This window comes from Berghia stephanieae, chromosome 1 (assembly GCF_034508935.2).
Source record: "Berghia stephanieae isolate SIO BIC M18660-M18661 chromosome 1, UCSD_Bste_1.3, whole genome shotgun sequence".
Classification (NCBI taxonomy): Eukaryota; Metazoa; Mollusca; class Gastropoda; order Nudibranchia; family Aeolidiidae; genus Berghia; species Berghia stephanieae.
Window position 1 is genome coordinate 113,064,355 of NC_088360.1, and position 72,089 is coordinate 113,136,443.

At 35.7% G+C, this 72,089-nt stretch overlaps 4 protein-coding genes across 6 annotated transcripts in view; 2 read left to right on the forward strand and 2 right to left on the reverse strand.

Moving 5' to 3' along the window:
- The window catches only part of LOC144962763 (uncharacterized), a 5,460-nt gene extending 5,151 nt beyond the window's left edge, over positions 1–309 (forward strand). The window contains exon 2 of the mRNA XM_078896000.1: positions 1–309. This exon is cut by the window's left edge and continues 2,006 nt beyond it. The gene's annotated coding sequence lies outside the window, so the exon portion shown is untranslated.
- Positions 310–4,214: 3,905 nt separating this feature from the next.
- LOC144962761 (prolyl 4-hydroxylase subunit alpha-3-like) lies at positions 4,215–27,628 on the forward strand. 3 transcript variants are annotated; one of them, XM_078895996.1, is made up of 16 exons: positions 4,430–4,770; positions 5,787–5,926; positions 7,242–7,333; positions 8,657–8,768; positions 9,608–9,723; positions 11,871–11,898; positions 13,849–13,985; positions 16,582–16,740; positions 17,189–17,253; positions 17,771–17,903; positions 20,580–20,633; positions 21,646–21,798; positions 23,003–23,071; positions 24,334–24,402; positions 25,064–25,160; positions 26,754–26,893. In XM_078895996.1, exons 1-16 carry the CDS (start codon positions 4,565–4,567, stop codon positions 26,855–26,857), a joined length of 1,734 nt encoding a protein of 577 aa, XP_078752122.1. In that variant the 5' UTR covers positions 4,430–4,564; the 3' UTR covers positions 26,858–26,893. The 3 variants fall into 3 exon arrangements, with proteins under 3 accessions (XP_078752123.1, XP_078752122.1, XP_078752124.1); XM_078895997.1 differs by lacking the exon at positions 21,646–21,798 and having other exon boundaries at positions 4,215–4,770; positions 26,754–27,628; XM_078895998.1 differs by lacking the exon at positions 4,430–4,770 and having other exon boundaries at positions 5,912–5,926; positions 8,661–8,768.
- Positions 27,629–29,133: 1,505 nt separating this feature from the next.
- On the reverse strand, positions 29,134–41,837 carry LOC144962762 (ethylmalonyl-CoA decarboxylase-like). Its single transcript, XM_078895999.1, has 5 exons — positions 41,749–41,837; positions 38,941–39,039; positions 37,169–37,354; positions 34,600–34,821; positions 29,134–30,562 (listed from the first exon to the last, which is right to left on the reverse strand). The coding sequence occupies exons 2-5, from the start codon at positions 39,002–39,004 to the stop codon at positions 30,099–30,101; spliced, it is 936 nt and encodes a 311-aa protein (XP_078752125.1). The 5' UTR covers positions 39,005–39,039; positions 41,749–41,837; the 3' UTR covers positions 29,134–30,098.
- A 25,250-nt stretch (positions 41,838–67,087) lies between these two features.
- The window catches only part of LOC144962764 (uncharacterized), an 11,111-nt gene continuing 6,109 nt past the window's right edge, over positions 67,088–72,089 (reverse strand). Inside the window, exon 2 of the mRNA XM_078896001.1 lies at positions 67,088–67,358. Within this exon, the coding sequence (XP_078752127.1) occupies positions 67,263–67,358 (96 nt within the window). The 3' untranslated portion in view covers positions 67,088–67,262. The remainder of the gene's footprint in view (positions 67,359–72,089) is intronic.

Below are 72,089 nucleotides of genomic sequence, written 5' to 3' on the forward strand. Positions count from 1 at the left end.
TGAAGTAACATTATGCCATCCGAAACGGTCCTTTATTGTCATAGATTAGATTTGCTTGGATTTTACTTTTGTTTGATTGCAGTCCTCTCTACCAAAAAATAAATAACTTGACAATAAATCAGTAACGACCATCTTTCTGTTGGGCATTGTTGGTCACAACTATCGGAACCACTTGCTTTCAAGATGAGCTGACCTGAATACATTATCTTATACACACAGGACTGCAGACGATCTTGAGTTGGGCCATTGGAGTATGTTGACAATTTATTGGCATATAACTTTAAAACTGAGAGATGGGTTTTTCCCCAATTTGAAACATCTGTTTGTTACATCTCTTAAGTCTTTGTCTTTATAATATGTACATTGGGGGGGGGGGGGGGGGATTTATGATTTTTTTGTTTTGTTTTGTTTGTTTGTTTATTAATTATTTATTTTTGTTATTATGGGTTTTTACGACGCTTGTGCACTCTTAGGTCATTTGAGCGCAAGTAATATGTATTAGAATTAGACCTTATTTTACAATTTTCCATTTCTCTGCTTATCCTTTTAATCTATTCTGTTAGTCTAAATTTTACCTGGCACTTAATTAAACAACACATTCTGAACTCTTAAAAACAAACCAAATTGATTGATTGTTTTATCCGAATAGTGCCACAATGTGTACGCTGTACTATTCAAACATAGACATTTTAATTATTACGGCACGCTTTATGCGACACACTTTCATAATATATGAATAACTTTATGCATTATTGATAGCTGTTAGGATATTCAACCCTTCTTTAGTTCAATCCACCGTTGAAGTATGATTGCCATTGGTTTGGAAAATTAATCCTCCTCTTTCAGCATTGTTTCTGCCTTTGTGTTCTAGTGATTTGACTCTCGGCTCTGTGGATGGGGCCTTTTGACCTCCCAATGTGAGTGGAGAGGTCAATATTGTTATGTCTTCTATTCCCTTCTATCTGTTTTCCTTTTCCACGTTGCTCTGGTCTTTGTTCTGGATTGACGTTGCTCATTTTTTTCCCCTGGTCCTGAGAGAGAGAGAAGGGGGGGGGGGGGGGGCAGACGAATTTATGGGGGTTTTTTGTGGTTTTTTTATTTTTTTGAGATAAATTTTTTTCGTGCTTGGATGGGACATTGATAGATTGTTTATGGAATCTTCTGTTCCCTATTTGAACGAGTCCTCTTTGTCTTACTTTTTCTTTAGCTCTTTAATTTCAGATCCAGAACTTTTCCCTCATCTTCCTTTCTACTGGCACTGAAGTGACCTAAAAGTGTCATAAGCGCTGTAAAACCACTAAAAACAAACACTCAGCTTGTGACCATTTGGTCAAAGGCCTGAGTCCCGATGTTTCATGGCAGTCCTTTGAATATGCGCTTTCCTCACATTTTCACACCATAAACCAGTGTAAAATTAGTACATGTCTGATAACATGTCGCGGTACTCCCGGATGATAAATGCTTACATATTTTCACTTAATAGACTTCTTCAATGTTTCTTTGCTTCCGGTTTTGAAATCAATTAATTATCACAACCATGTCTACGCACATATGTTTAATGATTTTAATTATATTTTTTTTTGGTTTGTTTTTTTTTTTGGTTGTATTTTTTTTTGGGGGGGGGGGGGGGGTTGGTATTTTGTTGTTGTTGTTCTTGTTTTTTCTTTCAAAATCAATTGTACAGAGAAACAATATGTTATTTGCTTTACTTGCCACTATAACTTTAGCAATTGTCCGAGATGATGATGATGACGGTGGTGGTGGTGGAGGTGGTGATAATGATAATAATTCTTATCATCATCCCTATCATCTTCATCATCATCATAATCATACACAACCTGTAACAATGTTGCTCGATGGATCAGCGGTAGTGTGTCTCGTATTGTCACAACAGTCAAGCAATGTTAAGCGTGGTCAGTTGCTGGATGGGTGGCTGATTGTGTAAAATTCGGGCCCCGTTGTTGTGTCCTTGAGTAAGGCACTTTGCACACATTACCCCACTCGACCGATGTGTTAATATGAATATCTGTCTGTTGGCAGTGACGTGTATTTTAAGAATGTTAATGTTAGTACAAAATGGACGCATAACAGGCGACTGGTACTGGTACTGTATAAAATGGAAATATGGTTCCATATGGCCTGTTGGGTAAATAAACAAAACATGTGAAGCGCATTCATCATTGTAAATCCTTGGAAAGGCTCTATATAAATGTTGATATTTATTTCATATTTTATTTTATCACCATCATCCTCGTCAGTATTATTATTATGATGATTATTATTATTGTATTATTATTATTATTATTATTATTATTATTATTATTATTATTATTATTATTATTATTATTATTATTATTATTATTATTATTATTACTATTATTATTATCACTTTTTGTTGTTGTTTTTTTTTTGTTTGTTTGTTTGTTTTTGTGTAATATTTGATATGAATTAGTGTTGATTGTTTTTGCTTGGTTGATTTTTTTTTAAACACCGCTTTATAGCTTATTAAATACATACGCTAAAATGATTTGTAAATTTTAATTTAACTTCTCTATTACTTTTTATTCGTGTCTATTTGAATATTTACGAATTAAACAAAATTAAAGAAAAGTTAACGATATAAAGGCGATTTCTGTATATATGCAATTCCTTTCTATCTTTATGCATTGGGTTTTGAGAAGAAACTACATAATTTGAAATGATTTTGTACACGATCTCCTTGTGAAATGCAATTGATCGACTTGTGCGTATGTACACCTAACATGAGTTAATCGACATGTATTACTATCCCTCTTTATTTATATATCCCGAATGTGGCCTGTTGATTGCCCCAGCCAAACTGAATTTAGACCAGGCACTGCAAGATTGCTCTCCTATAGTGGGCAGGGGGGTCACTTGCTGTTTCTTCTGTCCCCTATACAATGTTTTCCAACTTGCTTTCTGTCTTTGTCTTCGAATGAGATTACTTGGTTTTGTCCTGGCACTGACTGGGAAGGAGACAGTCAAATATATAAGGGCACTTTTGAGAATTCTTTTTTTCCCCTTCTAAATCGTCTCTCTCTCTCTCTCTCTCTCTCTCTCTCTCTCTCTCTCTCTCTCTCTCTCTCTCTCTCTCTCTCTCTTTATTTTTTAAATTTATTTATTTGTTTGTTTTTTTTTAATGTATAACGATTTATAAACATTTCAGTATATTTCCTCTAAGTCTAAGTGACATACTATGATTGTGTCTGGATGGGACTTTTAGGTGATCTCAAACTAAGTACACAGATAGTGCGCTCTTGGAATCTACATCTGTGCCCTACTTCAACAATTCCCCATCGTCTTACTCGTGTGTGTTTAATTGTAAACCTATAATTTTTCGACTATCCCGTTTTCTTACTTTTCACTGGCGCGGAAAAGACCTAAACATGTCTCAAGCGCTTTGAAAATGATAAATAGAATAAAATAAAACAACAAACAAGTCCTCTCTGGGTGGGGTCTTTTGCCTCCTACTCCCATGGTGACAGGGAGTTTACCTTAGCTGTGTCTTCTATCCTCCCCCCCCCCCTCTCTCTCTCTCTCTCTCTCTCTCTCTCTCTCTCTCTCTCACACACACACACACACACACACATACACACGCCGTTTCTCTCTCTCTCTCTCTCTCTCTCTCTCTCTCTCTCTCTCTCTCTCTCTGTGTGTGTGTGTGTGTGTGTGTGTGTGTGTATGTGCGGGTGTGTGTGTATTTGTATACGTATCTGAATGTGCAAATATGCATGTAAAGGAGTAGAATTCGTGGGAGTGTGTGTATCGGTGTGCGTATGTTAGGGTAAGGGAGGGAGTTGGGGAGGGGCAACTCGCATCAAAAAAAGTATGTGATTATTCGAGAAGGAAATTTTAAACAGCCGTGAAAAAAATGTTCAACTTTTTATTCATTTTTAAGGCACAGATTAATGTAAAGTTTTAGAGTTTTGCTTGATTTAAAGAAAATGAAAAGATTAAAAAAAAAAAAAGCAATACTACGCGATTGCCATAACTAGTTAGACTTTCATATTACTAATACATTCGTTTTCAACATGTAATGCACTAGTTTGGAATCGATATTTTATTCATTCCGTGAGTAAAAATCAAACGTGTGACCAAGATTCATTGATCTACACAGCAGCTGCTGTGAACCGCGCCATTCAGATTAAGGGGTATTTCATTTGTTTCAATTTCTGTTAGCACGAGTAGCATATGTACTTTCGTATTAATATTAAAGTAGATAGCTGGCAAGACATGGGTAAAGGGTAGCCTATTTATAAGCTAATTGAAATCCATCCAGTTTACATTTGTTTAGTCCACAACCTGTGTGTATCTTTATTACAAACTTAATATTTTCGCCTGTTCTTCCAAATCTGTTGTAAGATGAACGACGTGAATGTGAATGATTAACGCGTCATTTGAAAAGAACACGAACTTCTTCAATCGGACAAAAGTATCTTCATCAACTTGTGTTGTTTTGTTTTCTTTTCGCATTGTGTTGCATGGGCCGAGAGGATAAACATCAATTTCATGATTATGAAAATAATTTTTTTTTTTTTAAAATATGCCATCGATTATTATAAGAATAATAATTCAATGCATTTGGACAACTTGGTTAGTGCACAACAATGCTTATATGGCCCGTGCAGACATATTCACTTCTATTGAAAAAATGAAGGATATTTTCTTTCATGAGAAACAGCTATTATCAGGAATAAAAAGGGCCCTGAAGAGCGTCGACGCCACCCCTGAAATAGAGAAAATCCTAAGGTGAGAATTTCCATAAAATCATTTTGCTTGCAAAGGGCTATCCGTATTTTCCGAGGTTTTATGAGACGAAACAACAACACAATATGCTGCGCCACAGCTACGTACACGACTGTTATATCTATCTTTATACTCGAATTGTGTGATTCCCCAGATGGTATTAAATTACATGTAATATGCTTGTTGTTCTCTTTGTTTCCTTGATTTTTTGTTGTTTTTGTTTGGTTGGTTGGTTGGGGTTTTTTTTTAAATTACCGTATGGATATTACAACTCAATTTGTACTTTATGCATGGGTGTTATGTCTCGAAGTTCCGCAATCACAGCGTGTTGTTGTTAAACATTATATGAGTTTGATATTTTGTAAAGTGATATCACTTGAGCAATTTTAGTTTATCAAGAAACTCACAAGCAACTGAGGTGTTGATTAGGTCAGAAATTTGGACATTCATGGCTTTGACGAGTTTGACAAGAATGGCATCAGCTCAATGTGTTGAAAGATTCAATAAGGAAACTTTCACAAAGAAAAGGACACGAAAAACAAAAGATATAATTTCATTTAGCATAGACATAGATAGCTTAAAAAAAAAAAAACAGCATTGGCTTGTGACACCAACAAATCAATTAATTAGGCCTTGATTTGGTCGACTCTCTTGCAGAATTCCTTTATTTATAAAACTATCCTACATTAATATCAACGATTAGAATTTGGAACAGCCTGCCTGCGGATGTAGCTCTGAAAACCGTAAATAGTTTAGAGATCGAATCGATTCTATGCCACCTCAACACCAACATGCACACCAAAGTCTGGCGGTTTGCAGAGATATATCTACGCAGGAGGAGAAAGAATACATGTAAATGATAAGGCACAACAAGACGATCTCTTTTTATGATAAAGATGAAATTTGTCTTTCAATTAAATCTAGCACCTATCATTTTCAACTACATGGATCCCTTATTTCTGGTATGTTTCCCAAAGTTTTTGTTGTTTTTTCTCTCTCTCTCTCTCTTCGTTTTATAGATTTTGTAACGATCGACAAGAACAAAGGTGGAATGAGAACTTCAAAGAAAGTGTAATTAATGTCAAACATCCAAATGAAGTGTATATCATGATCAAGCATTTTGTTGAAATCTACAAAGAAGTACGCCTGTCCATTAAAAGTAAGGTGCTTTGTAAATTGGGAGCTCTGTTTTATTCGTCCCTTTGTACATAGGCGAGATGAAGTATGGTTAACACACCCTGTTTCCAGAGTGACTTTACATAGTTCGATTCCACTGTCTAAACATTTATTTTCACCACCCCTTATCTGTGTAGCCATTGTTTAATAGGAAGCTTGGTCTCATTAGATCTGGCGAAAATTCAGTCGACCAGACCTGCAGGGAATGGTCACCCTCATAGATCTTGTCCTGCTAACCACGGGTATCTTGTTTCAGACACACGCTTTAAATATTGCTGTTATACGAAAACTGGGTGTGGAATCACCAAACTAAAATGTGAAAGGTTTGAAAATCGATCAAACTGACAGAGATAAGGCTAACATTTTGACTGTTTTCTCTTTACGAACAGCTTGCAAAATGTATTACAGAAATGGCTCCGATTCCGATTCAATCGTAAATCTTGCAAATTTTTATTACATAAATTGTTGATTCTGGTACTATCGTAAATTATGTCTAAGATCTGTCATCTCTTTAAAAACAGAGAACGCTACGATACGACACTTACAAAATTATTAGTTTTATTTTAAATCGGGATCACATATTTGCAGGTTAAAAAAAAAAAAACCTACTCGAGCTTTTATGAAACGCAATAACCACTAATTGTGTTCTAAGCGCTTTACAGGGGTCCCAAACCAACATAAACACTGAACATATAAGAAATGACATGTCGCTCCAATGCTATGGAATTACTATTTTCCAATGGAGACAACAATGTTACTATACCTACCAGAGTCGGGCCTGATCACAATGTGAGTAAAGAGCCTTTCCCAAGCACTCAACTTTGCGCCGCTCACAGCGGGACCAGAACCAGGAACCTACTAATTCAAAGGCGAGTTGTCATATGATTATAAGTGCACGAAGCTGCACAATAAAAACGTTTATTTTTTGTATTTTATTTATATGACTAAAATAATAAAATAATTCGCTCCAAGCAGCTGTTGAGCACTCTATATGATTCCAGACAATTCCCCCAACCACCCACACACACACACACACACACACACACACATATAGATATATATATATATATATATATATATATATATATATATATATATATACCTGTCATAACATTTTATGAATTAGATATAAAATGATGAGAGCTAATCATCTCTCTGGTTGGCAAAGAAGGAGAGAGAGGGAGAGAAAGCAACAGAACAATACCATGCGCACGGTATTGCGACGTCAACCGTCCCGCATGCTACACGAATTCAAACGCTTGATTTGATTTTTAATTTCTATTTTTTTTCCAACACAGAGATAAGCATTCCATACTTACAATCTATGTTACAAAACATACCATCTACCAATGATTTGCATGGTGCAAAGATATCACTGCTCCGTCTTCAGGTGAGAAATAACATAATATATGTTGGTTTCACATAGGAATACCAAGAAACGGGTTTTAGTTTAAGTTTGTCTGAAATACATGGGTTGGTTGCTCCCCCCCCCCCCCCCCCCCCTCAGAGATATGTGTGTATATAGAGAGAAAAATAGATCTTACAATTTGAGTGGGGAAGGAGTGATGTTGTATTATCAGCTTGAGTGACATTTTAGAGTTTTTTACTATATGAGGGTCATCTTATCGATTGATAATTGGAGGACGGATTTTCAAACCAAAATGCTCCGTCTTCAGGTGAGAAGTAACATATATTTTGGTTTCACATACGAATATCAACAAACGGTTTTAGTTTATCTGAAATACAGGGGTTGGTTACTATTTTCCCCACAGAGATGTATAGAGAGAAAAATAAATCATACAATTTGAGTAGGGAAGGAGTGATGTTGTATGAGTAGCTTACGTGACATTCCTGGTACAAAAAGCATATTTTCTGTATGTTCTGTATAGCAAGAAAAGCACCTTTCGTGTACTTTGAAAATCGATTAAAATCATCATAACTCTAAAAACTTGGACTGCCTTGAAGACTTTGAGGTTCCAGATTTTAGAGTTTTTGACTATCTATACGAGGGTCATCTTATCGATCGGTAATTGGAAGACGGATTTTCAAGCCAATATGCTTTGTTTGTATCTTTTTTTTTTTGTTTTTTTTTTGTTTGTTTGTTTGTTTGTTTGTTTGTTTTGTTTTTCCAGAGTATGGCAGACATCTAAGGGGGCTTGAAAAATAGTAAAATAGTAAAACTGGTGTAAAGGCCGAAGATTGTTGTAGTTATCCTTTGATGTAGCTTGTGAGCTGTAATATAGTAAAGTTTCCGTTTAATATACTCTAAACGCTTTACATTGGGTTCCAAATGGAGAACGCCTTTTAGACAAAGACAACGCTGTTACTGGCCAGGTACTCGTAGTACACACGAGTGTGGCAAGACGAAGTGAGTTAAGAGCCTTATGCAAGTATTTGATTTTATAACACCTGGAGCAGGATCAAACTTCAGACCAATGATCGCAATCCGACTGTCATACCGCTAGACCAATGCGCCTGTGATGGGGAACTTGACACGTTCACTTTTATTTATCTCTTTAAGTGTCTTATGACGTTTGTGCGTGTGCGGCGCTGCACTGCGGTTGACACCAGTGTTATTCCTTTCTTCCCTTGGAATAGACCCAAAAGACAAATTTTCCATATGGTATGAATATAGGGAATGTTATTATTTTACTTTTAAAATTTTATTTGATGATTTATCTCTTTCATTTTCTATCGATGCTTGCACGCCAAGGAAGTATATAATCTTGATTCTGGGAACATGGCCGATGGCAATTATAAAGGATACCATGGACCTCCTTTGGGTACGATGGATACTTTTGATATAGGCATGACTGCCTTTGAAGGTAATGTAGCCCTGCCTTATGCTTAAACCATTGTAGAAAATTGCGATAAAAGAATATGTAACCCGAGTCAAAATACCAGGATTATAAAACTAAATGTTACCATCATCACAACGAACAATTTGGAAGATTATCGGTCAGAAAATATCTACAGTGTTCGTTGTGAATTTATAAACTCTGCATGTGATAGATATGTGTACGACGGAACACTTCTTTGTGTCATGAACGAAGGCCGGGAGCACATTTTTTCTACACATCTGCCTCCATTTTATCGTTTTCTTGTCATCTCCCTATTTTGTCAATAAGCTGTGATTCATTTATTTTTAAAATAGAAGCTGTTATTGTCGGTTTGTCGTGGGCACAACAGTATCTCATATGTATCTATAACATGCCACGGGTAATGTCAATCAAAACGTTAATTTACAGATGAAAATCTGCCCTTTTATGTCGATCAAATAGACCAGGCACAAAATATAGATATCAGTGAGTATTGTGCACCTCTCATCCAACTTAAAATTTAAAAAAAAAAAATACAATTATTTTTTTTCAATACAGAAACAAAGCCCATTGACCTTTACGACGCATTATTCTAATGTATAACCGTAACTGAGTTAGTATCAGTTGATAGTAAGTATGTTTTGATGCTATGAAATTAGTGGGGCCCATTAACCTTATATGTATTATTTTTGTCTGGTGGAGGACCAAAATAAGGCCTAAACTTAATGTGGGATCGCAACTATGACTATATGTTATATGCGCAGAATGTTCAGGGCTCAAAGAAGATTGTGGCGCACTCAATTGATGGTTCAGATTTATCCTTTACAACTGCATTACACTTTCAGAACACAAGTACGAACTGAGCAGGCAGTGGTTTGACATCACACGTGCTAAACTGATTCTAAATCAAACCAGTGATCTCTCATTGGAACGAGTTGTTTCTTTGAATCATCAAGCTCGGGTAAGCATCTGGAACTTGAAAATCATTAGAGCCTATTGCTTTTATATTTATCAGATGTTCTTTTCTTTCTTTTTTTTTTTTTTTTGTTTTTTTTTTTTTTTGTTTTTTTTTTGTTAACCCTCACTCTTTGCGACTGCCGGTAGAATATTGCCAAAGTTTTATCTATTTATTGGAGGTTCTTTTTCTGTCTTGTTTTCATATCCGCTTCTTCTACAAACCGTTGTCCCTACTCTCCTTTACCCAGCTTTGGTGGAATTCCCCTTTGGTCGAAGGAACGTTGGCGTTCTGGATCGACGGTTCAACCCGTTGACCTACATCATCGATTCCTATGTATCTCTTCATATTGGTGTTTTGGAACGAACGGTTTCGCCTGTGTCATTTGTTGAGAGAGAACTTCTCATTTCTGAATTTATTTTGTGAGAGCCGATATTTTTTTTCATTTCTAAATCACATCTCAACAGCCAGTCATTGTTTGATTATTGCATATCTTGTAATATTATATTATAAGGTATTTGATTAAATCGATCTCTTTTGATGGAGTTCCTCTGCTTATATGGAACTCCAAGGTTGTATAAGACTGTGTATACCTATTAATTTGATGATTAGACGCACGGATGGGTCGCACATGAATAAGATTTTATTTGTTGGTTGTACCAGCCCTCTAATCTTAATTTTAGTGCTTCTGATCTGAGCGCATCTAGACGTTTAACTATAATAATCTCTTGACTGTGTCCTCCATAACCTTCATGAATTTGTTGGCGTCTCAATGTTAGGCCTCTCCAGTCCTGTATCTATTTGGGGGGGGGGGGGAGGATGTTGAATTTGTCCTCTTGTTATATATTTTTTTCTTTAGTATTTTTGCGCATTTCAAGTTTCAGCTATAGATAGAATGCGCTTGGCCAAGGAGTTCACAACATTGCCATCCGGAAGTATAACGGACCAACAACCACTCTGTGTAACTGAATTTTTAGCAGGTTATACGTTAGTGAGAACAATCACAACGCGGATGCAAAACAATAACAAGCCTGAGTGACGTCATCTGCATACATCTATAACGGACCACACACAAACTCTGTGTAACATGAACTTTTAAGTCGTTATACAGTTTAGTGAGAACACTCACAAACGCGGATGGCAAAAACAATAACAAAGGCCTGAGTGACGTCATCTGCATACTATCTATAATACAATACTCCCTGGAATCCAGCGCGCTCTCCAGAGAAGGAAAAAAAAAACAAAACATGGTCTACCACGTTCACGGGAGGTAACCAATACAGACCCTGTTCTTCAAGTAGCATTTCCTGCTTTACTTCCCTTATGAGTGCTAACGCTTGTTTGAACTCGTTTTCGTGCTTTATGAATGGTTTGATGTGCTCTACTGTACCAAATAGATGCCCCCCTCCCCCCTTGTTTATTTTTAAAATAATCTGTTTGCCCATCCCCAACCCCCACTTTTAAATTGCAGCTCACGAGATATGCAGGTGAAAATTCACCAAAAGGGAAAATAACAAACAAACAAAACCCAACAAAACAACAACAATCTCCACAACCCCCCCCCCCCCCCCAAGAACAACAAAAATAACTATTAAAAAATGATAATAAAGAGGGATGGGGGGGGGGGGGCAAATTATAGTTTGCTATGTTAAGTTGTTCAACTTTAATAATTAAAGCATTTTGAAAAAAAAGATACTCTCTGTGATGTCACTGTTTTTTTTTTTTTACGAGCAATATATTTGATTGACAGAAAATCATTTTCACATCTCGCCTAGCCTAAATTAGAAAATGCCCTAAATGTGCATCCCCCCCCCCCTTTCTATCGATTGGTCAAATTACACTCCCTCCCTTCTTTGGTCAAGTTACGAACCTCTCCCCCTTCTATTGATGTTTGTTCAAAGTGCAGCCCCTCTCCCTTCCATTACTTGCTCCTCCCCCTTTCTATTTGATACACGAGCGTTTGTGATATATATATATATATATATATATATATATATATATATATATATATATATATATATATATATATATTGTAGTAATTGATCGTATTTATACCTGAAATGTTATAATATATATCCATTGAAATTAACAATTATTGAGAGACATAATAACCGAATTTTCCCCCACCCCCACGCCTTTTACAAAATCTGCAGGTGTTTTCTAAGGCACGAGTAAAAACAGGTTCGTATTAATTTATGTTAAGATGATGATGACGATGATGGTGATGATAATGATGATGATGATGATTATATTTTTTTCTTTTTCATCTTGTGTTAAATTACTAATATTAATAGAACTTTTCGGGCTCCAAACCCTTCTTCAACCAACAATAGTGTTATAAATACATTACTAAAAAAACGGATCGACTATAAATTTCGTACGTCCTCGTTGATAAAAAATCTTGGAATGTAAACAGAAAGACGCGTTTGCTAGGTAACTAAGAGTGCCAAATTGAGGGCAGTATAAAACAACGCATAGAATTTTGGTGCGTAAAAAAAAAAAAAAGGGTTGGGGGGGGGGGGGGGGGAAGCTGTAGCATAGAAAAACTTGGTTACTTTGGTGTGAAATGTATCCCTTGAATTAAATACAATAGAGTGGTGAAAATAATAATCCACAAGTATGACTAATGGACAGAGATCCTTTAGAAAAGGCGTGATCATAAATGTGAGCCAATCTGTTTGTTTTTTGTTAGTAATGTATTTCTATTTTTATTTTTTTCTTGTTGTGGCTGAAGAATATTTTTCTGTCCCGAAACGTTCCGTGTTTGGTATTTTTTTCTTTTTTGAAGCTGTTATATTCATTTTTGTTTATTACTTTTTACAGTCCACGTCTTCTAGCAGCTTAGTATCACGTTAAAATTAATGGACATCTTACTGGGTTAGTCAGACGGGACGATCATATTAGACTGTAAAAAAAGTTATGCCTTTAACCCTCTCCTTACCACCTATTGGAAAATCGTCACATTTGTTACGATTCAACCGTCACTTTTCTCATCAAGATTTCTTTTCTTTTTGATATAGCTATAAAAACTTGACATTCTGTAATAGAGCCCATATTGTTGAACAATATTATCTATAGAATGTGCTTGTTGCTTTTCTGTTTGAGTAAGAAATGTCTGTTTTTGTATTGGGTGGGTGTGAAGTTTTGGGGAAAATTCTGAAAATGGCTGGTAAGGAAAGGGTTAAGCAGTCCGGTTGGATATAAGTATTGAGATCGACCTATCGTAAATGCTAACCTTCTCATCGTAAATGCTAACCTTCTCACAGCATGGGACTCACATTGGGAGTTTTACTCAAAATGTAGATAATGAAAATCGAAGCTCGAAGGGGGGAAAAAATGACAATTGAAGGCCGAAGAAAAATTAACGATAAGTATTGAATTGTAGGCTTCAATTTATTAGACGAAGACAGATCTGTCTCCGTCTAATAAATTGAAGCTTACAATTCAATACTTACAAGAGATGAAGTGAGTAGGAAAGTGCCAGAAGACAATAGAGAATAACAAATTTTCGCGGCGGTGATGGGGGTTTGAACCCGCGACCTTACTGGTACGACAACTCCACCTGGCCGGTGAGAGCGTGACTCTACCGTATGAGCTATCCACGATCACGCTCTCACCGGCCAGGTGGAGTTGTCGTACCAGTACCAGCAAGGTCGCGGGTTCAAACCCCCATCACCGCCGCGAAAATGTTTTATTCTCTATTGTCTTCTGGCACTTTCCTACTCACTCCATCTCTTGTTGTTATCAACATGTGCCTGCTCTACTCACTTTTCTGAATTAAAAATGCAATACTTATCGTTATTTTTTCCTCAAAATGTAGATGCAATTTCCAATGTCCGATCAAAAATGCCTTAAAAACGGATGGTTTATCTTCCATCAGTCAAACATAGATCTTTTGTGATTTTATTATTTGTGTTAATGGCAGCCATAATTTTTATGACATTTCTTCTAGATCAATTCATAATAAGATGGGCATAACTAACTTGAACTTGAAAATCACAGGTGTATTTTGCAAAACATCATACAATTAATAACACCACTTGCTTTTTTTTCGACTGTATTTTGAATCTCTTGTCCTTACAAAGGCCATAGCACTATTTTATTAACTGTGTGAAATTATTCAAACAACAGGGTTAAAAAATGTAAGACTTTCTTCCTTAATTCGAGCTTTAAACAACAACTACGCACAACAGCATGCAAAGGATATTATTCATGCTGAGATGAAAAAAGTCGATGGTCTATGCGCTACGATGGATCAGAAATATCTGGTAAGTTATATAATTCTGGTTTTCTTTATCATACATGGTGTGTTGTTTTTTTGTTTTTTTACTACCCGATTAAGAATTGAAATAGCCTAAAAACTAGAAATGATAGAAGCATCTAGTTTTTTTGCATAGTTTTCCATCACTATTCAAGTTTGTTTTTTTTTTTTTTTTTTTTTTTGTGGTGAACATTTCAGGATGATGCTATAAAAGTATAGTTAAAAGGGAGAAATTTGACGGCATTGCCGCACAATTCAAGTGTTGGTTATCAGGTCCATGCATTGAGATACATAATTATTGATGCTATGCGTTTAACTAAAATACCCACATCATCCGCCAGCTGGACAGAACTTGCCAAAACACAAAACTGATTGATAAGACTTAGTGAGAACGTATTAAAATGTCTTGTCAAAAACGATATCAAAGAGTTGAGTGATGTCATTTTCGTTCCATTTCCATCCACAAGCATCAGTTACTTCTTTGAGATGATTGGTCACATAATATGTGACCTTTTACAACAAAGTGGTATTATATCTGAACGAACTAAACGCTGAATATTGCAGTTATAGTTATAGTCAGAAAAATAAAACCTGAGTTGAAAATATTATACAGTCACAGTGTCTCAAAAAAAGTATACACAATAAAAATAGTTGTAAACGTGGTATTTAATAAAATCTAAATATTTTTTAAGTCTAACAGTATATATATCAGAAATATAAAACCCGAGTTGAAGATATTATATAGTGTCTCAAAAAAAGTAGTATACCCAATAAAAATAATTGTAAACGTGGCATTTAATAAAATTTAAATATGTTTTAAGTCTAACAATATATATATATATATATATATATATATATATATATATATATATATATATATATATATATATATATATATTTATATATAATATATATATATATATATATATATATAATATATATATATATATATATATATATATATAACATATATATATAGATAAGTATTTATTTTTTCATTGCATTTTGTGACACACGCTGTAAATGTTTCATTCGGGAAAAGAAGTGATATACAGTTTTCCATTACTATTTAAGATTTTTGTGGTGAAAATTTCAGGAAGATGCTTAAAAACCGCTACAATACGGTCGTGCTTTTTGTAAAAAGGGAGAAATTTGACATATACGTGCTTTTTTGACGGGTTTTTATTTTTCTTCCAATTTTTGGGTCAAATTTATCCCCTTCTACAAAAGTGCGACTGTATTGTGACACCTTATAAGCATCTTCGTAAAATTTTTACAACAAAAAATAAAATAAAATTGAAAAGTGAAGAAAAGTATGCAATTAGATATTTCTAATATTTCTGTATTTCAATTCTTTATCAGGTAATAAAATACTAAAAGACCCTGTATATTGATTTTTATTTTATAAGAGAGTTTAAATCTAGAACTACTATTTTTCAAAATAAAATTTTAAAGAGTTAATTTCCAAATGTTACAAACTCGGTTCTCTCCATTTTGAGTCAAAATAATTTCCCCTAGTATCCTTTTTGAACCTATCATTTTATTGTAATAAACCTCTATTTGATAATCAGTCAGAGGAAAATCTTGTATTAACTGATACTTTTAAAAAAGTTTACCGTTCAACTTAGTTCATTTAAGAAAAATCTAAAGAAAGTGGAGAAAATAAAAGGGATTTGGAAGTTGAGATGCGGTTAGACAGAGAAAGACAAGGAATTATGTTTTAAGGTTCTTCTTAAAAAATCCAACGTGGAAATTGTTGGAGGGGAGGGGGGGGGGGGGAGGAGGTCTCTGTTTTCAAACTGAATAGGCTTTACCTATTCATTAATATTCTGTAAAGGAAGAGCTGATGTTTGTTTTTTTGTTTTTGTTTTTAAGGGTTTTACGGCACTTGCGAAACATTAAGGTCATATCAGCGCCAGTAAAAAGGAAGAAAATGGAATAGTATAAAAGTTCTAGAATTACAATTAAAGCATCCTAGAAAAAGTAAGATAAGGGGAATTGTGCAAATAGGGAATAAGAGTAGATTCCAAGAGCATACCATCAATGTACTTAGTTTGAGATCACCTAAAAAAGTCTCACCCAAACACGAGCACAGGATCCCACTAAGAGGAAGACACTCAAATGCTTACATTATAAATTCAAAACAACAAATATAATAATACATAACAGAGAGATGATTTACAAGGAAAAAATATCATCTTCCAATACAATAACTATACATTTGACTATTTCCCTCCCAGCCAAATACTCCCGCCTGAGCCATGTCAAATATCATTCCAATACAAAGACAGAAGGCAAATTGAAAAACTGCTATAGAGGAATAGAAGACAGTAAAGTGCCCTCCTGCCCACTATGGGAAATCAGGAACCCCACCTAATAGGAAGAGATGACAAAAATAAACCATAGCATTAAACGATTGATGAACTTTGTTTATAGTGGGCGACATAATTCAATGTTTTGTGGTAGCTTTCTTAACCGCCATTAAATATAATGTTAATTCCTGGAAAGTTAATTCTCTACACAAGAACCCCCCCCCCCCCCCCTCCTTACCGGCTACGGTGCATGTTTTAGTCAATTAAATTATCAATTTCTACAATTGTCAGAGAACGGGCCCTCCCTATGTATGCCGATATAAACCAATGGTGCTGTTATACAATCGCATTAAGGAAGAGATTCTGTCGTCATCTCCATACGTTAGCCTGATCTACAATGTGACAACTTCAAAGGAATCAAATGCAATTCAAAAGCTTGCCTCACGTCAGGTAATGAAATAACAAGCAAAAGTGTTCTGGCCAAAATGTTTAAAGGTGTTTTGTAGTGTACCACAGAGTTTGGAATTGTCCAATAGACATCAATGCAGCAGAACACGCTTATTACAAACATGATTGAAAATGAATCTATGGCAATAATGAAAGTATATATATCTGCCCCCACCCCACAATTAAAAAACAAAAACAAAACAATTATATACCCTGAATTAAAAACTTCTTATACAAAGGACTATTATTTTAGTTTGACCACTTTTGTCTAATAACCATGATCTTCTTTACTTGGTTCATTGATGAGATTAATTTCCTTAAAATTTATATTATGCACAATCAACTACTTCAGTTTTTATAATTTACAAAAAAATAACAAAAACGTGCGTCCATTGTGGATAAATTATATTTCCAGGTTTATTTCTACATTCATTTTCATCCGTTTTGACAGCTGTTCCGTGCGGAGGTTCAGGAGGTACAAGGCCTCAATCGATCTGACTATCGGACTAGTCATGTGTAAGTCAATATAAAAAAATAATTTTTCTTCAATTTAATATAACACAAATGCAGTATGAATACATTTAATCACTTGCAAGATTCTTCTACATTTCCCAAAGATATCAAATAAGAGAACTTCCATTTAAACAAAATGAAACCAAAAAAATGGTCATTGAACAATAGAATGGATTATTCTATCATATTACAAATAAGTCAAATGCCAAGAATCGACTTGTTCTTATTTCCAGGTCTGAAGCCGAATGCAATTATATGGGCATGCTTTAACATTGTTGCAATGGAGTTTATTTATTTTGCGTTGGTTTGAGAGCAAGTATTTCCATTATAACAAATGAGCCCAGACCAGTCACCAGACCTGCAAATAATACACATTAAAAAGAAACTACACTGAGTATAATTTCTTATGTTTAAAACAAGAAGGTAACCACCGCAGTCATCACTACTGACTACAAGCAACTCAACATTACAACTGCCACAAAAATGAAATACATGTATCACCCGTTTAAATTCTTCCCAGTGCATTCCTCGGAGAAAATGACTCAAAGTACCTAGCATCCCTTACAAAAAGAATCAGCCATCTTACAGGCCTTGATTGTCTCTCAAATCCGGATGGGCATCAACTACATCAAAGTGCTGGAGAGAAATATCAGGTGAATGGATTTGTCATTCTAATCGAAGACTAATAACTACTTTAGTGTTATAAGTACAATGTTTATTCATATTAATCCCACTTTGAAAAATATTGCTAGGCAATGTGCTTATATTTCATCAATGAGTACACTTCTTACATAATATATTACTATTACATAATATCAAATTGTACGAGTTAATGACCATTGTTTGATGTGAATAATGTTGTAACGCAGTAGCCAAGTACCTGTGGATTTTAACCTCATGGATGTGTGTGCAGGTGTGCATGTGTGTGTTAGTCATCATACCTCGCTCGTATCACACTAGTAAGAACCTTCCCTACACGTTATAAAGACTGATAAAGATGCTTTTAAAATATATATATATATACAGTAAATCCGAAATACTTCTTTTATATAGTAATAAGAGAGTGGCAATAAGAAAATTTTAGGGGTGTGATTAATAATTTTGTTTGTTGTTTTTAGGTTTTTGTTCTAAATATACTTTTATCCATGTGTTATCCACATATAAACAACTACACAACGGTCCATATCATAAGCTGTTATTACCAACAAAGTACAGTGCAACCCCTGGATAACGACATTGCCCGGGACCGGAAAATTATGTCGTTATCCAGGGGTGTCGTTATTCCGGGGTTTTCAAGATGGCGGAAAAAGGGGGCGTGGCGAGACCCATGACAGTGCGATGCGCGGTCCAGTGCCTGAGAGAAAGCACGTCCAAAAACGTTAGAATGAGTATTTCTCCTGTCTACAAAGAGTATAGATGCTATGCACTTGGCTAAGAAACTCACAACATTGCCACCCTGAAAAATTATGGACTAACATCATAACTATGTGTACCTGAGTGATGTCAACTTCGTTCTATCTATACTAGTTTCGATTTCACTTTCAAATGTCTTCGTTTTGATCATAAGCAGTACTAGAACGCAATTTAATAAAACTAAGAATAAAGCAAGAAAATATATTCCCAATATGATAAATTCCCACGAGAACATAGATGCACATATCTAGTTTCGATTTTAATTAAAATGAAATCCATATGATACTGTTCATGGTATTGAATACCGAGATATTTTTTTTAAGTGCACCAAAATTTACAAGCACTTAAAAATTAGTAGACCTAAATCTTGCGATATTACCCCCCCCCCCCCCCCAAAAAAAAAAAAAAAAAAAAAAAAAAGGTATTAATCACAATAAGATCAAATGGGGACTGATGTTTAGCGGAACAGCCGATGTTTCAAATGAAAATAATAAAGTGAAAGATGCTGTCTCTGCTTTCCCGGCTATTCCAATAAATTACGGATAAGACCAAAAATATCCTTAATTGCCCCCATTGGACACGGCATTGCTTGATATCAGCTAACCTAAGGAACGGTATCGTTAGAAAACTTGCTGGAACTTCCTGGGGTGCCTCCACATCAGTCCTCAGAACATCCTCTATAGCACTCTGTTACAGTGTAGCAGAATACTGTGCCCCTGTCTGGGCAAGGTCCACTCACACCAAAATAGTAGACTCCGCTCTAAATAACACCATGAGAACAATTTCTGGCACATTGAAATCAACTCCCACCTCGTGGTTACCAATAATGAGCGCAATTGCCCCTCCCCATCTCCGAAGAGAAGAGGCGACACAAAAACAATACCACCGACTGGAGAAAACAACATCAAATACTCCACTCAGAATAATCACCCAATCAGCCCCCACAACATCACGCCTAAAATCTCGCAAACCGTTCTACAAATCCAAAAAAGAACATTTCGACCTCTCTGATAGCTGGAAAACTGAATGGGAGAAAAACAAACCAAAAAACAGTGATCTAATCGAAGACCCTACAGCAACACCACTCCCAGGTTTCTACACACTAAACAGAAAACAGTGGTCCTCCTGTAACAGACTACGATCTAAACACGGTAGAACAGCATCTAATCTCCACAAATGGGGCTGTATAACAACACCAACATGCCAAGCCTGTAACGCTCCAAATCAGGACATCGACCATGTGGTACTTCACTGTCCATCAACATCCATAGAGCCGCCCTGCTATCCACAAAGCTGATGACGACTACATCAAATGGCTGAATGAGTCACACTTGGAGGTGTGAAGACCATACGACACTACTACTAGCTAACCTCAACTGACCTCAAACAGGTAGCTATCGTGGACACGGTTAATGGACCCTTGACCTACCATCCACTGATCAACTTCTTCGCTGTGAGCAAGCGTAGATTCCATGCAGTGTAGTAAACATGTGTTCTGATTGGTCGGTGACAAAGCAATCTCATTGGGAGGGGAAAAAGGTGTTTAGATAAAGTTTGAGATGACGATGTTTGGGTATCAAACATTGGCATCAACTGTCGATTATTGTTATAACGATGTCGCTAAACAGGCGTTTTACTAAAAGGCATGTCGTTATTTTGGGTTTTTTATTACTAATAACATATAGCAAAAAAGTCGGGACCACATTGGCATCAACTACCGATTATTGTTATAACGATGTCGCTAAATAGGGGTTTTACTAAAATGTATGTCGTTATTTTGGGGGTTTTTTTTATTACTAATAACATATAGCAAAAAATTCGGGACCAGAGGTCAATGTCGCTATCAGGGGTTGTCGTTATTCAGGGGTGTCGTTATTAGGGGTTGGATTGTAAATAAGATTTCATTACATTTCCAGATTGTGAACTACGGCATAGGCGGCCATTATGCTGTCCACATGGACACCTACGAGGTAATGTCAACATTAGAGCTATGTCCACTTTTAAAAATACAAACTATTACATCCTTATACACCTTTCAGATCATTAAGATCATCCTCTGATAAAACTAAACTTTGTATGGAATTCTATTCCCAGAACCATCGGGGAACAACCAACTATTAATTCTTTAAATCGAAACTAAAACATTTCCTTTTCACGTCTGGCTATTTTAAATATGAGACATGCAATATGTGTGAATATTCATTTGTGTGTCTGAGAGTTTGTGTGTGTGTGTGTGTGTGTGTGTGTGTGAGAGAGAGAGAGAGAGAGAGAGAGAGAGAGAGAGAGAGAGGGGGGGGGGGGGGGAGAGAGGTTGTGGGTTGTTTTTCAACCTATGGTAAGCGCATTGGGCATTATATGATGAAATGCGCTATACAAATGTCATCTGTTAATATTTTTTAACTTGTAGACGTTTGCCTGCCGTTAACTTTTGACCAGCCAGTGCATAAATCAGCGGCACCTCTAGGTCATCTTAACACAAGAAGAAGAATAAATAAACAGGGATCTATAAAATATTATAAATCGAAATTTTTTCTTCGCTTTCAAGAACCACAAATGAGAAAAGTGAGTACAGAAGTGGATCCCAAGAGCAATGTGCCTGTGTGTCTAGTCTGAGATTAACTCAAAATGTCCAGAAAAAACGGACGTCAACAAGATCAACAATGCATGAATCACGCTATACAAGAAAATAAAATCATCTCCCACAAATTACATTAATCTGTATCCCTTGTCCGTAGGATATTAACAATAACCAAGGGAAAAAGGTGTTCTTATCCCCTGAAGTCTATGCTTTCTTTTTTTTTTTTTGAGTTGGTTAATAGTGCATTCATTCATTGACAATAGCTTCCATTTTTCAATTTTTCTTCAATATGGGGAGACAACGTATACAGTGATATGAGTAAAACTTCCATAGATATATAAAATTTTAGAGTATTTGTATACATAATTTTTAAATATTAATTACACTTATTCATATTTCTATAGGAGTTCACAATTCTGAATAAAATTATCATAGGATCTATTCACTTGAACAAGGGCTCCAAGTCTCTTGTCCTTGCAGTTATGCGGTCTAATGGTATGACACTCGCCTTCGGATCGGAGAGTCCATGGTTCAAGCCCCACTCTGAGCAGTGCATAGTTAAGTCCTTGTAAAAGGTTCTTTACTCACATTCTCTCACAATACTCAGGTATAAAATGAATACTAATCTGTTAAAAGGGTTGTCTCCATTTGAAAAATAAAGTAAGATCTCTTAATAGGATCATGCTAAATGTTGCTGTTAGTTAGGTACCCCTTGAAAAGCACTTTGAGCATGTTTAGTGGATATTGCGCTATATATGTAAATGCCCTAGGATTCTTTGATGTCTCCATCAAAGTGATGTGATCTCAAAGGTCCATGTAGAAGGGAACAAAAATTAATTTGTGACCTACTGCTCGAACCCCAATCTGGTATTCTGGTATTATGTAAGGATCAAGCAGATCCCGAAAAGTATATATTATATATTATATATATTATATATATATTATATATATATATATATATATATTATATATATATATATATTATATAAAATATATATATATATATATATATATATATATATATATATATATATATATATAAAATGATCAGGAACCTGCATTCATTCTCGGCAACATAAAGTGAAAAGTGAGCCCAAGTGCCATATTTTTTTGATACTGGATTCAATTTTCAGCATCTGGTCTACAACGACATATGTAACACTGTTTTAAGTTTGTGGATCACATCCATTATATTATATTGATTTTATGGTATTTTTGAGACTTTTAGATCACTTCAGCGCAGACTTAAAAGAAAAAGGATGGGATAGTCAAAATATTTTAGATGTCTCATAAGTGCCTCCTAAAAGGTTAAGACATCGAGGACGATATCAAATTGAGAACAGAAGTAGATCCAAGAGGAATTTATCCGTGACAAGATCCCTACCTAAAGGGATGTACTCACAAAACAATACACTTATAATGAGTAACAACATAACACATACATGTCTCCTCAGTCAAAGAACCCAGGGAGAGCTAGGGAATAAACAAAATGGTCCCATTTCAAAGCAATGACACAAATCCACAAGCAAGGGACAAACAATGATTTAGGAGAATTGATGAGGCAGAATAAGTGGACCAATATAGAACATCCATCTCCACCCCACTCTCCACCTTCTAGTTCAAGAAGTAGTAGTTCCCCCATTCAGAGAGAATCTCTATTCATCACCAGTTATTGCTGTGCTAATGCCACCAATGCATAACATTGTTTTTATTTCTTTTTGGTTTTCTTTTTACAAACAACTATATAATCCTATCATTCAGACATCCTTCCCTGGCAGTGAAGACATATTAAAACATTCTGGAAACAGAATGGCAACAGTGTTGATTTATGTAAGTAAAAAATGAAAGTCAAGATTATTAAAAGTGGATCTTTTTTTAATGAACAATTCACACTAGAAAAATCAAATCAAATCAAATCAAATCCTTTTAAAAGGAATTTATTGTAATGTTCATTTCTATACCAATACCCTAAAATTTAAAATAATAATAATTTTTATTTCATATTTAATTTACAAAGCTCATTTCAATTACTAATTAATAAAAAAATTATGACGATTGACCATCATTCCTATCTAAACTCCATTCAAAAGCAAAAACCTTTTCCAGTCTACATTTTAGGTTGGATAGTTTCTTCTATTTTTTTTTTTATCAAACAATGTCCAGTGTGATTCTAAAAACTTTCAAAGTCAGAGACCTATATTATTTAATACAGTCCACTCCGGATAATTGCAACTCGGTTAATCGCAACTTTCTGTTAATCGTAACATTTCCCAAGAAACAGAATTAATTCTATATAAACGTCACTGGTTAATTGCAACAAACTTCGGTTAATCGCAACAACTTCTCGGTCTCAAAAAGTGCTAAATTCAAGAAATCAATCAAACAAAACATCATGATTAAATTTCATTATGGAAGAAATCGTGACAGGTTGAAAAATCAAGAGTGAGCTGGATTTAATGCCACATTAGTGTGTCACCACTCTATTTTTGACAAAAGAGGGCTGGGCTTTGCAATATAGGTTTGTGATGTCATCTGTGGCCATTAAATAGGAGGCGTGGGGTGGGGGGGCTGAGCATAGTTTTTACAACAGGTAGACAATGACAGTTGTAATGAGAGGCTGGGTGATATCCTTTGTTTTGGGATTGACAACTGTACATTGTGACCAACGAGTTTGATGAGATATATTGTCTCTCACCACGGCTAATCTCTTTGATTCTTACACATGCTGAGAACAAAGAGTGAAAGTGAATTAAATCCAAATAAGATGTCGACTTGCATTAAAGCTGCATTTGCTTGAAAAAAATAAATACAGGACTGCCATATAGTTTTTATTTCAATTATATTGCTCTGTCTGTGGTGGACTAAGAACAATGTTTACAACAACTAGATTGAGTTTACTATATTTGTGTAAAATGTTGCGATAGTGGATTGAAAACTCAACTTCGGTTAATTGCAACATTTTTGCTGATCCCAAGGTGTTGCCATTATCCGGAGTGGACTGTATCAGGGACTGGAGATAAAAATGTGCATTGAGGGAAAGACATTTCTTGTTGTGATAATAATGCATTTGAATTGATATTTTGACATTTCAGTTATCGAAAGTGGAAAGCGGCGGATCTACAGTATTTCCTTGGCTTAATATTGCAGTGCCACCTCTTCAGGTAATAAAAAAGCAATGAGTGTATTCAATAGATATAACTACTTGAACGCGAGGTGGCTTTAAAGTTCATGGAATCCAAGATATCACTTTTTGATAAACTTAATTTCTCACCATCTGTCCTTAAATTAAATCATTCCAGACTCCGGATACAAACATAACTTCTATGATGATTTCATTAATATTCAATTCAAATATTGCTTTACAATTCATCAACTCCCTGCAATATTACCATTAATGGCTTGCTCTCAAAATCAGCCTTTTCAATCTATGAAATTATCCTTTTAAAATGGTTGCCAAACATTTTCAAGCTTTTAATAATTGAAAAGGAATTATATGAGAAGAATTAGCTCAGGATAATATATATATATATATATATAATATATATTATATATATATATATATATTACATATTTGAAATACAAGTTGAATACAAGTTTAACTTCGTGGCTATTTCATAATGTTATAAAAAATTTCCATAATGGCATTAAATGACTGATTATAATCAGTGCAAAATGTCATAAAATAAATAAAGTTAAAAATGATAAAATCTAAGAGGTAGAACAGTTAACCAAATCACTATCACGTCTGAATCTCATATCTCGACTTTTTATAATACAATAATTTTCGAAATGTAAAATTTTATTAATCTGGTCTCATCTCAGCATGCTGCATTGTTATGGTACAACATTGATACATCAGGAACTGTTGATTTCAGGACAAGGCATGCTGGATGTCCTGTCCTTGTTGGGAACAAATGGAGTGAGTCATTGTTCATTTGTGTGTGTGTGTGTATAGATATATATATATATATATTATATACATAAACGTTGTCGAGTATGATGATAATAATCAGTATATCTATAACGATACTAATATATCACCCATCGCCTTAAACCCATATTATGTCAGGTATATCAGATGCTTAAAGCGATTTTCAAGTAAAAACGACAAATGACGTGAAACTTTAATTGTAGTCATTTTTATAAATTGTATATTATATTGCCCTTAATAAAATGCTAATCCTCGAGATTCATGTTTCTAATATATTCAAATTTTTGCATCTAAATCACCCCAACATAATACCATATTGAGGTGGTGAGTCACATATTGCATTGGTTAAGCCGACTATTGAGTTGTAAACACTTTAAATATGTGCAGTTATAAATGATTTTCAATATCAAAACTATAACTGTTTATTGTTATCTGTTTCTGTATCAGTGAATCACATCTTCAGACATCAACATGGCTAATTTTTGACTGAGTTGTTCTTGTGGTCATTTCAATTCTGGAATTTTCTGACTGATATTGAATTTACTATGAAATGATCCAGGACATTCCAGTCAATAATGGTCTTTACAAAAATATATATAAATAAATAAATAAAACAATAAAATAATGGCAAAGGTCCAATTGCTTCTGCCATTTTCTTTTCAATTAACTTGAGGCTTACGTAGCCTTAATTTGATGAAATATTCAGGTGGAAAAATAGGAAATCCATAAGTGTAGTGTGCTATTCATATGGGTTAGGAAAATGTTGGTATTTATACACTTAAAACAGTTCACTCCGCTTAATCATAAGCCTTTGGAAATTTGGATAAATGTACCAATTAAACAGAGTGTATATTTAAGTGGGAAATTTATAATGAGTATAATACATTTTATGTTTGATGAAGTGTAGCAAAAATGCGGAGTGTGCAATTATTCTATGTGTGATTTTTATCATTACCATCACCATTATTATTATTACTATTATCCTTATTATCATCATCATCATGTGCAACTGTGATCTAAATTAAATAATGTTTTTAAAAAAATAGACACACACAAGTTCGGACTAGAGGCCATAAGAATAATCTATCTCAATTTATAAAATTAATATATAAAGTGTCGCTATTAATTCTTAATTATATATTTATACATTTGTATGTATTTACATATAAATTCAAACTAGGGGTCATAGGGACACCTTATTTCACTTTGTATATACATACATTGTCACCATAAACTCTTAACTTTATATTTATACATTTTATGAATGCCATGTCTGAAAACGAATTTCCATTTTTTGAATAAATAAAGTATATTATCAATATTATTATTACAACTTCTAATATCATTATCAAATATATTTTACAAAGACTGTATATCATAAGTCTGTATGAAATAGGAATGTTATAATGTAGGCCTATAATTATCGTTCTCATAATCATCCTACCTTCTCCTCCTTCTCCTCCTAATTATCATCATCATCTACCATCATCATCAGCATTACCACAATTATAATCATCATCACTACCGGGGCACTCATGGCTGTACAAATTGCACTCTTTGTAATCTTTTTTTTTTTAACAGTTATGAACAAGTGGATCTTGAGCCATGCTAATACATTTAAACATCCCTGTGGACGGAGCAAGACATTAAATCAGCAACGAATTGAGAAGATTTTAAATGTCTAGAATGTTTTTAAAAATCTAAACAAATCACCATTTTCAGGCAAAATTGGTTGAGGCCTAAACACTCGTCGGAGGTGAATGAATTTTTCATCAAAGAAACTGAACAATACAATGAAGTGTATTATACACCAGTCTTCTTGTCCTTCGGTCAATGTGTACTTAATTGATAGTTCAACCACTCATCTTTGCATTTTCTTATGCTGTTACATTACAAACTACCTAGGAATTAAGTTGAGCGTTGTGTATATTTTCCATTCTGAAGTTTAAAAAAGATTGGTATGAAATTCTAAATAAGGCACGAATATGTTATTAAAATTATAAGATTTTAATCTGAAAGAATAGTAAAAATCATTATCCCTTTCATAGACCGCATAACAACTGTTGGTGAATTTATTGAGATCTTGAGGTTAATATTTATCAATAATTTGTTTTTCTCTCAACGTCTGCAAAGTTTAGTAGGAATCAAACCAGTGAACCGGAAATGGTCAAATGAAATGATTTTTTAAAATAATGATAATAAATATATAAATAACATGTAAATCTGTATATTAACTTTATTCCATTACCTCATTATTTTTCCGACAGTGCAATCATTAATTTGAAATTTAAATTTTGCTTGCTTATCTCAAATTACTTCCATTATCAGGACTCATTTGGAATAAGTCTTCGACATAAGTCACATATAATATTCTTCTTCAAAAACTCAAGCCAAGAGAATTATAGCTATTGTGAAATGTTCCATTATAAAATCAATAAAGTTCAATTTTCACAAAACACCTAACAGTTGGGTTTTTTTTTTTAAGTTCTAAAAACTTTAACAACAATCTAATAGACGTACATAAAAAAGCATGCCAAAATTGCAATGATATTGCATAAAGGTCCCATGCATAAATGCATAAATACTATTTTTTATGATAGAACTTCATAAATCCAATTGTCAATCATTGAATCGATAGCAAAAGTAAAAATCAAACAAACTCTCCATCTATCAAATTGATGTGTAATCTAATCATGATATGTTTTATTTTTCTGATCTCTGCTGATAATGGCCCATATGGTGAATTGGGGACTTATCATCAGTGCTCTATTAAACTAATCTGTAAAATATAATTTAAAAAAGAGTCTGCAAGGCTGCAAAAAGATCTTCAGAAATTGACTAGATTTCTTCATCAGAGCCAAATAGCAAAATTTTAAAAGTAAAATTTAAAATTTTTTTAAATAAAAACCCTTTAAAAAAAACCCCCAAAAAACGAACAAACAAAAAACAAACCAAGTTTTTCATTTATATTTTGAAATAATAAAGATAGCTACTAGATAAGTAAAGACATAACACTATAGAGTAATTGTTAGACTAATGACTAGTGTTTCTGCTCACTTAACAGTTTCCTTAATTGTTTTCATCTAGCGAGAGTGCTAAAAATCATGACCTTTTAAAACAGTCACAAAATCATCGCCATTCTAAACACAAATGAAATATAAAAAATGAAGCAGAATCAGTGGGCAAGCAGGCAGGAAACCCCAGTCATTCCTCTAGTTCATGATTATAAAGTGAACAACACTGTACTGTCAATTTTCTAAAAAGGCTTCATCAAATTACAAGGCCTGTGATATGTGTTAAAAAGTATTCCTGTCATGGTTTTATTGGCCAAAGATAAAAAAAAATTGGCAAATACTTCTCAGGTCAATATAATATTGGAAAATTCTTGACGACAAATGAAAAAAAAATTAATGAGCAGATGCAGCCCATTGTGAGACCAAATCCTCCATTTGCATGATACATATGGTATGTATATAATTATAGAGCTATGCTCTATATTTTCTGTTGCTGTATTGTATATAAACCACTTTAATATGTTCTTACTTAAACTTCAACGTCCAATTAATTACTTATAATAAACATTAATTGTATTTTAATAATTTTACCAACCCCTCCCCTGCAAAAACAACCCCCCCACAAAATAAAACAAACAAACCAATTTTGATAAACCGCCCTTTTCAATCAGACAAACTTTTTCACATCAACCACTTAAAACGTAAACAAAACAAACTATTTAACTAAAAAAATACAGTAGAATTACTTTAAACCGAAATTCTGGGGACCTTCTAAACCATTTCTAAACCATTTCGGTTTAAAGACATTTTGGTTTAAAGCAAGTACCCGTTTTGCGATGTTTTTCAAGGGTGGTACTATTCAATTGCTTATTCAATCGTATCATGGGTTGTTTTCCATTAAATAAAAGTTGTCTTAGTAACCATTTATTTATTTATTCATTTTTTGCTTTGTTTTTTTTTCTTATTTTGTTTTTCTTTTCCTTGTTATTATTTTGTTTTTGTGTGTTTAAAAAATATTTTTGGGCGTTTGTTTTCCTAATCAAGTGTTGAAAGAGTTGAGTTCGGGATGCCATGTTTTTTACATATCTCCTTCTTGCTCAACTTTTTTTTCATGGACTTGATTTAAAAAAAAACTGCATTGTGTAAGCACAGTGCTTTCTTTTAACCATCTTTTTGTAAAATGTAAAGCTAAAATAAGATCGAAGGTCTTGTGTGATAATTGACAATGAATGATGCGCAGCGACTCAGAGGTGAAGTGAAATGAAAAGGCTTGTCAATGCTAAGCTGTTTACTACACACACCTCTTTTGTTGAATTGCCATTAGGTTCAAAAGCCTAACTACATACACCCCCCCCCCCCCCCCCCACCACACACACAATTAAAACAAAGTGGAAATGAAATGACATGTCAATGGTAAGTTGTCTACACCCACCCCACTTAGTGTCGTGTTGAAAATCCAAAGCATCAACACACGAGCGAGACCATCTTGCCTGCGTGATTCTACACATAGACTACTGTATTCTCTATGATTCTACACCCCCACGTCCCCCTCATTCCTCCTTTTTTGCCTGCCAGTCGCCCGTTGTCTTCCTTTCACATCTGTGCGATTGTGGTGATGGCCATGGCCAAGTGCAGTGATTGAAGCCCCCACCCCACCCCTTACCCTCATCTTATACTTAGGCTCTTTGCCGAATTTTTGAAGAAAAATTGAAAGAGAAAAAGGGGAGGTGCTCTCAAGTTGTTTTGATTTAAAGAAAGTCCTGCTTAGAAGTATTTCGAATCAGAGTGAGAATTAGTACAAAGATAATGAAGAAACTCGTACAATTTATTAAATTCTTTGCGGTTTAAGGTATTTTTCGGTTTAGCTTCTTTCGGTTTTAAGTAATTTTACTGTATAACTGAAACTCACATATCATCTGTGCTTTTTATTAGCAGCTAAAGCTGACTTTTGAACTGGACCTCCCCAAAACTTGGCAAATACTTTCCTTTCTTCTTCAAGTGTTACATTAAAATCTTTACTCGCATCACAAAATACCACAGAAGATTTTAAGCTCTGTGTTAGATCTGGATCATGTTGGCAGAAATTTGTGAGTAACCACCTTCTACACTCTGCAAATTCTTCCTCTAGTGAAGTTGACGGCTGAAGTATATGATCAACAAGACAATAGTCTTCTGCCTCTTTAGCAGTCAACACTTTTGCTGTCATTAATAGGTGCAGACTTTTTTGTCGGCCAAGAAGTTGGACGAGGCGAGTGGTGGCTCCCCATCCAGTGGTAAGTCCCATTTTCATTTGAACAAAACCAAGCTTGGCATTTGAGGACATCACACGAAAATCACATGCAGTTGACAACTCTGCTCCTCCTCCAAGGGTATGGCCTGCCATGATAGATTGAGAAAAATTCTAAATTTAAATGAAGCTTAGCAAATAAAAAAAAAAGAAATGAAATTGCAATAAAATGATTATGTGAAAAAAAAAGGATATACCAATGAGTTAAACAGTCTTCTTGAAACTTAAAAAAAAACAAGACAATGTGCATCATGATAAATCAAAAGGCTATAAAAAGAATAAAAGCATTTCGAATTTTCGCAAAAAAGGTGTGATTTGATATTCTTTCCAATATTTTTACCCACTGTCCCAGTGTTCTAATTGCAACAGAAACACACTACAAGATATTGACAGCAAATCCATATTTAATGACAACTACACAGGCTCCTACCCCCAATAGCCCCGAAGAGGAATCATAGTACATAAAAAGCGGAATTTGAGACCAAAAAACTTACTAATATTAACTATGACAAGATTTGCAGCAGATAATGTCATAGACAGTCCAAAGTCCTCAAATGATACAATATAAAATGTCTACAAAAACTGCAGACTGTTTAAAGACTAAAAAGGGGGTCAAATAATAACAGAGGACACAGGCCCTGACAGTCTCAGAGCAAATCATTAAATGGTTGGATTTAACCTTGTCAGAACACACACCTAATCAAACAAATGCGCGAGCCGGCACATGCACACACACACACACACACACACACACACACACACACACAAATACACCAGGGCTAAAATTAAATAGGGAAAGAAGCCTACTCAATAATATCACTGATTGGAGCCAACATATAATATTACTAGGTAATTTACCTCACATTGTGGAGCCAACAATAATAATAATACTTTGGTCATTGACTACCCCCACCCCCTCCTCAAATATAATATTATCTGACATCAACTGCACAGACTATGAAGGGAATAGTCAGACACACAAAATGTGTGTTGATTGACCATAGAGGATGATGATGAAATTAACGATAGCTAACATTTTTTGATTATCATTATTTTTCTTGATTGAAAAGCGGAATTTTTGCCTTGAAAGCGGAATCGCGGAATGTAGACCAATTAAGCGGAATGATTCCGCGAAAAGTGGAAGGGTAGGAGCCTCTGCAACTACCTTGACCCACTGCCTTACCGAAAAGACTAGGCGAACTAGGTGTACTAGGCGAAGGAGGTGTCTTAATAGTGGTGGAAAGTAATATAACATCAGTTGAGAGAAATGCAGACACTAATTGCAAAATTATCTGGACAAAAATTTCACTGTCTTGAGGAGAAATCCTCTTTGGTGGCTTTTATAGACCACCGTTCAGCAGTAAAATTGTAATGAAACAACTATACGGATCAGTGTAAAAAATCTACAATAATGGTAAACCCCGCCACATGTAGTACTTGCTGGAGACTTCAACCTCCCTGATATCAATTGGGAAAACCTAAGTGTCAAACCAAATCCACAATATGGAAAATAAATATATGAATGAAAAGATGCTTCAAATCATCCAGGACTTAAACATGACCCAAACAGTGTTGGAACCAACTCATCGGAAAAAAACACTTGACATCATCCTCAACACACATCGTGACCTCATCCAAAATATACAAGTTCTTCCAGGAATGATAAATCATGACATTGTAAAATTTGAAATTAAAGCTAAACTACAAATTATACGAAAACCATAAAGAAAAGTATTTGTATACTCAAAAGGAAATATGGACGGGATAAGGAATGACCTTAAAGATAACTTTACAGCTTTTGAAAACCAAGCAAATTTAAATAAAAATTGGGAGAATTTCCAGACAAACATCATGGAATCAGTCAATAAGCACATCCCAAGCAGAAACCAAAACGTGCCTTGGATGGCATGAAACATCAAGTGTCTAATTCAACAAAAGCAGCATCGCTACAACTTAGCAAAACGGCCCAACAAAAAACAGGACTGGGACAATTTTAGAGCTCTTCGTAAGGAAACAAACACACAACTTAAGAAAGAGCATGACAAATATGTCACTGACATGCTCAAAGCTAACTCCTATTCTAATATAAACCTAAACGGTGGCATCACAAATTGTTTCGGGAAATACATAAAATTGCCCATTGTTTCTTGAAATGAAAAAATCTATAATCTCATAATTTTGATTATCTTAAATCAACAACAAAAGCACACGGTATAATTCAAACACATCTGATCAACAAAAGCCATTGACAAACAGCAGGTTTGTTTTTTATTGCATGGCATATGAAGAACTTGTCACAGACAAAGAAGATGTAAAAGAATGTACAGATACAATAAATAAACAAATATTAATTTTTGCTTTGAACTGTATTTAAAAAAACAAGAAATCAAGATATACCAAAACAATTCGTCATGGAATACAAATGAGCTAAAATCAGATCTCAATGAGAAGAAATGAGCTTTCAAATATGGTGACGAAAACAAAGTGCGGGAAATAAACAAAAAGTACAGGCATTCCAAGAGTTCAGATCGGCTTCCAAAATAAAATGGAAGACACAGTAAATTAAATGAATCTATTGATGTTTTGACATATACTTCAATAGATATTGACATTGATATCCAAAGACAAATATTAAGTACCCATAAACATCAAAGAGTAGGTGAAGATTAATTTTAAAAAACAGCAACCCAAGAAAGGCCTGGGGCCCAGATGGAATTTGTGGTCATGTTCTCACGATCTGTTTCTTACCACGAGTGGGCTATTAGTCAGATTGTGCTTGTAGCTGGAATGCTTACATACGGAGATCACTGTATTACTATCATCATCATCATCATCATCATCATTATCATCATCATCATCCTCATCATCATCACCACCACCACCACCACCATCATCATCATCATCATCATCATCATCATCATCATCATCATCATCATCATCATCATCATCATCATCATCATTATTATTAAAATTAACTTTTCAGTATCTGGTTCACCCCAGCTTCTTCTTCAAGTACCAAGTCTGTGCCAGACATCGGTGATCATGGTACGCCATTCATCTCTTTGATCAGATAACCTCAGAAACCTAATATTACCCGTTCAAACTATTCAAATATGTTTTTCTTGGTCTACCTTTACTCTTTTTACCCTCTATTTTTCCTGTGAGAGCAAGATGTTCAATATATTTAAGTCGATTTAGGTGCCCTAAAAATTGCATTTGTCTTTTTCTTATTGTACGAATTAATAACCTTTTAGTTTCAGCTTGCTCTAATACTTCTTCATTAGTTTTATTCTCTGTCCATGAGATTCTTAACATCCTTCTAAGAAACCACATTTCTGCTGCCTCCAGTTTCTTTCTAATGTCTTCTGTAATTGTCCAGCTTTCGCAGCCATATAATAATACTGACCATACATAGGCCTTCAAAACCCTATGTTTTGTTGTCATTGAGATATTGTGGTTTTATAAAAATTAGACTCATTTTATTAAAACTATCTTTAGCTATTGCAATTCTTCGTTTTATTTCTGTGCTACATCTGCCATCTGAAGTTATTATGTATCCAATATATTTAAATGTCTGAACTTGTTTTATAGTTTCTCCATTGCTTAAGTTGCATGTTGGATTTCATTCTCTCCTTGATACAACCATGCATTCTGTCTTTTTAACATTTAAGTATAACCCCATACGTTTACTCTTTGTTACTACTTTATTGAGGAGTATTTGTCAATTTTCTTTTGAGTCTGAAATTAGTGCTGTGTCATCTGCATATCTTATATTATTGATATTCTCACCATTGATCTTAATGCCTGGACTATCTCCTAAAGTTCTAATAGTTGTTTCGCTGTAGATATTGAAAAGGTATGGTGACAAAACACATCCTTGTCTAACACCTCGTTTAATTTGTATATATTTACTTAATTCTCCTTCAATCCTGGCGGCTGCACTTTGTTTCCAATATAAGTTTCTAATAATTCTAAGATCTTTTCCGTCTATATCTAGTCCTTCAATGATATTAAATAGCTCACAATGTCTAACTTTATCAAATGCGTTTGAGTAATCACCCCAACATAATACCAAATTGAGGCGATGATCAAATGTTCAATTTTGAAAAAGATTTAAATTTCTCACCTTGGAGGAGGGCTACACTAATGAGAGGCAAATTAAGGAGCCTTGTTAGAGTGTCTTGCTGAAACATTGCCATCTCTGATCCAAAGTGGAGAGCTTTCCTGACAAATGTGAGGTCACCACCTGAACAAAACGACCCTTCCTTCCCAATCAGGATAAGACCTTTGCCTCCAGACCAATTCTCCAAAATGCTGATTTTAGAGGCCATGTCCACCATCATTTTACCTTTAAGCACACAAAACAAAGACAGTATTGAATATGTGGACCATGGACCAATCAAGTGATGTCTTGACATTGTCATGTGAGGCTCGTTAGAAGGGAAAACAAACATGGCTGACAAACTTGGACCTAGGATGGGTTAATTGTGGTGATACATTTTAGAGTAGTAGTTCTAAAAAGTCACCATATTATCATACTTACCATCATCATCCTCATCATGACACTTTACACGCAAACACAAAGACACTGATACACAATTACATACACAATAAACACACTAACCTAAGGAATCGCCGTGATAACAAAAAGAGAGAGAGAGAGAGAGAGAGAGAGAGAGAGAGAGAGAGAGAGAGAGAGAGAGAGAGACACACACACACACACACACACACACACACAGATTCATGGTTATGTTCCTGCAAATGATGAGTTCATTTTTTTAACAAATAAAAAAAACTATCATGATGTATGTGATTTAATTTGATCTCAGCAGTCTCCTCTGACAGCTAAGTTAAATCTCCTCTAGTCTATCAATACTATGCCAATCAGTCATCTGTCCGGAGGCATTGCAGTTTTGTTAAGTGTCTGTGTTATTCCAGATCTATTAAAGTATTTGGGGATTTCCATAAAAAAAAAAGAAGCAAAGATCAAATCACAGATTCATCTAAAAAGTTGGGTTTTTATTTAAAATATGATTAAGGTAGGAATCTACTTTAAAACCAAATTTGTCCATCATGCTTGTTTCATTGTGTGTGTGTCTGTTTTTTTTTATTATCTATTATTTTGTTATTTTAAAAACATTATATAAACGTGATATGTCCGGTGACTTTTAATTGGTCCAGAGTCCATATGTCGAAAAACTGCCTTTTTTACTGCATGGACTGCAGGTTTCCCTTATTCCCTTTGGTTAAAAATATAATTCAGACTTTTGCTTGTCATCATAAGATTAGCATTTTATCTTTTGAACAGTATTGATGTTTGATAAAATTAAAAGTAGAGACCATTGTCATAATGGTGTTTTGAATGAAGTGTCCATGACATACAGTGCAACACGCGTTCGTCGAAAATGAATTTGACAAATTCACCAGAATAACAAACAAGGACAGAATTCCCTAATTATGTCCTTCATTGTGTTAGTAAATTTTTCTTGGCATCAACGAACGGTTTCATGGTTTCGACGAACTAAACTGAGACAACCTTGACTTCATTACCCCCCCCCCCCACACACACACACACACACACACTGCCCACGAAGAGAGAGAGAGAGAGAGAGAGAAAGGGATAGAGGGAAAAGAGAGAGAGAGAGAGAGAGAAAGAGAGAGAGAGAGAGAGAGAGAGAGAGAGAGAGAGAGAGGGAGAGAGACACAGAGAGATAAAAATACAAATCCCAGTGTCAGACTCTTAGTTATTGAAGGCTATGTTCAAAGCAAGTTGCGATGTGCCATAGCCTTTGTAAATTTATAGCATGATACTGACAAAAGTATGTCATAAAACAAGATGACAATCATGAAAAGAAACTTTTTTACTGCGAATTGTATTCAATAGTTCAATCAATCCTATCATTTATTTCCTTGATCACAACTAACAACTTTTTCATTTTCGTTTTGTGATTGCCACTTTGAACTGTGACATTTTTTGGCCAATGTCAGGCATAACAATCTTAAGTATACTTGCTTGTCACTTGAAACAATCGAACCCACAGATTGTGAGTATTTATCAGAATATTTTGACACAATGATGAAGGATATGCATTGGGACACATGACAACACCATGCATATTTTTCAATTACCTGTGTTAAAGTTGTGAGTGATATTCAGAATCTGTAGCGCTGATTGTTTCTATTGACAAGCACTGGATAATGATGGTCTCAGGCTATAAGTTTATGAAGGCGACAGTTGTGCAGACAAGCGCCTTTCCCCTTCCCTTCTTCTCGCAACCCCACATTCTGCGTTTTATGGCATGGTGGTGGTGGTAGTATGTAAGTGTTTGTGTTTTTTTTACTTTCTTTGTTTTTTTGGGGTTTTTTTTCTCTCTTCTCTAAGACAGTAAATCAGCAACGAATGATATTTACAATTTTGCCAACAAAACGGCACGGGTGACGTCATCATCACATACTTGTACAATAGGCTATATCACAGTTTGAGACCCTTGACTTATAGCCGTATTCACATATTCAACTAACTTTTCTGGTTGTCCTGTGTAGTTTGATGAATGTGTGTTGCACTGTTATAAATGGTTGGAAATCTAACAATTTGATTGATTATCAATTTTAATCTTTGCTGCAAATCCACTCAACTGGTTGAAATCATATCTATTTCAAAAGACTCCATAATTTCAAGAGGTAATTGAACTTACCGGATATTGAATTAAGTTTGCTGGGATTGTTGAGGGTCATAACAGCTATTCCAGTTTCTTCATCCATCTCTAAATCTACAGATCCTCCCTCAAACTTTTCAAGTTCTTTACTGATTGCTTTCAATTTTGCTTGACGAGAAAAGGTTGAGGCAAAGGCAACAAGGCTTTTGGGGCCTTTTTCAAGTACTGAAATGTGGCCAAAAATGGTGAAATGAGTTTAAATTATTTTCATCAATTGACAACTGATTCTGTAGTACATCTTCATAAAAAAATATGTTACTTATTTGAATAAAATCACAACAGAGGTGTAACATGCCGTAATAATTCCTCAATCCAAGGTGTTTATGCCAATATTGAATCAAACTACATATCATTCTACTTACAATTTAAGGACCATTTAACCACTGGTTTTTTTTTTTTTGTTTTTTTTTTAAAAACATATTCATCCAAGGAGAGAAATTTTTATATTTTCTTCAATTTCATCTCTTTTTAAGTATTAAGCCCTTACCTTGATAGAAAAGAATCAATCAACCATTTTTTAAAGTTAAGAGTTGAGATGTTTTCTATGATCAAAAACAAATCCCCAGCTATACACAATAGTGATATTTATTTCTTTTTCTTCTTTTTTTTTTCATGGCGTGAGAAAACATTTCTTGGTGTCATTTTTCAGTACCTTATTTACACTAAGGATAGACCTTTTATGTGCAATTTTCTCTCTTCTAATAGAAGCTGAATTAAACATAGGTGATACCCTAGGTGTTAAACAACATTGCCTTGCCACAAAAATTAAAAATATCTTACATATGCCTAATACATTTCATGTCTTAAATTTGTACATTGTCTGCAAGCACCGTAATGAAACTGAAATATGTGCCATTAAACTTTTATTACCTCATTGACAACAGATAAATAAATTCAACAGGCAAAGTTACTCTTGCAGATGCATCAGACATATATATCCGAAGAGGTATTCATTTATTTTGCTATTGCTGAACCTTCCTTATTGATATAAAAGTGAAAGATAAATAATCATTGACCATTTGTGTCCTTTTATTTTCAAGTGTTATTATTTTCAATGAAAATAATTGAACTATTTTCAGTAGTTTCATCCACTTATTTCACAAACCTTAATTTGACGAACTTCAAATTGAGGAGAATTGTTTGTAAACAATGGTGTACTTAAAACAAATTTCCAATCTCATTGAAGTACTATCATGGGGGATGATACAGACAGTATAAAACATTGTTTTCCCGATGAAAATGGTAATGAAGACGAAGGCGGTTATTGTGTCCATTTTATGGATGATTTGATTTGGACAGTGATGATAATGAAAGTTGTAAAAAGTACTGTCCAAACAATAACGTCTTGAAAGCTTATAACCCAAAAAAAAAAAAAAGTTTTAAAGAAAAGCCGAGATCTCAATCTCCTAAATACAAAAACAGCTCTAATTATAAAAATCCCAGCTGTGTGAAAAGTCCAAAATCATGGATCACTGGGCTTTCACATGGACCACAACACTGCATCTCCCATGAGTTAAGATCGTTGATTCAGAAAGGAATTCACTTAGATCAAAAGTGTGTGTTTTGAGTAACAGTAACAAATTTTGTTTGTTTAATTTAATAAATGAATAAATAAATAACAACATACAAGTTGACTCTTTTTGCTAGTCACTGGGTCAAAAAATACACACAAATGGTGAATAAGGTCAGATTTAATTTTAGCAGAAGTAGAAGTTAAGTTCACTAACATTGTATGCAAAATGGAACTTTACCTTTATAAAATAATGTTGAAATAAGATGCATGATGGTGATAATGAACTTCTGTATTGGTAACATCCCTCGACCTCCACACCGGCAATCAGTGAATTAATCTATATTATCATGAAAGAAAATACAAGATCTTAATGTATTTAGATTTTTATATTTGTCATTTCTACTCATCAATCACAGAAAAGCTGTCCTTGTGGGTTTTTTTCTTCACTTTATTCTTGCAACCCAGTTACAAATGCTAAATTTGCCACCTTCCACAATGCAACACAAAATTTTGATTTTCAGCAAAACATTGAAAATTTTTTTATTTTGGAACAATTGTTTTCAATTGCAAAATTTATAGTTTCGAGAAAATATTTTTAAATGTTTGTTCAATGTTATATTCGATAACTATGCTAGTCTACCACAAAGTACTTTCCATCCGATAAAACAGACCCAGCTACCAAAACTAAGTGGACTTGGGGATCGATCTCAGTCCCTTTGCGTGTGTACAACTTTACTAACTATCAACACTCCCAAGTTATCACAAAATGGCTTAAATGTTTAGAAAGTATTTTCGAAATTTTAGAATTTTGCAACGAGATTAGAATTGATTATGGTAATAATTTTTAATCATCGTGATATAGGTGTTCCTGTTAAACAAAGAAGTCTCGCAAAGATTGTTCAGTACACATAGGCATCTCAATATCAGCAGCATAAGTCTAACCAATTTCCTGGGCTCATGTCTGCATCAAATCATTTTTTATTTCAATCTTTTTGGAAACTGAAAAAAATATTTTTTTTTACGCCAACAAATCCTTTCAGAATTGTAAAATAAAGTGTTGTGACCTTTCAATTCAAACTAGCTCCGGATGCTGCTCCGACTAAATGATTGTGATGAACAATGAAAAATCAAAATTGAAAAGAATCTACCAACCCGTATCAGTGAGTTTAATAGAAATTCTAAATGTACCTCACACACTTGAAACCAATGTCATATGAAAGAGCTGGCAACACAGATTACAAAACAGTTTGAATTTTGTTTCTATCTTGATTAGAAATGTAGTTACGGCAGTTCAAAGTCTGAAATTTCAGACCGATTTTTACCCCAAAATTACCATTGCAAAGTTGTGACCGAAATCGCGTGATGTTAATAAAAAATGATTAAAACAGTCAATATGGAGTTCTTATCATATATTGTATACCAAAATGTTCGTCTTATCGTGGACAATGCATTTACATTAATAAAGAGGAAGATAAACATTTCAAATTAACACAATATTTCATAATATGTCGCAAATGTTACATAATCAAAAACTCGGCTAGACGTAAGAAACAATTTGCTCTATCACTTTTGGATTTATCCCCAATATCTCACTGAAACAATTGCAAATAATTACCCTCTTTTAATTAATACATAGAGAGAATAAAAAAGGGTTTGAGAGTATTTAAATGAAAAGATATTAACATGTTGTGTAATGACATAATGAGTTTATTTTTACCTATGGCAATTTAAATTGCATATAAATAAAATGGTAGATTGAAAAAGTTCAAATAAATTGAAACAGATTCCCTATTATATTTAGAAGGAAAGTTCTGGCTTTTAATACTTTAAAAAATTCTGCTGAACCACTTTGGGTTTATTGCTATTACATCATTTGAACTGACAATTAATATAATTTTACCCCCCCCCCCCCCTTCTCTCTCAATGTAGGGGTGTCAAAACTAATAGAACTTCTTACCATAATAATTATTAAGGCTAAGGCCTTTAGAATATGGATACAAATGATAAACATATCTAAACATATGGGAAAGAAACTTGATGACTTGATGGCAAAGTAAATAAAATAAAATTAAAGCAATTGGTATTTTTAAAATATCGATATTATTAATATCGGATTTCACAAAGAGAAGAAATATACGAACTTTTAAAACAAAAACTATAAAATGCCTTTAAATAAAGTTGGAAATTGTGTATTCAAAATAAAAACATAGTAAATAATAGTACTGAAAATATTATGGACTAAATTTAACATAATACATAACTAAACTATGAATATCGATATCGCCCAGCAGCCATGATGAGAAGATAATGTAAACAAGGCATTTCGGCGCAGAGTTAAAAGGTGTCTGCGCATCGATATAGAGCCCTGCAATTTGGCATGAATAAAGTTTAGATGTTATTCTAAAAACAAGCGTTTAAATTTTTAAAACACACGCGGTAAATAAAAAAATAAATGCATTTGAAAATTGCCAAATTTTAACTTCATATAACTTCTGGAATTATTAATGGATTTTTCCTTAATTGGCACCATTTAAAAGGAAATTGAAAGACGAAAATAATGATACCAAAATATCTGCGATATTCCTCTTTATAACGAAGTTATCCATCTTTAATTGAACCCCCAAAAACGCGAACGGCAATTTCCAGTCACAACTTTCCTATGGGCGAGTTGGGTCAAAATTTGACTGCCACTGCTGCTGCTCACTAAACTGCCTAGGTGGTTAGTAGTAAGTATCTAGATAAAACAATGTAGATATCAAATTCAAATCACTGAGAAACAAACAATATTTTTGACCAATCCTCGATATCACTTAGATGAGTAAAAGTACTAGTCAGAGGGTCAGAATAAGCCGAGTCCAAAGTCAATGCAATGAGAGTAAGAGTCATGAATTATGATGAGAATGAAATGAATGACTCTAAACTACGGATAGAAATGGTGGGCTGTGCGGTACAACAATTTGACGTCTGGTTTCGTTTTAATGAAATATTATGACTTATAAGATGTCCTACTATTAAAAAAAAACAACTAATATAATGGACCTCTTACATTGTTTTATTCTGGACATTTTCCCCCCGAAGATAAGTAAACTAAAAATTGTTTGATGTCCTTGTTTGATAGCCGAGTTTCGTTCTAACAGACAACAGCGGTTGAAAATTGAAAACTGATATCGTTGTTTCGATAATTCGGTCGTTTTGTACAGTGTTTAATTCAAATTAAAATATACATGGTAATAGTGTAATTTGATAGGATTGATATTAATTCCTGCTGTCTGACTAAAATTATATATTTAGTTATTGGGGAATTTTAGGCAAGGAACTGAGATGATGCAAGAGTATAATATCACCAGTCAGGAAATTTATTGTTGGCTCCGTTTATTGTTCTATTGATTGATCCCAACAGCAGTGGCGTGGGGCCATTGGATCGAATGGTGCCAGGCACCGCACCAATCTTTTAAAAATCATTAACAGCATAATTTAATTAAAAATAAAACAGAAATTATAACTCCACTGTCTTTCGACAACTCGCCAACAACATACTGCCTTTTTAGTCTCCACTCTATTCAAGATTCCGAATCACGCACTGCGCCGACTCGTGTGTTGGTGACATCACTGCGCGAATTAGTAACTGATTCAACACCGTGGTGCAAAGCAATCCAAGCTCCAGTTTAATGCTCTATCCATTAGTATCGTTACAGCTGATTGAGCGAGAAACTGGGTCGAATTATACTATCTTCAAATAGCGGAAAACCCCTCAACTTGTGCCAGGATCTGAGAGCTCCACCGTTGGACTGGGGGGGGGGGGGGGGGGGGGGGATGCGCCAATGTTGCACCATTTACGTCATAATTAGGGTAACTTCGGCCATCCAAAAATATTACATTAACTGTCAAAAACACTGATCATTGTCAAGTTTATTTGTAAGCAGCAAAGAAAAACAACATAAAACTTAAAGATATCACATATCAAAATCACCCCCCCCCCCACCTCTTTTTCACGATTATTGAATAAAGCAATTCTTTGCAACGAAGCATTTTGGACGAATTTACCAACAGTTATCTTGTGTGACCCTCCTGACAATAATCCTGAAAAGAATCTCGTCAAAAGTAGATCGTGAGATTTCAGAACAGCAAACTGGATTCAAAAAGAACAGTGGCACCAGGGAGGCAATTTTCGACTTAAAAATCCTGTCAGAAAAATACTTAGAGGTCCAAAAAGACATATATGCCTGTTTTATCGACTACTCAAAGGCATTTGATTCTGTTAGTCATCAGAAACTTATCCAGGACCTTGTGGCAATAGGTGTGGAAGAGAATGACGTGGCTCTAATCGCTAATCTGTACTGGCAGCAAAAGGCTCAGATAAAAGTGCAGGCAGATACAACAGATGCAATTGAAATCAAGAAAGGAGTGCGCCAGGGATGTGTTATGTCTCCTTGCTTGTTTAATTTATACACAGAGTCTATTTTTCGGCAAGTAGAAACAGCACAAGGGTTGAAGGTTGGTGGCCACAACATCAACAATCTACGTTACGCTGACGATACTGTCCTGTTGGCGGAAAGTAAGGAAGACCTACAGAAGCTAATTTCAAAAGTGAACGAAGAGAGCAAAGAAAAGGGGCTGTTCATGAATGCGAAGAAGACAAAAACAATGGTGATAACTAAAAAGAAAGAGCCCATAGACATAGATATAGAAATAGAAGAGTGTCCAGTGGAACAAGTAAAAGAGTTCACGTACTTGGGGCAGTTGGTAACATCCGATGCAAAGTCTGACAAAGAGATCAGGAGACGAATAATGCTGGCCAAAAATGCGTTCATGAAACTAAAGCCAATCCTCAACAACACAAATATCTCCATCAGAACACGAATGAGATGCACCAAATGCTATGTGTGGTCCATTTTCTTTTATGGTTGTGAAACGTGGACACTAACCGCACAGACAGAACAACGTATTGAAGCTTTTGAGATGTGGACGTACAGGAGAATACTGAAAATACCTTGGACAGCAAGAAAAACAAACATCGAAGTCCTCGACCTAATGGGCCAAAAACAAAAAGAACTTCTTTTGACTGTGAAGCACAAAAAGCTGTCATATTTTGGACATATGCGAAGACATGATAGTCTCGAAAAAAGGATAATGGAGGGAAGAATTGAAGGAAAGAGGGGCAGAGGAAGACAAAGGAAATCCTGGACAGATGGCATCAAGGAAGCTACAGGACGGCGCATGGCAGACTGTAACGAGGCTGCAATGGACCGTGAAGGATGGAAGGCCATGACATCCGACCTCTGGAAAGAGATGGAACCCGGGTAAGGTAAGGTATCTTGTGTGTAGTGCCGAGTTGATGGATACGTGTGTATGAGTGTTTATTTGTGTGTGTGTGTGTGTGTGTGTGTGTGTATTTCTGTCAGTCAGAGAAAGAAAGCGAAGATTGTCAACAGTTATACTTTGGTGTGTTTTTTGATTTCTTAAGTACTTAAGTGGAGTGATTTTTTCTTTGTGATGCTTTAAGATCTGAATCTACCTTTTATTTGTGCAATCATTAATCGTATTCCACTGATTTCCATTATTTGAGATATACTTTGAAGTTTTGTTTTGTTAAACAATGAATTGCAATGAACCAAGTTGACTCTTTACTTCACCGACCGTTTGGGAGATTGACACTAGATGACAAATTAGAAATAAAAAGACTAGTTCCTCACCAACTAACTGATTTTGAATTAACACAGGTGTGGAAATCTCGAAAACGCTCTTTTTCGGTGACATGGTATGACAGAAGTGACTGGCTCACAGTTAGTTTAGAAAAAAACAACGTTTCTTTTGTTTTTATTGTCTACTTTTTACAGATACAACAAACACTGACAAATCATGGACATAGTGACCTTAACCACTTCCATCGTATTTCTTGACCTCCTGAACGTTATTTTAGCACCCTTAAAAGAGTGAAATATTTCTTGCGAAATTCAATGAAACAGGAGCGGTTAAATTCGTTAATGATTCTGTCAATTCACAAAGCTGAAATAGATGCTATTCCAGATTTCAATAAACAAATTATAAAAAGATTTGCAGATTTTCTTTACAAGTACTAAAAGTAAGTAATTTCTGTCATAGGTTTTTTTCTCTCTTTTGATTTACATTTATCACATATTGATTGCATTATCTACCAAATCCAATCCTTTAAATGGTGGACAAAGAATAATTACAAAGACCTTTTCACACGGGACTTGTATCTCAGTGTTGTGGCTTGTTGTTTTCATGAATTATTTGTTATTGTGAGTTTTGTCCACTCGCAGAAACCATCGACCCCTCCCCCCCCCCACTCTTCCAAAAAAGAGAGTTTTTAACATGTGCTCTCTCCTCTTAATCGTGTTCATTGTTTTAGATTTTTTTTTCTTCTAATCATGGCACCACCATATGCCGTCAATACGCCACGCCGCTGCCCAACAGCATCATCCGTCTATGGGAGGTAAGGAACCCCGCCTAGTTTACATGACTTTGTGAACAATGTGCGACATTGAAAAAAAACGCTTAACAGCTTTATATAACAACCAATGCGCATCCCAACAACGTTGACTTATTAGTCAAGCTGCAACAAGCAAAGACCATACCGCGGAGCCACGCTGTTCCAGAATTACTATTAAGGCACCCAAGAAAAGGTAAGACAAAAGGGAATTGGTTCAAATGGGAAACAGATGTAGATTCCAAGAGCGCAATATCAAAGTATTTAGTTTGAGATCACCTAAAAGTCTAATCCAGACACAAGCACAGTTCCCCACAAAGAGGAATGCACTCAAATGTTTACAAATCATATATAATTATATAAACAAAACATAATACAGTGCATAACAGAGAGATGATTTATAAGACCAAAAAAAATTGTTTTAATTTTGTGATATTTAATTTCATCTCCCAAAACTCAAACTATACAGCCAGGCTTTCAAGCTTGCACTATTCGTTGGCGTTTGTTTGAAAACGGATTGCGGCCATATATACCATCAACGAGGCCTAGTCTTTCAGAAAAGAACAAAATATCTAGATAGGAAATCCCCGATTTTCTTCTTCTGTGATCCCGATTTTTTGTTTTCATCCCAGCTTTTGCAACAGTTCAAAGGAATATTTAGTACCATTTTAAGGGTGTTTATCATGTCAATGTTTTAAAAGGTGGGAATATCCAATTACTACTAATTGCATGCCATTATATTTTAACACCAAATGAAATCTCTAGTCATACATTGCAGTATATACCGTATTCCATGCTTAAATTCATACATTTTATGATTTATGCAAATCCTCAAAACTATGACAAGTATTAAGTATTAGTATCAGTATCACTGAGAACCAGGTGTCTTTTAAAACTACAGTGGAATCCTGATAAAACCAACATTGCCGGACCACTCCATTATCAATGAGCCATCAGCCATTTCCCTCGTTTGTTTAAAACAATACTATTTTGAGCTCACATCTAGAAAAATAATATACTACATTTTTACCATTATTCAAATTTAATTGGTGTTTATTTATTTATTTTAATTTTAATCATTCATTCAAGAATGACATTGTGACACTATTTCTTCTGGAATCTATCACCAATCCCTTTTGTGATCTAAATATTTTGAAAATAATAACACCAAACCTCAAATATTGTTGCTTTGCAGTTAGGCAATTCCATGTGTAACTGACGCAACAGTCAGGACAATCATACTTTCGTTTAATGACAAATGATCAATGAGGATATGTTGATCCCGGGGGCGTGGCTATATTGGTTCAAATGGTGCCTGGCACCGCATCCATCTTTTAAAAATGGATAACAGCATTTTAAAAAATATAAAACTGAGAAATGGTATACACCGCCTTTTGTCAACAATGCGAAACACACTCCCTATCTGTGACAACGCCTTCTATCCACGCTTCTATCTCGATTCACACAATCCGTTGATGACTGCGACTGTGTACCATCGCTGGGCGAGTGACTGACTGGATTTCCCCACGCATGGAGCGGAGTTTTCTTGGATCCATTTAAGGCTATTACTATCAGTGTTGCCACATAGACTAACTGAGAAAATGGTTCGAATTTTTACCATCTTCAAATACGAGAAAAAAAAAATCCCGCCTCAGGTGCCGAGAAATTTTTGCCCCCACTCTGGTGGACTGAGGAATAATAGCTAATGTTGGTCATTTACGTCATAGTATGGTAACTTCGACCATCTTTATTATTATCGAAATCACGATTATTAACAAGTTCATTTGTTTCTCTATCTTTGTCGTGATTATTGAATATAGAAATTTATTATGATCATTTATTATTATTATTATTATTATTATTATTATTATTATTATTATTATTATTATTATTATTATTATTATTATTATTATTATTATAATAATAATAATAAAAAATAATAATAATAATAATAATAATAATAATAATAATAATAATAATAATAATAATAATAATAATAATAATAATAATAATAATAATAATAATAACAATAATAATAATATCATCATCATCATCGTCATTATTATATATATATATTTTTTTTAATTATTGCTGCAAACATTGATATGAAGGAATTTGAAAGAATTAAGCAATACATTTCTTGATAGTGATGCTATATTATGATCTTCGCGTGTATATGTGTGTTTGGCTTTGTGTGTGCGCGCGGGCGTTCAACATACACACACACACACACACACACACACAGAGAGAGAGAGAGAGAGAGAGAGAGAGAGAGAGAGAGAGAGAGAGAGAGAGAGAGAGAGAGAGAGATCTTGTATTGTGTCATGTTTGATTTCCTAAGTGGAATGGGACTGTTTACATTCTTACGCTTTGCAAGTTTTGAAATTACCCTTTGTTCGATTGACATTCAATGTCTGCATGTGTCCCTTAAGCCATTTCCCTCAGTGTCCAAACTCCAATCAATATATTCGTTCGTGATTTCTATAAACAAACTATTGAAAAGATTTGCAGGGATAGAAACATCACCATGCAAATTTACTTTACAAGTATGTAAGTAAGTATTTTCTTTATTTTTTTTTCTTTCATTTATATTTACAAATATAGCATGCGTAAGTCATTTTCGTCTGGTACCACTTTATACTGTAAGTGTAAGCATGCCACGCCACTGGTTGATCCTCTGACACCAATTTATTATTTCCAGGTGGTGTCTGCTTAATTATGCTCATATAGCGTAACTGACGCAACTGAGAGAAAAAGACAATTTCAGACATGATTTTGTTTTATTAAAAACTATCTGAAGCTGAAGTCTAAGCTTAACTGTGGTGATTTAATTTAACACAGCTTGTAGTCATTTTAAATTTAAAAGTTAAAGAAATAAATAAGTGTTGTTCTGTGGGCAATGCTTTTGTAACTGACGCAAAATAAAGTGGTAAATGATGACACAACACGCTCTAAACAGTGCGCTCAAATTTTTATAATTAAGGCAAATGGAGTGATAATACAGAGAGAGAGAGAGAGAGAGAGAGAGAGAGAGAGAGGGGAGAGAGAGAGAGAGAGAGAGAGAGAGAGAGAGAGAGAGAGAGAGAGAGAGAGAGAGTAGTTTTATTGATGGGGCTTGTTTTCCTAATTAGGGGGAAGTTATAATAATAATCTTTTTAAATGGACCTTTCACTGTACTACCACTCTTGACCTACTTACAAATAAAATCGAGATTAATTTACCCCCTTCCTTTTCGACCATCAATTGCCTTCTTTCACTATTGACATCTGGCGCTAGTTTGTCTAGACTGACGCCATAAAAATGGAAGTGGATGTCATCAACATTCATGCAATTGAGCAGGGGTGTCACAATAAGATAGAAGACGACATGATGGTGATTGTTTCGCGGATCCACTTGACTTGAGCTTTTATCAAAGGAAAGTGTTTGACACGGCATAATCAGCGGAAAATTTATGAGAAAATCCCCGAATCTCGGAGCTCCGCGGAAGATTATCATAACTGATAATTAGCCTATAGAGTTACAAGTAAAGGTCCAACGAAAAAATAAGATTAGGAGGTACTGGTTCAAATAGAGAAAAGATGTAGATTCAAAGAGCGCACTTAGTTTGAGATCGCCTAAAATTATCGAGACACAAGCACAGGATCCGACTAAGGGGTTTGTTTGTTTTTAAGGGTTTTACGGCACTTGCGATACATTGTAGGGACAGTAAAAATGTTACAGATTTACAATTAAAAGCGTACAAGAAGAGTAAGACAAATGGAAATGGCACAAATAATAGGGAAGAGAGGTAGATTCCAAGAGCACACTATCATTTTGCATGGTTTGATATCGCCTAAAAGTCTCATACTGGCACAAGCACAGATCCACACTAAGAGTAAGAGGCACACACTCAAATGTTTACAAATCATATGTTCAAAACAAAACAAAATACAATACATAACAGGAAGATGATTTACAAGGAAAAAAATAACTACTGTACTATAACTAGGCGACCGTTTCCCTTCCAGCCAGGGACTCTGATCAGGTCAGGATAAAACTAAGTAATCTCCTTTCAAGACAAAGACAGAAAGCAACTGGAAAACAGATATAATAAGGGGGTATAGAAGACACAGTAAGTACCTCCCTGCCCACTATGGGAGGTCAGGAACCCCACCCAGCGACTAAAAGGAAAACACTCAAATATTTACAAACCAAAAATATATTCAAACAAAAAGCATAACAATACATAACTAGAGAGATGATTTACACGACAAAAAAGGTCTCCCAAAACTAATATTATTAAATACAAGTAATACCCATTCGGCTGTTTCCCTCCCAGCTAAGGCCCAGAGCAAAACCAAGCAATATCATTCCAAGACAGACAGAATACAACTCGGAAAACAGATGTAAGGGGATAGAAGACACAAGTGACCTCCTGCCCAACATGAAAGGTTAAGTCTACTGTGACTGTGACTGACAAACAAAATGAGTATTCTTCTGTCATGGCAGTTTTTTGCATCGCTTCGGCAACAAAATTTGCAAATTTAGAGATTTTGCACCCAAAAAAAAAAAAAATTATAATAATGATAATTTTTTAAAATATAGTTCGACCAGTGATGATAATCTTCCACGGAATTCTGGGATTTTAGGATTTTTTCATAAATGTCCCGTTGTTTTTGTCATATCAAACATTTTCTGCTAAGTGGTAGTTCAGGGGAAAAAAACAAACAATATGCATTCTATCATTTTTTGACACCTCTGCTCAGTTGCATGAATTTTGGTGACACTCCTTTATTTATGACGTTAGTCTAGACACACTGGCGCCAAAAGTAAAAAGTAGCACAAGATACATGGTGGCCATGGATGAGAAGATGATCGAAAGGGAAGGGGATGGAGCAAATGGGTTTAAATATTTGTGTACTTTTTAGCTGCAGCATGACAGTACATTTGGCGATTTTGTAAGTTTTATAAGCGTGTCTTTTTTTCTTCCTTTTTAATTTTTTGTTTTTGTTTGATTGCTGAATTTGTTAATAGAATTCATTACAACTTGTGTCTAATTATAAAACAATATTTTTAAAAAATTAAAAATCAATTCATCAATTCTCTCTCTCTCTCTCTCTCTCTCTCTCTCTCTCTCTCTCTCTCTCTCTCTCTCTCTCTCTCTCTCTCTCTCTCTCTCTCTCTCTCTCTCTCTCAGCCACCCTTCTATCTTCATATTATGTTTATAGATATCCTTTGGTAGAGATTAATAATTTAGGCTGATCGATTTAAGAAATGATTGTTTAAAGGCTAATTTAAATTTGCTTTGTTGGTGGAATATGTTTTGCAATTGATTAAAGTTAAAGATTCTCTAATGATCAGAAGTGCTTTAGGACTAATAATATATTAAATAACTATGAATAGCTATGTTATATTTGCATTAAATTTGAGCTTGACTGACGGGCTGGTAGATTTTCCTCCTTTTTGACAAATTGTCATTATCATCACTCGGGGACCTGTGCTTGTGTCAGGATGAAACATTTAAATAATCTCGCTGATAGCGTGTTCTTCCTTTTTCTTGGGTACTTTTTACTAGATCCCATTTTCTTCCTTTTTACTGGCGCTGATATGACCTTACATTTGTTACAAGCGCCGTGAAACCCTTAAAAACAAACAAATACCTTTCTATTTCATGATCTAATTATGGGTTTTTAGGAAAATTAATCGCAAATTTTTTGCAAATTTTGCTGTTTTTAGATTACAAAATTTGGGATTTATTTTTGCAAAAAACCGCCATATCAGATTGTTAGACAGGATTTTTATTGGGGGATGTTTTCAATGAGTGATTTGTGAAAGGATTATTGTACGTAATGTAATTTCAAAATGATAAATTATCTTTGGTCGGAATCGTTTATGTTAATGTTAAATCAACATTTACTCTTTAAAAAATTATTACAATAATAGGAGTAACATTTCCCCCCATTATCAGTTTCAACGCAATTAATACAAAATTTTATTGAAGCCGAAACAGGCATTCAATGATCATTCGTAAAAAGAGAAGAAAAAAACAAACTCAAGTTGCTTTGTGTTGGACGATCACTCAATACACATCCCTTGTTACCGACACATCATCCCAGCTAGCTAGCTGTCTCACGTGAGGAAAGAAGTTTGTTGTCGTCAAAATCTTGCAAGAAATTAATATTGTGTTATTGACACGCATGTACATCTATTTTTTAAAGGAAACCATAGCTACAAAATATTTTGAAATAAAATAAAATGTTCAATCTTGTATCATATTTATTGTGTACAATGAGAGGAGGCAGATTTCGATGGCGTTATATATGTTAGAGAACCGGACATTTTCATTTAGTGACCGGCTGACATACTGTTATTGTTTGTAATCCGATATATACAGTTCACTCCAGATAAGCGCAAATGTTGCGATTAACCGAAGTTGAGTGTCCAGTCCACTATTGCAACATTTTACACATATAATTATAATAAGGTAAACTCAAACCAGTTGGTGTAAACATTGTTCTTAGTCCACCACAGACTAAGTCTGGGCAATTCGATTGAATTAAAAACCATAATAATGACAACCCTGTAGGTATAGATTTTGTCAAGCATAAGGAGCTTTGATGCAGGTCATCTTTTACTCAGATTGGATTCACTTTCACTCTTTTGTAAGAGTCAAAGAGTTTAGCTGTACAGTGATGAGAGACAATATAAGCTCTCATCAAACTCATTGGTCATAATCCCAAAGCAAAGGATATCGCTCAGTGTCCATTTACAACTGTCATTATCAGCGGCGTGGCATGCTTACAGTATAAAGTGGTGCCAGACGAAAATGACTTACACATGCTACATGTGTAAATATAAAAGAAAGAAGAAAAAAAACTTACATACTTGTAAAGTAAATTTGCATGGTGATGTTTCTATTCCTGCAAATCTTTTCAATAGTTTGTTTATATAAATCACGAACGAATATATTGTTTGGAGTTTGGACACTGAGGGAAATGGCTAAAGGGACACATGCAGACATTGAATGTCAATCGAACAAAGGGTAATTTCAAAACTTACAAAGCGTAAGAATGTAAACAGCCCATGGCCTATTAAAAGAGTACTGTATTTACGTCATGAAACAGCCCCATTCCACTTCGGAAATCAAACATGACACCATACAAGATCTCTCTCTCTCTCTCTCTCTCTCTCTCTCTCTCTCTCTCTCTCTCTCTCTATCTATCTATCTATCTATCTATCTACCTATCTGTGTGTGTGTGTGTGTGTGTGTGTCTGTGTGTGTGTGTATGTGAGATGAACGCGCACGCACACATACACACAAAGTCAAACACGCATATTCACGCGAAGATCATGCATTTAGCATATAGCATCACTATCAAGAAATGTTTGACTTAAACTCGTTCACATTCCTTCATATCAATTTTTGCAGCAATAATAATAATAATAATAATAATAATGATGATGATGATGATGATGATGATGATGATAATGATAATAATAATAATAATAATAATAATAATAATAATAATAATAATAATAATAATAATAATATAATAATAATAATAATAATAATAATAAATTAATATATACAATAATCATTACACAGAGAGAGAAACAAATGAACTTGTTAATAATCGTGATTTCGATAATAATAAAGATGGTCGAAGTTACCATACTATGACTAGGACGTAAATGACCAACATTAGCTATTTTCCCCCAGTCCAACAGAGTTGGAGCAAAAATTTCTCGGCACCTGAGGCGGGTTTTTTCTCGTATGTGAAGATGGTAAAAATTCGAGCCAGGTATTCAATGTGGCAACATTAAAGTACATTATAGTAATAGCCTTAAATGGTGCCAGCAAAGATCCGCTCCTTGGAATCGTTTGAGTGGGGAAATCCAGTCACTCGCTCAGCCATAGTACACAGTCGCTGACGACAGTCATCAACGGACTGTGTGAATCGGGAGAAAAGCGTGGGTAGAAGGCGTTGTGACAGAAAGGGAGTCTGTTTCGCACTGTTGATAAAAGGCGATATATACCATTTCTCAGTTTTATATATTTAAAAAAATGCTGTTATCCATTTTTAAAACAAGGATGTGGTGCCAGGCACCATTTGAACCAATAGAGCCACGCCCCTGGCATTATCCACCCGTTGTAAAGAGTATGCATAGCCCCCTCACCTCCGATCTATAGCCACAGATGCAAGGCTACCACACACTCAGGCAGCTTCCCTCGCGTGTTGCTGACTGCGGTATAGGCCATCCGGTATTGCGTGTTCATTACGTGGCTGTATGTGTGTGTGTAGCGCGAGATTCAATATGCTATTCATTCAACAGTTCCATGCTTATCGTGCTGCGTCTGTTTGTTTTAAACAATCAAAGTTTAATTCATGGATTACCATCATAGATATGGATTATAATATTGTGTTCAAGTAGAAGTCTTCAAACCACTTCGGATTAGTGGATTAGTTCTACTTCTACATTAATACTTTGTTCGATTTATTTATTAATTGTAAACAGATGGCATTGTGATTCGTTCGCTTGTTTCACTAGGCCAAGGCATTCTTTATGAACAGTAATGGCGTGGTGCTTATGATTATGTGTCGGTTCAAGATTTGATTGACCAGTGTGTTGCTTTGTTTTAGTTTTAAATTGGTTCTCTCGTATAAATTATTGGACATACATCGAATTATTTGTTTTTAAAAAGTTTTAAATAACTAATAATAACAAATCTACTTTTCAAGTCATGGCTATTCAGATATATTTCTTTATCCTCATCTATATCCTTATCCAGACTTGGGGATGATATCTAGTGATAGAAGTAATATAATAGTATCAGATAATACAATATCTTAACAGCTTGTGGATCATTGTTTAATAAATTCTTTCATTGAAATGTACTGAGTGCCGGATTCAAGCGCAGATTATACTTACTAGTATACGAAGAGAAGGAAAGTGAGAGAGGAAGAGAGAAAGAGAGAGAAGGGGGGGGGGGGGGGGGGGGGGTGGCATGCTTAGACATATTCAGTGTTGCCAAAACTTCGGTCTGGAGCAAAAAATTCCGGGTTACGGGCAACCTCCCTCAAATTCGGGTGAGGTCAATTTATTCCAAGGATACCCCCTCCCCCCCCCCCCTCCTTTCCGACCACCTCATCATCATCGCTGCCACTACTACTACAACCACCATCACCATATCATAAATACCACAACTACTACAACCATCACCACTACATCATCATCACTACCTCTACTACTACAACCACCAAAACCATATCACTGCCACTACACCACCACCGCATTATCATCACTACCAGTACTACTACAGCCATCACTGCCACCACTATTACAACAACCACCACCACTACTGCAACCACTACCACCACACATCATCATCACTACCTCTACTTCTACAACCAGCACCACCTCATCATCACAACCACTACTACTAGAGCCACCAACACCACATCATTATCACAACCACAACTACACCACCACCAGCATATCATCATCACTACAACAACTACTACTACTACAACCACCACCACTACATCATCATCACTACTACTACAACCACGAACACCACCACCTTTATCATCGTCACCACTACCACTACAACCACCACATCATCACTACCACCACTACTACAAGCGCCACCACAACCTCCACATCATCATCATTACTACCACTACTAATACAACCACCACCATGACATCGTCATTACCACTTCTAATGCGCCACTACCACCACATCATCATCACTATCACTACTACAACTACAACCACCATCACATCATACCAGACTACTACTACTACTATTACTAATACTACTACTACAACTACTACTACTACTGCTACTACTACTACTACCATCGCCACCACATCATCATCACTACCACCACTACTACAAACACCGCCACTACATCATCATCACTACCACTACTACTACAACCACCACCACGTCATCATCACGACCACAACTACTACAACCACCACCACCACATCATCATCGTTACCACTACTACTATAACCACCACCATCACATCTTCATCACTACCACTACTACTACAACCACCAACACCACATCATTATCACTACCACAACTACTACACCACCACCATATCATCATCACTACAACTACTACTACAACCACCTACACTACATCATCATCACTACTACTACAACCACCAACACCACCACCTTTATCATCGTCACCACTACTACAACCACCACATCATCACTACCACCACTACTACAAGCGCCACCACAACCTCCACATCATCATCATTACTACCACTACTAATACAACCACCACCACGACATCATCATTACCACTTCTACTGCAGCCACTACCACCACGTCATCATCACTATCACTACTACAACCACCACCACATCATACCAGCACTTCTACTATTACTACTACTACTACCATCGCCACCACATCATCATCACTACCACCACTACTACAACCACCACCACATCATCATCATCACTACTACTACTACAAGCACCATCATCACTACCACTACTACTACCCATCACCACCACATCATCATCACCTTCAGTGCTACTACAACCACCACCACCACATCATCATCACGACCACAACTACTACAACCACCACCACCACATCATCATCGTTACCACTACTACTATAACCACCACCATCACATCTTCATCACTACCACTACAACCACCAACACCACATCATTATCACTACCACAACTACTACACCACCACCATATCATCATCATTACAACTACTACTAATACTACAACCACCACATCATCATTACTACCACTGCTACTACAACCAGCACCACACCATCACCACGACCACTACAACCAACAACCACCACATCATCACCGTTACCACTACTACTACAACCACCACCACCACATCATCATCATTACCACTACAACCACCTCCACCACATCTTCATCACTACCACTAGTACTAGTACTACAACCACCACGACATCATCTCTCTCTTTGTCTATCTATCTGTGCGTACGTGTGTGTGTGCGTGTCTGTACGTCTGCCTCGATCTCTCCCATCTATCTATATTCCTCACCTCTCTTTTACTTTACTTCTCTTTGAAGACTTGACATTCTTATCATAATACGTTGCGAAAGTAAGCGTACAAAGATATTGTGCACTCTCTTATAGACCACCTACCCCCCCCCCCCCCCCCCCCCCCCCAAAGCCAACACACAGACCATAATTAATTAATGCAGTTGCATCTAACACAATGCCGGGATTACGGTGATCCATGCTTGTAAAATTTGATGTGTAGCTGCGTGTGGGCCGTGCAAAGCAATGGCCTACACACTCGGCTGAATCTGCCCGGTGTGAATGCCTGCACAGATGACATCACAAACCCATTCTGCAAAGCCCCGCCCTCTTTTGTCTCTCTAATACTAATAGTAATAGTGGTGACGCATTACTGTACCATTAAATCCCGCTCACTCTCGACTTTTCAACATGTCACGATTTCTTCCATGATGAAATTTAATCATATTTTGTTAGATCGATTTCTTGAATATACCCCTTTTGAGGGCGAAAATGTGTTGCGATTAACCGAAACTTGTTGCAATTATGCCAAGCTTCAAATTAATATCCGTTGAGGGGCAACCCGGCTTGGAATTTTTGAAGGATAATAGTAATAGGATTTTCAGTCCAAAGAACATTCCTCTTCATGCTTCGCAGTTTATCTGCATACACTGCAATTCCTGGTTTTTGTCATCCTCCTCAGCATGAGTTGACTAAGGTAAATATATTGAGAAACTGGGGCCCAGTGCTGTGAGAGAATCCGATAATAGAATCATTGATCTGACTCTTTTCTGGGAGTCTGTGGCAGATCATGTTCCAGCTCTCGCTGCCTTGGCGTCCCGGTATGCCTTCTCAACATGCTCGTCAGCTAATGCTGAACAAAGTTTTTCTATATTTAATCTCGTTTTGTCTTCGAGAAGGCGTAGACTCACAGTCACAGAAGACAACATCAAAGGACTAGTTTTTCCTTAACTACAATAAGTTCAGTGATGCCTCTTTTTTTTTTTGAGTAGAAAAGGAAAACTAGACCTTTGATGTGTCTGAGAGAAAGTGTACGTTTGAGATAGTCTGTAGGTGTGAAAGTTGGATAAAACTGATACTGTGAATGAGAGTGAGAGGGAGTAGGCCCCGTGTGTGACCGAGTTGAACGTTCGCCAGTGTAGTGTAAGTGTTCTATTCCACAGTATGTGTCTGTGATTGTCTGAAAATTTGGGCGCATAAATCGCGTTACAGTGCGGAAAATAATAAATGCAGCCTCCTTTAAGTGTAATAAAGTGTTTAATATTTATTTTTCCATACAGTGTGTTAATTTTTACCGAGAGGCTTAGTTCTGCTCAGCAAATTTTGGTCTTTTACTTTTTGGCAAATTTTTAGGCCCCGACTTGGCAAAAACAGGTAGATGACAGAAATATCTGGTCAAATATATATTATATTTTGATAACGTGACGTAGAATGATTTCCAAACTTTAAGAATGGAAAATGGTTTATATAATAAACTTTAAGAAATTGTATTAAAAATAATGAGAGGAACTACTACTACTACCTCGTATCGGTCCAGTGCAAGTATTCGCATCTAAATCTAATTGAAATTGTCATCTAATACTTGTTGACCAAAGGTTCAACCCATAACCAGCGTGCTAAAAATAATGGCGTCTGTTTTCTAGGAAATTTTGACGAGAAACAACTGAGCTTTTAAATTTAAAATCAAGTCGTCGTTTAATCAACCTCATAGAGGTAAACAAAAACCATCTTCTGGTCAATCGCCACGCAAGATTTGGTGGCGATTGGCTCTGTGGATCTGAAGCCTTAGTGGAACAAAAAAATCGGATTTTCCAAATATAATAAGATTAACATTTTTCAAATTAAGGTTGCAGCACTGTACTCTATTTATCCTCTGTGAATATGTATTTTATTGAAAAGTGCACACATTCAGGAAATCTGTGTGTTATACAAATGATTTATTATTGTTGATGATACAATTTAACAATATTAACTGCCAGTCGAGGATGGAACAAGGGGAATGTAAGCTGTGAAATAATCTCCACAGTGGTAGAAATGTATTTGATTTTGATTGCAAATAAGGTCTGCTTGCAAAGTGGGCAAATTACTATTTTTTCATGAGTCAATGAGTCGAAATAAAACTCTTTCACTTGTCTAAATTGGTTGACTTGGTGCAGTGTGACAACAATCAAGGTTAAAAACCTATGTCTATACCATTTTTAATGTAAATTCAAGCACACTCTCCTCAAATTTCAAAGAAGCATAAAATGAGTGAGGTCTTTGGAGAGGGCATAATAAAAGTAATCCCAAACTCCTGCATTAAAAATGTTGAACTTATTCCGAGCAGCAGTATTGGGAAATTGCTCAATATTATGTTTTTGTTTTGTTTTTAAGGGTTTTACGGCGCTTGCAACACATTTTCATTTAGGTTATATCAGCCAGCGCCAGTAAAAAGGAAGAAAATGGGATAGTAAAGAGTTATAGAATTACAATTAAAGCACCCAAGAAAAAGTAAGACATAGGGGAACTGGGAACAAATAGGGATCAGATGTAGATTCCAAGAGCACACCACCAATGTACTTAGTTTGAGATCACCTAAAAGTCTCATCCAGACACAAGCACAGGTCCCAACTAAGAGGAATACACTCAAATGTTTACCAATTATATAATATAATATGTAAACTAAACATAATACAATGTATAACAGAGAGATGATTTACAAGGAAAAATATATCATCTCCCAAAACTATAACTATACATTCGACTGTTTCCCTCCCAGCCAAGGAGCTCCGGCAAGGATCAGGACAAAACTAAGTAATCTCATTCCAAGACAATGACAGGAAACAATTGGGAAACGGGTATGGGGGGATAGAAGACAGAGCATGTACCTCCCTGCCCACTATGGGAGGTCAGGATCCCCACCCAGTGCTCAATATTACAAATGGAGAAGGTAAAGAACACTTTTATTACAATACTCGCTGGATTCTAGCACACTCTGCAATACAACATGCTTTAACTGGATACCCGAATGTATTGGTTACCTCCCATGAGCATCAGATTTTGGCACACTTTTTTGCTTCTCTTGAGAGCATGGTTAGAGTCCAGCGAGTACTGTACTGCTTCATTGTCTAAAAAATCTGCCAATAGGATATTTCATAGTAGACCATAGGCATGCAGTATACAGTTGGTTTCTCTCCACTCCTTATAGAATAGGATTGCTGAGGTAACATGTAAATAAAAGTTTCTGGAAAGTGATATAAAAGATAATGGTGAAGATCAAAATCATTGAGAAAAAAAAAATACAGTAAAATAAAAGTAAAATTAATTTAAACCGAAAAATACCTTAAACCGCAAAGAATTTAATAAATTGTATGAGTTTCTTCATTATCTTTGTACTAATTCTCACGATGAACCAAAATACTTCTAAGCAGGACTTTCTTTAACCTGAAACAACTTGAGAGTACCTCCCCTTTTCTCTTTCTATTTTTCTTCAAAAATTCGGCAAAGAGCCTAAGTATAAAATGAGGGTGAGGGGTGGGGTGGGGGCTTCAGTCACTGTACTTGGTCTTGGCCATCACTACAATCGCACACACTGGATTAGGAAGACAACGGGTGACTTGCAGGCAAAAAAGGAGGAGGAAAGAGGGGGAGGTGGGGGTGTAGAATCCACGCAGGCGAGATGGTCCTGCTCATGTGTTGATGGTTTGGATTTTCAACAAGACAATAGTTGGGGTGGGTGTAGACAACTTACCATTCCATTGACATGGCATTTCATTTCCAATTTGTTTTTTTTTTTTTTGGGGGGGGGGGGGGGGGGGGGGTATGTAGTTAGGCCTTTGAACCTAATGGCAATTCAACTTTTAAAAGAGCTTAGCATTGACACGCCTTTTCATTTCCATTTCACTAGGTACGGCAAACTGCCGCTAATGCGCTCTGGCGGACAATTTTCGATGTGTTTTACATAAATTTTACTTCATTGTATTCCATTAAATATCAAAATGACAAGGATAAAATTTATATCAATCGAAAGCTTATTCAAATCCCTTTAAAATGGTGTCTAAATGATTTATCTGTTTTTTTTTGAAGATAATTTAAATGGGTTTTGAAACAAGTCACTAATCGGCTCGCTCGCTGATGGAAAAAACGAACTTTTCGCGATCGGTCATCTTGAAGAGCTTGGCGAATTCGGGCCATGGGTGGTATCGGATCAGTAATTGGTTTAAAATGTGCACAAGATCTTAACGTTTTGATCGATACCAAATAACTGTTGGTTTATTTAGGGAACCGATTTTATTTTTAAAATTTCTCAAAAAAAGGAAGATTAAACTCATTTCCACAAAATTTCAGCAGACTATTTTTACATTACTGGAAAGCTCATCCATTTTTCTCTTAAAATATGGAAATGCCGTACCGATTATAAGTATCGCCCGCATTCGCCCAGCATTTAACTTTGGTAAATAAACACGATTTGCACAGCCCAGTCAGTGAGAGCAAAACGGCGTGCCGACCAGAGGCTGTCTCGACGGACACATTTTTTGTCTCCCTTGGCGATTTATGGGAAATATGCATTTTTTGCGTTTTCGTGGCGCTTAAAATGTAATTAAATAAAGAGCTAGAGTTCTGAAAAAAATTGGAGTTGTTTAATTTCTATGAGACTCTAAGCAGTTGAAATTTTGTCATTGTGAGCCCGATACTTTTTTTTATACGAAGTCCCGAAGTTGGGTGCTGAAGCAGGGTGTCGCGACGACGAAATTGTCAAATTTTCAAATGACAATATCTTCCTTAAAAATTGAGATACATGTATGATATTGGTATCAAAATGCTCAGAATTGCAAACTCTTTTAAGCAAAAGTGACTAAATTGAGCATTGTTGGGTTTGAAAAATCAGTTTTCTGTACCTCATTTCACTTCACCTCTGAGTCGCTGCGCATCATTCATTATCAATTATCACACAAGAACTTCGATCTTATTTTAGCTTTACAATTTACAAAAAGATGTTTAAAAGAAAGCACTGTGCTCACACGTTGGAGTTTATAATCAAAATACTATGTGAAGTCCATGAAAAAAAAGTTGAGCAAGACGGCGATATGTAAAAAAAAAACGGCATCCCTAACTCAACTCTTTCAAGACCTTGATAGAAAAACAAACCTCCCAAAAATATTTTTAAAACACACAAAAAAATTATAAAGAAAAGAAAAACAAAATAAGAAAAAAAAAACAAAGCAAAAAATGAATAAATAAATAAATGGTTACTAAGATAACTTTAATTTAAGGGGAAACAACCCATGATACAATTGAAAAAGCAATTGAATAGCACCACCCTTGAAAACATCGCAACACGGGTACTAGCTACCAAAATGTCATTAAACCGAAATGGTTTAGAAGGTCCCCAAAATTTCGGTTTAAAGTAATTCTACTGTACTTAAAAAACTGAAAAGCAATCAATAAGAAATAATGCTGAATTCCACTTGAGGAAACTGTGCACGAATGTACCTTCAGATACTTGAGATTGCATGTTTTTTGTTTGTTTTTAAGGGTTTTACGGCGCCAGCAAAAAGGAAGAAAATGGGACAGTAAAAACTTCTAGAATTACAATTAAAGCATCCAAGAAAGGGGACACAAAGGGGAATTGGTTCTAATAGGAAACAGATGTCGATTCCAAGAACATATTATCAAAGTACGTAGTTTGAGATCACCTAAAAGTCTCACCCAGACAAAAACATAGGTCCCCACACTAAGAGGAATACACTCAAATGTTTACATATTATATGTAAACATAACATATTACAGTGCATAACTGAGAGATGATTTACAAAAAAAATAATAAATAAATCATCTCTCAAAATTAAACTATACATTTAACTGTTTCCCTCCCAGCTAGGGTGTCTATCTGGTCAGGGCCAGGACAAAACCAAGTAATCTCATCCCAAGACAAAGACAGAAAGCATGTTGAAAACAGATATCGGGAACGAAGAAGAAGAAGAAAACAGGTATAAGGTGGGATAAAAGACCGGAGTATCTATTCGTCCTTCAGGTCGTATTCTTAAAATATGTCTAGCCGCCCATCAGTGCTTATGCAAATGAGGTAGGCGTGCAATACGCACAAGGCAATTGACGGAAAGGCCGTTTTTTATTTTTGTAACCCATCGTCTCAAAACGGTATTATGTCAGAACGAACCACATGCTTAAAAGCCGAATTTAATGTTAAACTGGCCAAAAATATAAATTGTTGGCATTCGCAACATAAAATATGGTCGCCATTCTCCTCAATAAATCATATAAACTCAAAACAAATCTAATATTTCTGGCTATAAAATAAATTTTCAACATCTTAACAAACCCGACTTAATACCGTTTTGAGGCGAATGTTCACATTTGTCACCGTATTTTTATATGTATTAAATTCAAGGTTATTGCCCTCCCATAAATCGCATTGTTATTACAGTGACCTATATATGTCACTGTTTCCATGGCTTTTTGTGTGCGCCCATGCTATCTATGTAATTAAGTGGAATTACAAAATCGGAGTGTTCAGTCCTTCACGTCTTCATTTTTTTAACGACTGTTGAAACGTAAGCATCGTTATGAGTATGCGTAGAAAAAAAAGCATATTACTCTCTCTCTCTGTCATATGTTCCCCCTTTTATCTCTAATTTCTTCTCTCCCTCCATCTGTCTCTTCCTTTGTATTTTCCTCTATCTCGCTATCATCCTCTTTCATTTCTTCACACACACACTCTCTCTCTCTCTCTCGCTCTGTCTGTCTTTCTTTCCCTCTGTATTTCTCTTTCTCTCACATACTCTCTCTCTCTCTCTCTCTCTCACACACACACTCTCTATCTATCTATGAACACTCCGATTTTGTAATTCCACTTAATTACATAGATAACATTGGCGCACACAAAAAGCCACGGAAGCAGTGACATCATGGGTGAAAGTTCACCGGAACCAATTTGCCTGAAAGTGAAAGTGAAAGACAGATTTGGCGAATCCGATTTGCCTGAAAGAGATACGAAGTTAAAACAAGTACCCGATACCTTAAACTGAAATGACCCACCAATAAACAAATCATACTCACCTCCGTTAGATGTTCTGTATCAATATAAATAATGATCCAGCCCATTCATTGTGTTTTTGAAGATAGGTAATCCAGTCTAACATTAAAACAAATAATTAACATATGGGTGTGTCCTATCACAGTCATTGCCCCCCCCCCCCCCCCCCCCTCTTCTCTCACTCTCTCTCTCCACAGAAATAGTGCTTTATGTCCCAATTCTGGGCTTCTTTGCAAAGAATCCCATCATGGTGGATTGTTTCCTTTTTACTGTTAATGAAGATGGCTGAGTGGTGGTTTCTGAAGATAGCTGAGTGGTGGTTGCTGTAGATGGTTGAGTGGTCGTTTCTGAAGATAGCTGAGTGATGGTTGATATAGATGGTTGAGTGGTGGTTTCTGAAGATGGCTGAGTGGTGGTTTCTGAAGATAGCTGAGTGGTGGATTCTGAAGATGGCTGAGTGGTGGTGATAGCTGGGATTGATGAAGATGACTTGGCAGAAGTAGTAGCTTGGGTTTTTGAAGATGGCTTGGTGGTGATAACTGTTGGGGTTGACGAGTATGGCTTGTTGGTGATGGTTGTTGGGGTTGATGAAGATGGCTTGTTGGTGGTGGATGTTGGGGTTGATGAAGATGGCTTGTTGGTAGTGGTTGATGAAGATGACTTGGAAATGTGTTTATTATAAGTTTCCCAAGATTTCCCTACATGTTTCACCATTTGTGAAGGCACTTCCATTTTTGTTGACCTGAGACCTCTTGTTGACAGGTAAGTCTTGGTCATTGCCAAAGCTTCATAATTGAAGGCCGTCAAACGGGTTCTGTCATTCTCAATTATGTCATCCATAATATTGAACGACCCTTCAACTAGTGGGCCACTAAATATACCTAACAGTGCTTTTACTAATTTGGAAAGTATAGGATACCTTATAGCTCCCTTCTTCTTCAACTGAAATATTTTCACCCACCAACTACTATCAATCCTGAAGTCATCATCATCACTATCAGCATCAATGGACGACACCTCATCATCAATTGCATATTGTCTCAGTTCATTGTCCAGAGTTCCTAGTTCATGTGAGGGAATGACGTTTGGCAGCAGTTCTGCCAATGCCAGTAAAGCACTGGCAGTCCCAGATGATCTCTGATTGCAGGGGTCCAGATATGACAGCCGAATGAACACTTTGTTGTCAAGGGGGAGTTTTTTAATTAATTTGCTGGCCTCAATATAACCTTGTCACAGTGACTTGAAAAAATGTGGAAGCCAAGGGTTGCCAGATTTGTCTCGAAGGCATTTCAGCAAATGGGGCAAACAATATTCTCCAACAGAAATATGACGATTTTTCAACTGGAGTGATTCATCTTCTGTGTTGATATTGTTTAGATTTGTAGCAGTGCATTTGGCTATCACTTCGGGACAAATAAAACAACTATAATATGACTTTACTAATGAGTATAATTCACAGTGTAAAGCATGGCATTGCGGCTTGTTTGATTGAAACATCTTTGTGTAGCCTTCGAATGTTTTTAAAAGTCCTTGAACAACTGTATCGTAATATTTAATTTCTTAGATTTGTCAAACAACGAATTGACTACTCTTTCTTTCCTGTCGTTGTTGGCATTAGACTTTTTTTTGTTTCAGTTGACCAGTCAAAAGATTTAAGATCACAGTTTGATCTGCACCTGAAACATTAAATTTATTAAATATCTCCTCTGGCACAGATTGTTTCTCTTTTTTTTCTTCATCTCCAAGGAAGGCACTGTAGTATAATTTTAAACTGTCTGATAGTTGATCAAGACGATCAGCAACACTTTTCATCTGCAGGAAACGAGTCGGAATGGGTCTAACCAAAGATAATTTCTTCACGTAGAGAAGAGACTGAATTTCAAAAAATATGCTCCTGGCCTTTGGACTGTCCTCAATGTCATAAAAAACATCAGAGGCGAAACTGCTTACAGAAAAAAAATCCTTTTCTACCTCACCCAACAGCTTTTTTGCAGCATTGTTGACCATATGGATTGAGTCGCCACTGATGTCCAACAAATTTTTATTTTCTCTCCTCATCTTTGCTTCCAAGCCATCCTTCACACCCCTCATTACAGAACAATTGTCCATGAGAACAGAGACAACCTGACTCCAGTCTAATTCTCGGCTGTGAAGGACATCAGTGACAGCACAAAGTAAATTATACGAATTTGCCAAATTCACCTCACGGCTGCCTAACAGGTCAATGACGTATCTACCAACATCTATGTCAAAATACTGGACAAGAATGTTAAGAACCTTGTTTCCGGCATTAGTTGTGGCCTCATCGATATTTAGTGAAAAATGAATGCCCTTTAGTTTATCCGAAAGGTCCTTTTTGATGAATGATGCAACCCCATGTGTTGTTGAGTATGTTGCAGATGTTTTAGAAAGGGATGTAGAATTGAGGGCAACAGAATTTTTGCCAAGACGTTGAGACAAGGCAAGAAGATCAGGGGCAAGCGTAAATGGTAAACAATGCTCACTAATAAAGAGGGAAACGATGGCCTTCACTTCCGAGCAGCTGTCATGAATCGATTGTTTCGAGCACCCCCCTAACTCGGATACAAGCTTGGAAGAACCCTGCACTGACTTGAATTTTTTTACATGATCGCCCTGCTGATCGTGAATTTTTAGAGCTTTCTTACCTGCAGATCCATAAGAAATAGTCTTACCACACGGGACACAAAAACATTTTCCTGGCTCGTCTATTTTCTTACTAACCAAAACCACCTCCAAGCATTCCGAACGTCGTTCTCCACTGCCGAAGTGTCTTCTCCTTTATTGAGAAATCGCATCTTTACAGATATTATCTAAGTCTAAGTCTGAAGACAAGCTTATTCAACAAAGGCACAACAGTCACAACACGCACAGTTCGATTCGAGTCACAGACAACTGAAAGAAGATTTCAAATTGGGAAGCCAGTTTTATATGCCCACGCGACGCATGCGCATCGCATTAATTACCGGAAATCATCCTAGTTTCGTTATCAAGAAGAAAAAAGTGACCGATAAGTAGAAAGCAACCGATCCGTTACTCGCCGTTAGAGTGCTGAGCAGCAGGTGAACCGATATTTCCAAGCTATCTTTCCGGCGGCACAACAGTGAAAAAGCCGGCGAGAGAGTCAAAATGCCGGAAAGTGATTTTCAATTTAACCAATTTGCCGGAATTTCCGGCATATGCCGGCGAACTTTCACCCATGAGTGACATATATAGGTCACTGTAATAACAATGCGATTTATGGGAGGGCAATAACCTTGAATTTAATACATATAAAAATACGGTGACAAATGTGAACATTCGCCTCAAAACGGTATTAAGTCGGGTTTGTTAAGATGTTGAAAATGTATTTTATAGCCAGAAATATTAGATTTGTTTTGAGTTTATATGATTTATTGAGGAGAATGGCCAGTTTAACATTAAATTCGGCTTTTAAGCATGTGGTTCGTTCTGACATAATACCGTTTTGAGACGATGGGTTACAAAAATAAAAAACGGCCTTTCCGTCAATTGCCTTGTGCGTATTGCACGCCTACCTCATTTGCATAAGCACTGAAGGTCGGCTAGACACATTTTAAGAATACGACCTGAAGGACGAATAGATACTCCGTTACGTAGAATCGAATCTAGCTCAGTACAAACAGAAACGGAGTAGTGCCCAGCTGTAGTGTGAAGTACAAATAGTGCAAGCAACACTATTTGTCCTTACGGACGGCAATGGCAGTTGATGCTATTCGACCTTAAGGACGAATAGGGCACATCCAGTATAGGATCCATGATGAGATGAAGATTTTGGAATGCAAAAAACAAAAGTAGTGAATAAAAAGGAAATACCAATTAATAACCAGATGCTAAATTTTATTCTTATAATATGACACTACCACCTTTACTTGTTAATGCATATTCGCTTCAAACACACACCATCAATGCAAACCACAACATCCATACCATAAGTTACGAAATTTACAAATAAAAATTGAAAAAAACCCAGAAAGAACAAATTCTTCGAAGTCTATGCAGTGCCTCTGTAATACTTGACATTTCCCATAATCCACAGCATTGGAGCAATGATGACAGCACACATAACAGTTCCCATTCCCAGCTTTTCCTAGAAGAAACATAAAAAGAAGTAAAAAGAAAAATGGAATCAAATTTTTAATTGAAGGTCTCTAAAATTAAAGCAATTCTACCCTAAGCATGCGTGGACTGGTTTACTGGTTATATTTGAGAGCAAATTGTAACAGCAAAAAAGGATATATATGCAATAGGGTAGGGTATTCCAATTCGGACACCCAAAATGGTTCAATGACTCTAATGGCCACGCACAGAGAAATTGTGAAAATAACTGTTGCATCTATTGCAAACACCAGTTAGCGAAAGTTAGGTTAAATACTTGATCAGACTTTATTTGTATGTTTGGCCTTGATTTATGGGACCTAGTCACTTGTTTCAATTCTGACACCCTGTTGTGCCGATTCAGACACCCCTTTGACAATTGAGACAAATGCAACTAACTTTTCTTAGTTTAAGCTAAGATCGATGCCGAACGAGCTTATCTTCATGATTAGAGTGGAATGATTTGATAATCAAATATAAAGCCGGTTTCTTTATGAATTTAAACGATTAAAAAGAATGGAAAAGGATAACTGATTAGGAAACATTATTGATTAGACAATCTCAAGAATCAACAATATAATTATAATTATAATAATAATAATGAAATTTATTTCTATTGCGCCCAAATCCTCCATACAATAAAGATCTAGGCGCATAACAACATCAATCCATTCAAATTTCTATCCTCTCCCTCTCTCTCTCTCACACACACACACACTCTCTCTCACACACACTCTGTATATATGTATGTATGTATTTGTATATCATTGTAATAATCGATTTAATTTTTCATTACTGTTTATTATTATTATTATTATTATTATTGTCATTATTATCGTCATCGTAATTATTAGCACTGTTGTTATCATCACCACAATTATCAACATTATTATAGTGATAGGGATTATTATTATTATTATTGTTGTTATTATTATTAATATCATTGCTACCATTGTTACTCTCATCGTCGGTGTCTCCATCGCCGCCATAACCACTGTTATTATCATCGTCATCAACACTAATATCATTATTACCTCTGGGACATTCTGTGGCAGAGTCTGAAACTTCACTGTTCAAATTAATATTCTAGCTCTATACATTGTACATTATTTCAGGAAATGGTATTATGTCAATGAATATGTTACCCTTGTTACATTATCATGTATATTTCCTGAAATAAACAATTTTGATATATGTATGTATGTATGTATGTATGTATGTATGTATGTATGTATGTATGTATGTATGCATGTATGTATGTATGTATGTATGTATGTATGTATGTATGTAAATGTATATGTATGATTAAACTAACAATCATTTTTCTTCTGCTCATCTGATTTTCACAATGCCGAAAGAGGAATTTCCGCACACATGGAAAGGGAATTGGAATCGTATTTGGCATTGTTCTTATATATTGTATAGTTCTAAAAAGAGAACTGATTAGAATTATATTATAATATATTATAATTATAATCACATTGCCAAAATACAATCTCAAAGTTTCCTTATTCGCAGTGGCTATTTTTACAGTCCCGTAAAGATGGTTCTCGGGGCTATTTTTACGGCGTTGCGGTAATAGATTTATAAATAGTAACAGATTGGCTGAGTAGACGCCATTAGCTCTAAAACTCTCACTCACTTTGTTCAGGTGCGGTTAGTTAGCAGCCTCTCTCTCTCTCTCATTCTTTCTCTATGTCTTTCTTTCTTTCTCTTTCTTCTCTCTTTCTTTTTACTTTTTCTTTTTTTCTATCTCTCTCCCTCTTTCTTTCTTTCATTCTTTCCCTATTTCTCTCCCCCCCCCCCCCCCCCCCCCCCCCTCCTCTCTCTCTCTCTCTCTCTCTCTCCGGTCTTTCTACATTCTTTCTTTGTTTCTCTCTCTCTCACTCTTTCTTTCATTCTTTCTCTATTTCTTTCCCTATCTCTCATTTTCTCTCTCTCTCCCTCTCTCTTTCTTTCATTCTTTCTTTTTCAATCTCTCTTTCTCTCTCTCTCTCTCTCTCTCTCTCTCTTTCTCTCTCTCTCTCTCTCTCTTTTCTTTCTCTTTTTCTCTATCTATCTCTTTCCCTAGTGGTACCTCAAAGCCTTGGCAGAGGGGTCTGACCCAGGGCAACCACAACCTTGGTCTGACCACAAGGTGAACACCGCTTTGGCGGAGAACAATAAAACAACCTCCTAACTGGGAAGGGAGGAGCAATACAGCGACCACTCTTGTCTGGTCGGAACAAACACTGGGTCAATCGGTAAAGGAGTAGGAGCAACGCGATGGTGGGACCAAAGTAAAATGCCCTCTCCACCTCGGCGCCCCAATGAGGATCAGTCTTGGGCACCTCTATTCTTTTGGATCATGACCGCCCATGGTAGAGAATCATCATTATTTACTTTCTTTTTAAAAAAAAAATATTATTCAAACGAACAATATTTAAGCATGAGGTGTTTCGTAATGTGCATCTTTACCATGGACATCCACATGGGGGAGTGGGGGGGGGGGGTAGTCATTTGTCCACAATATAGTTAGGAGGGGGGGGGGGGGGGGGGGGGGGTGGGGGGGGGGGTTCTAAAATTATGATCAAAATGTGTCCAATTGGTTTGTGAACGGCCTCTTTTCCTAAATTGGATTCAAACCCACTCTCACGTGAGAAGACTGCACTCTGAATGTTAGACGTCTACGTCTTCTAAAATTGTATAAACCGTTAGTCCTTCCTGACTGGTTATACTGGTAAAGTATAAACAAAAGCCAACCTGTAAAGTATTATATCTTGAGGGGTGTCGACTCAAGCAGGAACTAAATATACCTTCAGTGTTTGATAATAGATCTATATTATGTATGTTTGACAGAAAAAAATTAAGACATACAACCTAACCTGCCCACTGATGATAGAAAACGGGCTGTTCTGTACTGCAAACATAACTTACGCAAAAAAAAAAAAAAAAAAATTATATGTAATAAAAATGACAGTACCGTAAAAATCGCTAAGAGAATTGACTTTACATTAATTGTTTGCTAATTTTAGTTTTAGCTTTAGATCTAAATATGTTAAATGAAATTAATTTTGCTTTCATTCACCGCCTCTAGATCTGTACATCTAAATATCGGGAGAAGTTGATATGTGAAGTTTTGTGAATACTGCAAAAAGATGATAATCTATAACTATGCGGATAATTGAACAGAACCGCATCAACGCCGTAAAAATAGCCATGAGAACCGTCTTTACGGGACTGTAAAAATAGCTCCGAGAACCATCTTTACGGGACTGTAAAAATAGCCACTGCGTTCCTTATTTCAAATAAGTAAAGCTCCAAAACCTAATGGTAGTGATTGTAGTACTGGTGGTAGTGAGGGTGATGTGGTGTTGATGGTAAGTTTGTTTTGTTTTTTAAAGGTTTTACGGAACTTGCAACACATTAAGGTCATATCAGCGCCAGTAAAAAGGAAGAAAATGGGATAGTAAAAAGTTCTAGAATTACACTTAAAGCACCCAAGAGAAAGTAAGACAAAGGGGAACTAGGAACAAATAGGTATCAGATGTAGAGTCCAAGAGCATACCACCAATGTACTAAGTTTGAGATCACCTAAAAGTCTCATCCCGATGCAAGCACAGGTCCCCACTAAGAGGAATACACTCAAATGCTTACATTATAAATTCAAAACAACAAACATAATAATAATAATAATACATAACAGAGAGATGATTTACAAGGAAAAAAATATCATCTCCCAAAACAATAACTATGCATTCGACTGTTTCCCTCCCAGGCAGGACTCCGGCCAGGGTCAGGACAAAACCAAGAAATCTCATTCCAAGACAAAAACAGAAAGCATGTTGGAAAACAGATATAAGGGGATAGAAGACACAGTATGTACCTCCCTGCCCACTATGGGAGGTAGGAACCCCACCCAGGTTGATGGTAAGTAGTAGTCGGGGTACTGATGATGATGTGTTGGAAGTAGTGGTGGTGGTTGTAGTAGTAGTGGTAGTTATGATGATGATGTAGTGGTGGTGGTTGTAGTAGTAGTGGTAGTGATGATGATGTGGTGGTGGTTGAAGTAGTGGTGGTAGTGATGATGATGTGGTGATGTTGTTGTAGTAGTTGTGGTCGTGATGATGTGGTGGTTGTTGTATATTTTAGTTTACGTCCACATTATGTTATGTCATATGTTGTATCTAACTGTTCTTTATTTCTGTGTTATTTCAGATGTTGCAGTCAATGTTATACTAGTGGTGTTTCTTGTTGATTAAAGCTTACTGTAAAGCTATCATCACAATGGAGCGTTATCTCGGACCAGAACGGCTAAATGTGGACCCTAACTCCTCCGAAGCGTCCAAAGCCTGGACGCATTGGCTCAGGACATTCGAAAACTTTGTAAGAAGTCTTTCTACAACTAATGAAGGCTACAACAAACTTTCTACTCTCATCAACTTCATCAGCCCCGACATTTACGAATACATAGCCGAATGTGATACATATGTAACTGCTATACAGACATTGCAAACTGTGTTTGTGAAACCTAAAAATGAAATCTTTGCTCACCACCTCTTATCCACAAATAAACAGGAACCTGGTCAAACCCTTGACCAATTCCTTCAAGAGCTTAAAGTACTGGCAAAAGACTGCAATTTTAACTCAGTCTCTGCAGATCTTTGCCGTGAAGAAGCCATCCGCGACGCCTTCATCAGTGGTTTGACATCAAAACAGATACGTCAACGACTTCTTGAAAATA

What these genes read in the sequence shown, in the direction of transcription:
- LOC144962761 (XM_078895996.1), top strand. Translation starts at nt 4,565, where the DNA reads ATGCCATCGATTATTATAAGAATAATAATTCAATGCATTTGGACAACT. An exon ending in AAAAGCTTGCCTCACGTCAG is followed by an intron (nt 16,741 to 17,188) that starts GTAATGAAATAA and finishes CCGTTTTGACAG; the next exon opens with CTGTTCCGTGCGGAGGTTCA. An exon ending in GTGCTGGAGAGAAATATCAG is followed by an intron (nt 17,904 to 20,579) that starts GTGAATGGATTT and finishes TTACATTTCCAG; the next exon opens with ATTGTGAACTACGGCATAGG.
- LOC144962762 (XM_078895999.1), bottom strand. Translation starts at nt 39,004, where the DNA reads ATGTTACCAATACAGAAGTTCATTATCACCATCATGCATCTTATTTCA. An exon ending in TTCAACATTATTTTATAAAG is followed by an intron (nt 37,355 to 38,940) that starts GTAAAGTTCCAT and finishes GCCACATTTCAG; the next exon opens with TACTTGAAAAAGGCCCCAAA. An exon ending in TAGTGTAGCCCTCCTCCAAG is followed by an intron (nt 30,563 to 34,599) that starts GTGAGAAATTTA and finishes CTATCATGGCAG; the next exon opens with GCCATACCCTTGGAGGAGGA.